The sequence below is a fragment of the Amblyomma maculatum genome, chromosome 9 (assembly GCF_055883805.1).
Source record: "Amblyomma maculatum isolate TAMU_Amacu chromosome 9, ASM5588380v1, whole genome shotgun sequence".
Classification (NCBI taxonomy): Eukaryota; Metazoa; Arthropoda; class Arachnida; order Ixodida; family Ixodidae; genus Amblyomma; species Amblyomma maculatum.
Window position 1 is genome coordinate 64,654,994 of NC_139352.1, and position 60,948 is coordinate 64,715,941.

The 60,948-nt window shown below is 45.9% G+C and overlaps 3 protein-coding genes across 6 annotated transcripts in view; 2 read left to right on the forward strand and 1 right to left on the reverse strand.

Moving 5' to 3' along the window:
- Positions 1-12,241, forward strand: part of LOC146179240 (uncharacterized) — a 13,530-nt gene extending 1,289 nt beyond the window's left edge. The window contains exons 2-10 of the mRNA XM_084578920.1: positions 1,290-1,396; positions 4,037-4,158; positions 4,675-4,800; positions 5,386-5,478; positions 6,960-7,066; positions 7,629-7,724; positions 8,990-9,133; positions 10,976-11,065; positions 11,966-12,241. Of these exons, the coding sequence (XP_084435046.1) occupies positions 1,290-1,396; positions 4,037-4,158; positions 4,675-4,800; positions 5,386-5,478; positions 6,960-7,066; positions 7,629-7,724; positions 8,990-9,133; positions 10,976-11,065; positions 11,966-12,193 (1,113 nt within the window). The 3' untranslated portion in view covers positions 12,194-12,241. The remainder of the gene's footprint in view (positions 1-1,289; positions 1,397-4,036; positions 4,159-4,674; positions 4,801-5,385; positions 5,479-6,959; positions 7,067-7,628; positions 7,725-8,989; positions 9,134-10,975; positions 11,066-11,965) is intronic.
- A 1,449-nt stretch (positions 12,242-13,690) lies between these two features.
- On the reverse strand, positions 13,691-43,028 carry Pex13 (peroxisomal biogenesis factor 13). Of its 3 annotated transcripts, XM_084578924.1 has the most exons (8): positions 42,757-43,028; positions 36,529-36,641; positions 28,931-29,107; positions 28,630-28,834; positions 28,000-28,186; positions 25,823-25,999; positions 19,440-19,562; positions 13,691-13,939 (listed from the first exon to the last, which is right to left on the reverse strand). In XM_084578924.1, exons 2-8 carry the CDS (start codon positions 36,594-36,596, stop codon positions 13,788-13,790), a joined length of 1,089 nt encoding a protein of 362 aa, XP_084435050.1. In that variant the 5' UTR covers positions 36,597-36,641; positions 42,757-43,028; the 3' UTR covers positions 13,691-13,787. The 3 variants fall into 3 exon arrangements, with proteins under 3 accessions (XP_084435050.1, XP_084435048.1, XP_084435049.1); XM_084578922.1 differs by lacking the exon at positions 36,529-36,641; XM_084578923.1 differs by lacking the exons at positions 36,529-36,641; positions 42,757-43,028 and adding an exon at positions 31,744-31,886.
- A 249-nt stretch (positions 43,029-43,277) lies between these two features.
- Positions 43,278-52,890, forward strand: mTTF (mitochondrial transcription termination factor). Of its 2 annotated transcripts, none has more exons than XM_084578925.1 (4): positions 43,278-43,725; positions 44,627-44,896; positions 46,903-47,175; positions 52,612-52,890. In XM_084578925.1, the coding sequence occupies exons 1-4, from the start codon at positions 43,279-43,281 to the stop codon at positions 52,876-52,878; spliced, it is 1,257 nt and encodes a 418-aa protein (XP_084435051.1). In that variant the 5' UTR covers position 43,278; the 3' UTR covers positions 52,879-52,890. The 2 variants fall into 2 exon arrangements, with proteins under 2 accessions (XP_084435051.1, XP_084435052.1); XM_084578926.1 differs by having other exon boundaries at positions 43,587-43,725; positions 44,631-44,896.
- The last annotated feature ends 8,058 nt before the right edge of the window (positions 52,891-60,948 follow it).

A 60,948-nucleotide genomic window follows, 5' to 3' on the forward strand; every position in this document is an offset into this window, starting at 1 on the left:
GTTGTACAATAATAACGATAAAATTTCGAATATGGCCTTGTATATTCAGGTCGAGGGGGTTCTCATGTTTATCTGCGAAGGCAAAGGAAATTGCTAATGCATTTTAAATGACTGACCTGAGTCTGTGGTGGCGTCTAATGACCATGGATGCATTTAATGTTTTGTGACTGTTTTTTACGCTTCGTCGTTCTTTTTTCTCATAGCACGAAATGCCTGGCTGCTATTACAATTTAAGAAACTGTGTAATAACTAGCAGCACCTCTTTCCCAGGTGTGACCTTCTTTGGTGCTGCTGTTGCTTCATGAATATCACGTCATTGCGTTAAGTTTGCAGTTAGCATACCTGACTAGTTTGCTGTTGAAATGTAATTTTTGCTTTTAAGACATCTGGAAAAGTCAGTTTTTTGTTTTGTAGAAAGTGACCTTGTCTGAGACTTATTGCATCTGTGTATGGATGTTGTAAATATTGGCAGTATTGCCTCTGCTGAGTTTATAAATGAGAAAGCAAAGAAAAAATTGCATAAAGATAAGTAGGCAGAAGAGATGTTTGTTTGATACTGAAATCTGTTTGTACTTAGTTGCAGTTTTTGTTATTATATACAGAGCATACTTTTACCTCTGAGAATAACTATTAAATAGTTTTCCTTTTGTGGAAGAGTTCAGGAATGGGACAAAATTAGTGTATAGCATTTTATATTTCAAAGTATGGTCTATGTTCACTTCTATTTTCTTTACTTTCCTGTAAATATATTTAATTGTTTTACCTGGTGTTTGCTACTGCACCTATTGTTTCTTGCACCATGTAGGTAGCGTGATTAAATGGAATGCCTTTCTTGACTTTGCTCTTCAACTTGCATAGCGTACCACAACCAAACTTCACATGGACTAACTCCAGGTATAAAGTACTTTGTGAGATAATGTTTCACAGACTCCAAAATAAATTTGAATAATAGGGAATGAACTTCTCCTGTGAAACTTCCAAATATACCTATTCTTTGGCACATTATTCTCACGAAAGCATTAATTTTGCCATGGATTGAACCAGAAGCAGTGCAAGGTATGAACTTGAGACAATTTTGACGCTAAGATTCAAAATCAATTAACATGTTGAGCCAACTTTTTTTGCAAAGCGCGAAGCAAGGAGATGGCTGGATTCCCACTGCAAGGGCCTCATCTTTCTTTTGTTTAACAGCATGTTTTCAAGAACACTGCCTTGTTGCAATCGCCCTAGCATTTGATCACTTTCAGCGAGTTAAGACAGAACATCTGTTGTGCATTCTGTGGTTCCAGTATGGAGGTATCCGGCTGCAATCGTATTCAACTGTAGAACAACTGCTGCGGGATGGCCTGCGCCAGTCCACTTTGCTCGGAATCAAAGCTGCTCTGGCTGGCGTCTGGTGTGTGACTGTCTACACTTCTTTGTCTTGTTGATGCTGGTTCCATATAGCTTGTTGTGAAGACGTTCCGTGCTGCTTTTACCTCCTAGGGTTTTCTTAGTGGTGAGAAAGGTGTTGAAAGTGTTGCTTTCGATCTTGCTATGGAATCAGCCTGATGCTAATATTTGCTTGTGTGTGAAATGTGTGTGAGGAGGCCTTGCAGCCTTGCATGTACAGCTGTGTAAAAGCATGAGCATGTTTCATTCACTTCTTTGCAGCTTTTGCCATGAACTCTTCAGCTTTTTATGAAGGTTATGTGTCACCAGCCAGGTTCAGCTTCAGAGCAGTACGGTACAAATGGGTTGGTACTTTGCGCTACAAAAATATTGCAGCAATTGGACCAGAGCAGAATGGAGGTGCCATAAACCGCAAACTTTGAGCATATCTCAATTTGAAGTGCAGCCCTTTATGTTCTCCTTATCTTGCATTACCTTTTTTTAAAAGTCCACAAATGATCAGTGTTTATTCTCGGGAGCCTATGTCTTTTAAAACATTGTAGCTTCAGTTTTGGATAGGGTTTGCACAATGAATGCTACAAGAGCTACTGCCCTTAATTGATGGTGTAGCTTTCCAGACATCAAAAGTTTAATGTATGGTAAACGGAGGGGTGTCCACATTGCACGGTAAAGATCCTCGAAATTACTCCTTAGACCTCCACTATGGCTCCCTTTTCTCTCTTTCCGCTTTCACTTCCATCTTCCTCCCTTCCCTTACAGTGTGGCTCAGGTGTCCACAGAAACAAGTGTGAGATACTGCACCTTTGCTGTGCCCAATTTATTTATAATTATTCAGCATCCCAAAGTGATTCAGGCTATGAGGGAGGTCGAGGTGGAGGGCTCCGGATAATTTCTGGCACCCGGGTTTCTTTGAACTGAACTGACATCACACAGTACAACGGGATTGATTCTGGGTATCGTGACTCGGTACTTCAGCATCCTAAGCACCAAACCACCATGGTGGAGCTCACACAGTTAACATTCAGGCGTTCAGTTGTACCTCAGAGGTATTAAAGTGGCAAGGTTAAGGACCCCATTCTGCAGAAAATTTGCCTTTGGCTTTGTGAGCAAAAATCATGGGCATGTCTCCGGCAGGTGGTAGTTGGCGGATGACATTGCCTGGCACTGATTGGTGGCTGGATTGTGTAACGTTGTGAAACCACTTCACATGGCGGATTTCGCATGGGCTGCCAACTCTGACTGCTCCTTTGAGGTGAATCAAACTCTCTGGCACTCTGGGATCTTCCACACAGGCATGCCCATATGGCTCAGTTAAAATGGGGCTTATAGCTATGTAGGGTAGCCTTGCACACAACGTAGCAGCTTACAACTGTATGCTAAAACGTATGCATGAGATAATAGAGGCACATATTAAAGGTGAAGTAATTAAGCGAGTAGCAAGGTGTATGTGCACTAACGAGGATCTGTAAAGGAAACCACAGACCACAGTCATTAAAACTGTTGTTTCATACTATTGTTACGGTGCGGCAAGACGATGAAGAAAGACGACAGAACATGACCGATGGCGATGGTAGCTGACGTTTAATGAATATGTTAGTGGGCCTAGCGCGAGCGATCCTGCCCGCGCCACTGCCCGCCGCTTCTTCGTTGCTCGTCCGTAACATGACCCGGGGCCACCGAGCGATCTCCCGATCGTGGACGAGGAAGTTTACCGATGTTGATGATTCCATCTTATGATGATGGGCGTGTCTAGATGCTTGAAGAAGAAGGAAGAGTAGAACGGCTTGCCGGCACGGTGATTCCTGATGAACCTTGGATCAGGGCACTCTTGGGCCACACGTTGCCACGACTCGATGGCGAAGGCCAAGGCATGCACCGCATGGCATAGGCAGGGGAGAATGTCTTGAAGTGTAGCGGTGTCTTGGGTCGGTGGGGTCTTAGGTCGGCACATCTGGTCAATGGGGTCATATATGGTCGTCGGGTCTCTTCTAGTGTCTTGTGGTCATGTGTAGCGTCTCGGGTCAGTATCTCCTTCGTCGTGTCTTGTGGTCGGGGCGGAGGAAGGGCAAGGTCTTGCTGGGTCCATGCTGGGGAACAGCCATGCGATGCCTCCTAACCTTTAGCTGACGGCGCAAGAAGTCGCAGGGCACCGAAGCTCCGGTCCAGGATGAGGGGGTGATCATACCCAGCACCTCTAACCAAATGTTACGGTGCGGCAAGCCGATGAAGAAAGACGACAGAACATGACCGATGGCGATGGTAGCTGACGTTTAATGAATATGTTAGCGGGCCTAGCGCAAGCGCTCCTGCCCGCGCCACTGCCCGCCGCTTATTCGTTGCTCGTCCGTAACACTATTGAAAGGCAAAGCTTATGTGTCCTCCCAACCTTTTTCTTTTGAAGCCTGTTTTTCTTCATAATTATGGATTGACAAGGATGTCAGACTAAAGTGTCCAAGGAAATCGTAAAGGGTGGAGTGGATGTAGCTGTATAGTTTTGCTTGGGTGCACGCTAATGACTTGTTACTCCCGTGTTTAACTAACAAGGAAGTTTGCTGCACAGAGATTTTTGTTTCTGTCCTCTAGATGCACTTTCATATAGGCTTCTCTGTAGCATGTACTGCACATTTAATGTTGGCATGTGCAGGCTGGGTGGTGGCAAAGGCATCATTCCGCAGCCGGAGAACCGGCAACACGTCCAGCCAGAGTTCCGGCAGGCGCTCTTCTTCGACTATGGGGACTTTCTTTCCTCCCTGAACGGCTGCTACGGTGTGTGCCCCCTCTGATGTGTTCTTGCCATCCTGCACAACTGTGGGAAGACCTGTCGAAGGGAAGGTCATGTAATTAATGTGGCTTGGATTCTTTCTGTAGGAGAGGTCCTCCCTTCCGTATGAAGGAGAAGTGCTGCGTGCAGCAGTGGTCAGGAAAGATTTGCTCTTATGGGCAATGAGTGTCTATTTTCCAGTACAGCGTGTTTGTCAATACAGTGGGCTGTTTTTAATTCAAAATTTGAACAGACTCGTTAGTGCCATCAACACAGAGTGCAATAAACAAACACTTTCTTTAAATTCTACCTATCAATTTAATAAACTTCCATTTTTGTTTCAAGTCTTAATTATTGCGACTTGATTGTTAAGGCAACATCCCTGTATGTGTATTTTGTGGCTGTACTCTCTTTATCTTTTCAAAAGCAGCTGTCATTACTTTAGTATAGTGTTAATAATTTGAAATACGTACTCAGGCTTACCTTACACGAGTCTGAGAGTATGATATATTTGTATGCAGTTGCGGGCCTGGATGTTGGTGTAAACAGCCAAGATATGGCTAATGTGCACGTGCGCACCCATTGGGCTGTCAATGTGCCGGGAGACATGGGTGGATCTGCCAACGCCTCACCACTCTTGGCCCGAGGTGAGGCTTCACTTTTGCCTGATAGCTGGGAGCATTGCTTGCTTGTTTTATAGTTGCAGATACTTTGTCCACAGGGCATCGTTGCAATCGGCCGACAACGGGGTATAGTACCGATAAAATTGTAGAAAGTAAGAGCCCATAGTGTAGATGTTCAGGTGGAATTGGGGGACGCTTTACCATTAAAATCCACAAGGGCATGCTTGCACAGGTGTAAAGAAACTTTATACAAAATTGAGCAGACTGCTTCTGGCAGTTCTGTTTCTTTTATTGCGTCTTCTAGGAGATCTGTAATGACAGTAGTCTGCTGTATCGTCCACAGCTGAGCACGTGATGACATACACGGGGCTTATATGTCAAGGTACTCCACACAGCTCATTTGGCGTAACCATTACACCTCAGCAGCGTGTCTTTGCACGTGTTGCACTGGGAATAGAGTCAGCTTTAGCCATTTCGTGATGATTAATCTTGATGAGAGCTTAACTTGTGAGAGCATAAAAATGGCTCCTGCAGTGACAAAAATTTTTGCCCCAGATTTGTTTTTAGTTGAGGTAATAAATCGCAGTTTCTTATGCTGGTTTTTCACAGGTGTTGTGTGTGCACTGGAAGCTATGCTTGAGCATGCCCAAATGGGCAGCCTACGGGGGAAGAGAGTCTGCATCCAGGGTGCTGGAAGCATTGGCAAGTGGTCTTCCCCATTCGGACTTGATAGTATTTTTATGCGTATACTTCATAGATAAGACATCAACCTTACCTGAACTCTTGCTGCATGGCTGCTGAAGCTGTAGGAGTAGTCGCCACAGTAAGGCGTGTACTCGTTCCCCATAACCAGTCACATTTTGCAGATTATAAACAAGCAGCGAGGATACGCTAGATGAAGGTTCAGGGTCTCTTAATAGTTCTGTGTTATTGTGTGTCTTCGCAGTGGTGTAGCTCGCAGTATGTATATTAAACTACAGTAACCCACGGGGCTGCATTTTGTAAAGCCCGGCTCACACTAGCGGGAAACTTCCCGCAGCGGCGCAACGTTCATGGCGCCGCTGCGTCGCAGCTCCTCGGAAGGACGTTCACACTACGCCCGTTTTCCCCTGCGTTTGTCGTGGAATGTAGAGGAGGCGAAGGCGAGCGGAGCGAGAAAGGGTAGTCACGTGACAAGAGAGAAGGGAAAGCACGCGCTTTTCTCGTGCACAAGTGAGCGGGCTACTCAAGCGACACCAGCGATGCTCCCGTCGCCCGCGCAGCCGCCGCCGGGAGTCATTCAACTTGGACTTACGTCACGGTCTGCGCTCCGCTCCGATTGGCTACTCTGCGGGACGGGAAAAATAGCTCCTGACCCCATCGCTCCGCGGAACGTCAAGCAAGTCAGCCTGCGGGAAAAAAACCGGCTTCTGCGGGAAGCGGCGCGCGGAGAACGTCGAGCGCTGCGCGTTTTCCCGCTAGTGTGAGCGTGCCTTAACAGTTGTCTTTAGTTATCCTTCTTTTGCTTTGTTACCTCTTTTCAATCATGCACGTCTGACACTGAAGCCAGGAAATGGCATTGCTTGTCTCAGTTCAGTTCAGTCGTGTCCGACTCTTCGTGACACTATGGACCATGTCACGCCATGCTTTCCGGTCTCTCACTATCTGCCTAACATCACATAACTTCATCTGCAGTGCCTCGAGGATGCCATCTAACCATCGCGTTCGCTGCCTACCCTTTCTCCGGCGACCCTCAACCTTTCCCAACATCAAATCTTTCACCAGCGACTCCTCTCTTCTCATCAGATGACCAAAAATTGCTTGTCTGGCTGTCAGCAATGGTTCCACAAATTTGTGCCAACAAATAGAAGAAAGGCGCAAGGATGAAACGAGAATAGAGTCATTGCAAACTGTGGCAACATGGCAATGTCATAGTCGATTACTGGGAACAGCTCTGGGATCCATTGAAGCCTGTTGTGATAGGTATAGAAGTTCGTAAAGCCAGGGCCTTTTCTGTAGTGACAACATTTGTACATGCTTTGACCACGCTATTTTACTGTTCTGACAACGTCCTGTGAAACGTGCCGAGTACAGGTGCTTCACTCTGGCACCCGCTGAGAGGCATCTGATGATCAAGGTTTCCTGTCAGAGGCTCTCTCGATGTTTCGGTCTCCGCTGGTAAAGGTTGGCGTCTGTGGTTACAGGACGTGAGGTGGCACTCAACCTTGTGGACCATGGGCTGGCGCAGCTGCACATCACCGACGTCTACCAAAAGCGCTGTGATGACATTGCCGACCTGCTTACGCCGAGGGCAAGTGCAACCGCATTGTATTGTGAGATTGCTTTGCGGGGGTTTTCGTGTCTCTTTCTTCACTGCATGAAGGAGCTCCAAGGTAATGAGTCATCTTCTGTCTCGCATCCTTGCTGAGGCAGCAGTACGGTGGCCAGTTTTTATCTTGCTCATTTTTATAATATTTGAACACTAACAACCAAATGTTAGTAACGTTGGGCCTTGTAGATAGTGAAATTTTATAACTGGACCATCCAGGTAAAGGAATGGAGTGCATTTTAACTTAAGGGGGGACATGGGTATTAAAATTGGTTTTGTTATTTATTGCCCAAATTTTATGAAATCTCACAGAATTGTTCTGTTTCTTCTACTGATTTCAAATATGCAAAACTCAATTTTAAAATTGAGCTAATAATAGAGATTTAGCAGCCCACTGAACATCGCCCATGTCCCCCCTTAAGAATAGTATTCAGATCCTTTTCCTTTGCAGTGCAGGTTGTTGATAAGACCAAGGGAAAGAGGTGCTGCTTTGTGCAGGTAGAGTCTGCAGCTGTTTAAACATTTTGCCCTATTCTCTGCACAGCTTGGCAACCGGCTACAGGTGTCTCGTGTACCTCTTGGCGATCTGAGCCTGCTCTCGGAGCCTTGCGACATTTTCGTGCCCTGCGCTGTGTCCCATGTAAGTATTTTATGGCCTGGCTGGTCGCCACATTTTAAAGCATTTATTGAAGCGAAATCTTCACTACCCACAAGCCTGCTTGATCTTCAAGTGACCTTGACAGATGCTGCACCTTTCCTTTCTTGTAAACCAATAAATTTGACCTTTAAGTGACCTTGACATAAGTGGGTGTCCATCCAAAAGTATACTGCGCCTTCCTTTCCTAAAAACCTGTCTTACTGTGCTGGAGTACTCTGGTTGATCCTGACCACTGGAGATGAAGTGATGAAGGTGAAACAAGTGCAAAATTACTCTGGAGCCCTCCACTACAGCACCCCTTTTTCTCTTTCTGCTTTCACTCCCACCTTTCTCCCTCCCCTTATGGCTGGTTCAGGTGTCCACAGAACAAAGTGTGACAGATACCGTGTCTTTCCTTTCCACTGAACCAACACACACACACACACACACACACACACACACACACACACACACACACACACACACACACACACACACACACACACACACACACACACACACACACACACACACACACACACACACACTTATAAACCAATCTACAATTTACAATAAAAAATATGAAAACATGACCTTGACCAGTTTAGGTGTAGGTGGCCGCCATTTCGTAATAAAGGGCCTTCCTTGCTCCAAAACTAACTTAAAAAAAAATTATGAAAAAGCCTTGGATTGAAAACAGTTACAGAGGCTATCCCTGCAACACTCGCAGCTTTCAGTCTATCGCTAGGTTCAAGCCATGCTTAAATCCCCACAATTTTTTTGCTTTCATTTTTGTGTGATGCAGGGTCAAATGCAGTTCCCTTACTAGCGAAATTGGCATATTGTTATTTTTCTGCATTTCTACTGCTAGCAGATCTCATCATGTGCGATACAACTGTCCCATTCGATTATACTCGGCTTGTTTGTATTTGCTTTACAAATGGGGCTTGCAGACATCCCCGGAGGTGTCTGGCAGTTTGTCTGGTGTTTGGGGGAAACTATCATTTGTGGCATGTGTTATGGTGACAGAGGAAAGCTGTATATAGTTTTTCATTTACAATGTTCAGGAGCAAAACCTAGTAGTATGGAATGCAACTATAAAGTCTTAAAAAAAGTGTTGAGCTAAAACGTCAGCGCTTATTTCCTCGCTCTGCAGTTGCTTTTTCTGCACGAGTTTTTCATTCAGTCGAGCTGGTTGCGTCACTGTCCACAGCTTTGACGATCGTGGAAGACAGGGCACTGAAATGTACAGCGAGGTCCCATTTCAGATTCTGACCCCAGAAAGCATTCCGCGGGTGGAAGCCAAGATTGTCTGTGGCCCCGTGAATGAACAGCGGCTCTCGGACGCTGACTGCGACCTTTTGGATGAGCACGGCGTCCTGTACGTGCCGGAGTACCTCTTCAACCGTATGGTGCGCACCAGCCCTCGCTTTGCTCACTAACTCGTTCATTTTATTGCGCCACTGTGCTAATTCATTGACTCGTGTGTAAACTAACTCATGCTGGCAGATTACATGGTCACTAATGCATCTGCCGACACTATGCTAGGTTGTGTTGGTGGGCGACCAGTTAATTTGTGGGCCTAGTTTTTGTTCATTTACTTTAAAAGTTTGTCTATGTTAATGGTTGCTATTGTGAACTTAAGTGTCATGAAAATTAAAAAAGAAAAAAAAGAAATTAACGTGGCTCAACTTGAGAGATAGTGTGTTTGTGTTGCCGCACATTGCAGTGGAATGGAGCATCTGCTCATGTAAGCCTGTCTTGCAGATGGCATGTCCTCCATGCTTCCATACTTTTTCTAACGTTTTCGTTTTGTCAAAGTACAGATGTCGCATACCATTATGTCAATGCATGCCAGAGGGGAAGTTAACCAGTATCATTGATTAGCCAGTTGGTTTTCTGTACCGAGTAGAAATGGCAGACAGGAAGCATTAGGGTAGTGCTTATAAAAGCTAAGTCTGCTCTCTGACGGTTTGGCTGTTGTCGCTCTGTACTGCGGGTAAGCTTCCTATGGCTGCTTGCTTGACTGATACCCATTGCCCGTTAGATGGCTTCATGACATTATTGTCATCTGTTTTACACGTCTCTGGGCTGTTATTTATGCCCTTGTGGTGTATGTAATAAGGCTGGCGAGACCAAGACTTTCCTTTTGTTGCATGATTGCCACCATGTTAAGGAACTCAAGATAGTGGAGTCCGACATTGGAACCCTACGTTTGTGCAGTTAGAATAGGGAGGCATCCTCCTTTTATGATTACTATAGTACTCTGTGTTGTTTTTCTTCAAAGTGCTTACTTCATTCACTCAGCTTATGGGTTTAAGTCCTCGCTCAGAGAGGAAGGAATGTAGGTCGACCGAAGTATAGCCACGTGTAGCAGTTAAATGCCTAGAATTTGTAGTTTTTGTATTGCACAAATCACATTTCACCACTTAATTCACTGTTTTTCAAGCGAGTGTTAGGGGTAGAAGTTCAATTTAGCACGTAATTTCTTTAAAATTTACTCTTTTGCAAGATCTTGAAGCCTTATTTTTATACCTCTTAGAAATGTGTAGCACACCAGATGCCCCATCTAAACTTTACAAGCTTTTACAAATGTGGCCTCGTTCGCAGTTTTTTTTTTTTTTTTGTTGTCTATAGTTTACTAATAAATGAAGTATAATTGGCTAGCTGTTTAATTACTGCTGGCTTGAGGAAATGTCAACAAAGAAGTTGCAGATTAAGAACAGCTAAAATGGTAGCACCAGGTTACCGCTTACGTAAAGTATATATATTTTTTTATGATAACTTACACAATAAAAGGTCTTTCATGTAAAAGCACTGCTACTTCAGCATCTCGAGACTTGTTTTGGAGGACAAGATTCAGTTTTATCAAGATGCAAAGCTTGATATAAACACATGAGCTCTTGACTTGCGCTTTGTGTTAGCAAACATTAGCAAACATTAGCACGCAGATAAGGATTCTGCCTCCGTGTGCAAACAGATTTATTTAAAAATTGACACAGTCTTCATTTGGTGGCACTTAATTGCATTTGGGAAAATAAATTCTCAATGAAATCGATAAAATGCACTGCTTTCTTGACTTCAGGATGCAGGTATGCAGTCTCTACATAGCCCTTCAATCTCCTTGCCATTCTGATGGGCTCCCTGCTGTATAGAGGTCGCTCTTCACTTTCCAGTTAGCTGTTGTCGACACTACTTGTATCACACGCAGGTAGGGGCAAAGCAAATGCTAACGGCTTTCTGTGCTTTTCCAGGCAGTGGTGAGCTCCGCATACGAGATGTACGGACGCATGCAGCCTGATCCCGAAATGGAGAAACACTTTGGACGCAGCTGGGAGCATTCGGTGAGTCCGCTGTACAACACCTTGTAGTTGGTGTCGTTGGCTTAGTATGTTCACATTGTGGGAAATGTTTTGTTGATGCGCTCTTAGATGCGTGACCACCTCACCCACATGCCGCGGGTTCAGGCCAGAGCAAGCCAAGAGCAGAGCCAGCATGCGCTGCACGCCTGTGTTCTCCCTCCGAAGGAAGGAAAGCGCAGGTTAAGAGCACAAATGTTCATTATTCAGACAGCTGCATTACAAACAATGCACCAGTCCACCAGACCTCATTATAACCCATAGACCAGCTGCAGCACTCAAAAGCAGGGCCGCAGCGCTGTGCACTCAGGGCAAAAGCTACTCAGCATTCGCGGCAATTAAGAGCGCTAAGTGCCCGCGACACATCACAAAAGAGGGTGAGGGATGCGTGAAGCACACCTCGACAACACAGGTCGCACCCAATACATCACCGGGAGGTTGTCCAATAGAGGACTGATGGGAAAGTCGAGCGTCCTCCTAATCAATTTCATTTTCTCATGAAATGTACTTCTAATTGTTGCCAACTGCTTTTCTTTTCTGGGTGCATAGATATGCCCCCATTGCTTGAAGAAACTACAGCACATCACATTGTTGGCACTCTACATCAGTCTACCCATCTATCCGCACAGCGATGAAATTGCTGTTTCTGAAACAGTGCAGCATTTCAGAGCAATAGCTTTGAAATGGGTGTTTGAGCACCTTTCCACGTCAATGGGATAACCTTCAGCCAACCTCATGGTCCAACTGTCATGGCTTCACACTCATGCATATGCTTCTGAATGTCAAATAACAGTAGATGTAAGTTATAAGCAGTTTACAGTGTAATTTGTAAAGGAATTACGGTTTACTTATTCGTGTGACAAGTTCGTTCTCCACTTCTCGCAGATCGGGAACCTGGTGCGACGCGTCCTGCGCGAGTCGACAGAGCGTGGCTGCAGTACGGTGGCCGTAGCCGACGAGCTGGCCGAGCGCTGGTCGCGTCAGCTACACCCGCTCTGGCCTGGTAGGGCACGGGCCCTGCTTGCTTCCTTGCTGGCACACGGCTGGCACCGGGGTCGTGACTTCTGGCGTCAGCGACACAACTTCCCAAACACACATGGATACGCTGGATGAACCAGCATCCATTTAAGCAGGGAATAAAGTGATATTCTTTTCTTTTTGCGCATCTAGGTGTGTGTGTCTCTTCTGTGCACAAGACTGGTGTCATTTATGGGGTTTAAGGTCCCCAAAGCAACTTGGGCTATGAAGGGCATCATAGCGGAGGCCTCGAGGTAATTTTGAGCATCCCAGATGGTTTAAATTATTCCGGAGAACATGGCAACGGCGTCCTTTATAGATGATGTGTTTCTTTGAAATAACTCCTCAACCTACAATTCATTTAAGTCTTCTTTGACAATGGAGCATCGTTTCAGATGCGTGCTATCAGCTTGTCACTGGTCTTTAAGCTTTTGCATTTTTCTTGGAGAACTTTGCAAAGCAACATAAATACGAAGTTTTCTTCTCAATGACAGGCTACATTTGCTGGGCAGGTTTTATAAAGTAGGCCCACATGGTGCATGGCATTTAACTGCATAAGCAGTGGGCTACAGCAGAGAGGCTTGGTCTTCAAGGCTGGTTGTACCTCCAAAATCTTGCGAGCGTACTAGTCTTGAAGCTTGCAATTGCATGCCCATTGCCGGTCTATTGTGAATGCCACACTGCACTTAGAGAACAGAGAAAAGACTAAGAAATGAGGACAGAGGTTTAAATTCCAGCTTCAATGATAACATATGAAGCTTTAACGAAAAAAAAAAAAAATCCAGCGTCATGTACAGTCTTTATTATTGAAAGTTACGTCCCTGACACAATGTCCTTACTCTGTCTGCGAAAACCAGGACCACACTTCAATGGTAACATACTGACTTGCATATGGGATCACCATCATCATAGTGCGTCACAAACCTGGAGATCAAGGCATGACTTCTGCAAGTGACCACAGGGATAGGATTTGAACCCTACAAGCATGACCCGAGTAGAAACACTACTTTCTGGTGAGCTCGCATGACTAGCCTGGTGTACAGATACACTGGAGCCGCCAGTGCATAGTTCCCTGCCACTAAAAGGCGATTAATCGGCCCTCAGATTTAAGAAATAACAGCCCCCTTCCAAGGACTGACAATTTGTGTGGATGCCACCCAAAAAGCTTCATTCTATGCATAAATTCTAAGAGCACCGTGGAATCTAGACTGCAGAAATGCGAAAGCCGAAGCGTTGCTGGTGTCATACGGTGCATCACATTTGCTCTCATTATCAACTAAATGCAGCATTATTTTCACTGCTGATGTAATCACTGTGATCTTCACTAATTGCAGCATCATTGTCATTGCTACTATCATCCTCACGGTAGACAATGAGAGTTATGATGTGCGTTTCACGATCCTGGGCATGGTGCAGTCGGTTAAAGTTGCTCACCTGGGGATTCGAATGATACAGGTTCGATTCCCGGTGGAGACGGGCTTTTGCGTGGTTGGACGGACAGGGTCATGGCCGCGAGGATGAGCCATTAAAGGCTTTTATTTGAGCAGTGTTTCCCAGCAGTCTTCAAATGTTTGAAAACGAGGAATGAAAAAATAGTAAGAACCACATATTTTCTTTAATCTTTAAAACACCCGTACGGCTATGTACAGAAGAGACAACAGAGTGGAAGAAAGTGACGCCGCGCAGGAAATCACGGAAGTGCTGGTGCAGACTCTGCCGCGGCAGTCGCGTCCTTGCCGGGTGTCCGGAGTTTGAGCACTTTGACGTAGTTTGCCGGCACCAAGCCAACACGGCTGCCATCTACACTGGCCAGCAGCCAGCCACGCACCCGGGGCTGCAGCTCTGCGGTGCACAATAAGTTAAACATCAGTCTCACCAAACTTGCAGCGCTTTAGGCGTACACTTGTTTCCACCTCTAGTATAATTGTCGTGTGCTCCCCTTTGCTAACTAACAGCTGAAAACAAGATCAGGTCACTTGCTATGCGTGCATGTTTGCTATTAACCGAAGTCACCCATTCCACCCATTCATTACATCGGAGGCCAAAGGTCAATCCAGGAATAATGTGAAATTTTCAAATGAATGCACCAGAGTAAATGACCTAAAACATTAAACTACAGAGGTCTTCATCATGGTAATAGTCCCAGAGAACCCCAAAGTTGGTGCTGTGTAGGGAACACTCACGGATGGATGGATGGATGGAATAGAGGAGCGTCCCCTTTGAAACGGGGTGGTAGCAGTAGCTATCATGCTCGTTTTTCTCCCTATATCTTAATTATTGATTTAGAATGGTTAACTAAACCATCATACTATTTATTAAATTTTGTTCCTACATTACTAACATTATGTCATTTCTCTGCTTTTAAGCCACCAAGCTTCGAGTCGTTTTTTGCTAGTTTCCACCGCCGGTTTATTCACCCGGCCACTGTTATCTCTAAACCCCACAGCTTCAGGAACAGTGATTGCGCCTGCACCAACTTCCGGATGGATACCATTACATTCGAGTATAATATGTGCAATTGTTTCACTGGAGTTTCCACATACAGCACATGCGTCATCTCATTTGTTAAATTTCTTTTTGTAGCTGCGTGTTCTAAGGCACCCTGATCTAGCTTCAAAAAGTAGGGCACTGCCTCTTGAGTTATCAAAGAAATCTTCCTTCCTGATTTGCATTTTCCACTTTCGGTATAATTCCACACTCTCTTTCTTTTCCATCGAATTTATCCAATTTTTACCTTCTGTGTTTTTCACCTGTTGCTTAACGCTCTTTATTTCTCCGTCCTTGTTACTAGCATACTTACTAGTTAGTTTCGTAGTTCTTTTCCTCCATTGTGAGTCAACGCTTTTTAGGTACAGGTATTTAAATACTTTAGCTGCCCATCTGTTACTGTCCAATTTCCTCAGGCGTTCCTCATATAATATTTTACTCTGAGCTTCCCGCACTTCGAAAGATGCCCAGCCCATATCTCCCAGTACCGCCTCATTTGTAGTTTTGCCGTGAGCACCTAGTGCTAATCGTCCAACGGATCTCTGATTTGTTTCTAATGTCGACTGTACCTCTGATTTTAGGCACAAAACCGCATTTCCGAAAGTAAGTCCGGGCACCATAATTCCTTTCCAAATACCCCTCAATACCTCATACCTATTGTATCCCCACAATGCCTTATGCTTCATTATCCCGGCATTCCTTCGCCCTTTGGCCTTAAGTGATTGCTCATGCTTTCCAATGTATGCCAATCCTTCGTTTACCCATACCCCCAGATATGTATATTCTGCTACTCTAGGTATTTCAAGGCCTTGTATTTTAAGACCCTGATCTGTTGAGCCGTTGAAAATCATCAGACTCGACTTAACTGCGCTGAAACTGAAGCCTAGAGCGTCCCCTTCGTCTCCGCAATACTTAACTAGAGTTTGCAATTCTGCCAGACTCTCAGCTAGCAGCACAATATCGTCCGCATACATCAAACTGGGGAGGCGCTGCTCTACCGCCTTTCCACCTAATCTATGACAGGTTAAAACCTAGGTTACTGTCTTGTATCCTCCGTTTCAGATTTATCATATAAAGCATGAACAGCACCGGTGATAGAGGACAGCCTTGTCTTAATCCTTTGCATACTTTGACATCCTCCATACTTCTTATCCCTTCCCACGTAATTTCTACTTTGTTATCCCGGTATATTTCCTGTAGGAACTCTATTATCTCATAATCGATACCTTCTTCTTTTATTATGTTCCACAGGAGTTCCCTGCTTACGTTGTCGTACGCCCCGTTTATGTCCAGGAAGGCCAAATACAAAGGTCTATTTTCCACTCTAGATATTTCGATGCATTGGGTAAGCACGAACAGGCTATCATCTAAGCGCCTACCATTTCTAAAGCCGTTCTGAAGTTCTCAGAGTATCGTGTTACTTTCAACCCATGCTTGCACCTTTAATTTCACCGCCTGCATGGCTAACCTGTACATAACAGATGTTATGGTAATCGGCCTGTAGGATTTTATGTGCATCCTGTCTCCTTTCCCTTTATAAATCAAATTCATTTTACTCTGCCACCAGCTGTCCAGAATTTGCTTATTCGTTATGACTGTTTCCAGAGCTTTTAACAAAGTTTCCTTACTCTTTGGACCGAGTTCATTAATCAGCTTGATCGGAATTCCATCTATTCCTGTAGATGTGTTTTTAGGAATATTTTTTTCTGCCTTTTTCCAGTTTAGATTGGTTAGTTCTAAGCTGCTTTGTATTCTGCTACCTTGTGTTGCTTCCTGATTTGCGGAGATTGCCCTATCGTCGCTCTTAAATGACTCGGCTATAACTGATGTAATGTAGTTCACTGCGTTATCTCCCTTTAAACAATTTCCCTCGTTATCTTGAATCCGATCCTACTTTCTTTGATTATTCTTCCCTAGCCAGCTTATATGGTTCCAGAATTTCCAGAAAGAAGGAAACCCTGAAGGAATATTGGCAAGTGCTATGAAGTCTATGAAGTGCTTGGGAAGTCGTGGGTTCCCTGTTCTGCTATTCATTGGTTATATTTGAAATCACTGGAAGTGTGTGAATATTTTGAATTTCAAATATGTATCTAACATGTTTGTTATTCGATTTACATTAGAAAAACTGATACATATTCACAATTTATGTATATTCGAAAATTTCCGATTACACCGCAGTTTCACCGCGCTGCACGCTTCACCACAATGCTCAACCACATTGACTGTGCAGTGGAGCATCCTCAAAATGTGACTGGGTTGTTTTTTGAAAAGGTGTGCAAAGCGAAGCACATGATAAAAAGGGTAAAAAACGCGGTTCTCACTCGGGTTTCATTTCAAATGCACGCAACCATTTTGCAGGTGTTTATTAGGTGTTCTGTGATGCATGCAGCTTCTGGTAGTTTTTTCAGGTCCATTTGATAATTGAACCTTTGAGTTAATTTGAACATTTTTTTTCTGGTTCCTTGAAGACTGAATTAAGGAGCATTTTTACATTATTCGGTAGCAATATAACAGCCCCATTTGGTTCCATGTTTAGAAAAAAAAAAACACCTCCGGGATACTAGGTGAGTGCTTTTCAAATACGAATATGGGAAGAAATTGCCTTCGAATACAGAATCATCTATCTGACCGCTGACATAAAAAAATTAAAAATTAGCAGCACTGTCCTTGTTTATTTCAGACTGCAGATGGTATATGCAAAATAAAATTAGTCTGGACTGGGCAGAAGTGCACACCCTACTGAAAAATCCAGTATAAACTTTACACAAGATTTCGTATATACTATACCAGTTTTTTTGTACAGGAAAGACCTGCATGAAACCGTCTGGAGCTGTCATATCACTGCTGAATACAGTAAGCTCTCGTTAATCCAGATTTCAAGGGACCGGACAAAATGCCAGAATGAACTGAAATCTCTAAGCTTCGATTGGGCCTGAAAAAAATTACCAAAAACCGTTTGAATCACAGTAATTCTAGCTGATGAACACCTGTACGATTGGCACCTGCATTTGAGATGAGACCGAAGTAAGGATGACATTATTTTCCCATTTCATAAAGTGTTTGGCTTTGTGCACACTATCGGGGATGCCCTTTCCACAAAAGGGAAGGTCCCTCTTTAGCTTTTGACAGCCCACGCAGTCAAGCATTGTGGTGAAGGGCTCAGTTCGGGCAAGCTGAGGTTAATTCGGAAATTTTAGAGTATCAGTTTTTTGAATAGGAATTGAATGCAAACATACTTGATCCGTATGCTAAATTTCGAATACTCGCAGACTCCTACAGGATACCGAAGTCTGTATAAAATGTGTGCAGGGTTCTTTATTTGGGTATTTGCTTCTGTGCAATTCCAGTTTAATTTCATTTGCAAATAGTAAAACCTCGTTACAAGAGACTCTCAAGGGACCCAAAAAAGACTCTTGTAACCAAAAATTCTTACCAACCCGTATGTGTGGCAGTTTAGGTTCCCTTATCTAAATTCTGTTCCTTTTCAGTGTCCTTTTTTGTTTTAATATGTCAGGAACCGAGAACGCCTCCTCCTGGCTGGTAAGTCAAAACGTCCCCGTTGTTTCAGCCAATGGCATCACATTCCTGTGTGTTGCATGAGCGTATGTGGGTTAATTGTGTCTCTTCTAAATAGTGAGAAGTTACTTTAGGGACCTGCAAAAGTTGCCCTCAGTAACAGAGTGTCTCTTGTAAGCATGTCTTTTGTATGCAATGTTGTCAACATAGCAAACATAGGAAAACCAACTAAAATATTTTTAAGCATCTCATAACTGAGTGTCGCTTGTAACCATGTCTCTTGTAATGAGATTTTACACCATGTGAATTTCGAAACAAACGAGACGAACAATGTTTACTTTGTTTTTAAGTTTCTGTTCTTTTTTCACTGATCAGACATTCGATATCCGAGTAACTTTTCATTGCGTCCATTAGTTCAACTTTGCCGTTGCTTTCCAGCTCCTTGTAGGTGGCAGATGTGCACACAGACACATAGAGAAAAGCCATGAATTTTTGCGAAGAAAGGATTACACTAGTTATCCTGTGCACGTGTTTCTGACTTTTTGTACGTGTGTATAGCGTAGCATGCAAATTTCTTGAAATGCTAAACCAACTAGCTACCATTGCAGCTTTGCTTTGATCACACTAGTAATGTCTTCTTTTAGAAGACTGCTGGTAAAAGCAGCGGTGTGGAGAAAGTTGTCTTGGGTGAAATAATAAACAGGCACTTACGATACAATCTCGACGTTATGAACCTAACAGGCTTGCAAAGAAAAAAAAAAGTTGATATCGTCCAACCAAACAAAATCCACAAGCAGAAACATGGGATGTACATTTATGCAGACCTGCTTCTGGCTGAGAGGATTTACACCTGTGCGGCCACAGTGTACAGTACGACCGGTGATCATGGTGTCAACGATACGAGGACAGCGCATAGTGATTGATGCTGCGGTCGTGGCTCGCACATTCATATCATCCGTGGTGGTGCATGATAGTGTTCGAAACGTCCAAAATTCAGCACACCGTGCCGAATGCACTATGGCCAGGAAATTTTACAAATTCGTACCATCCCAAAATTCGTGTCAACTGTGTTTGCATCACCAAGATTCTGCTTTAATCCTAAACACGAGGGTCTTGGAATCATCGAGGAGAGGAATTCTCGAAGACAGACTCCATGTCAGTGTCAAACACCCCACCCCATTCCTGATCTCATTCTTATGACCAAGCATAAGGAATCAGCACAGCTGACGAAAGATGAAGTACTTGGAAGCTGCCTTCTGTCCCCAGCCAAGTGCAAGGTAAGGGTTGGCAAAACAATTTTGGCATCACCTGCGCCTGCGCCCCCCCCCTTCACCCTCACCTCTGGGAGCGATGCGAAGCTCCTGTCCAGCAGTGAGAGCCAGCTCATTGGGGCCCTCAGCGCGGAAGTCGTATTGGGCCACAGCTGCAAAATGCTCATCAACACCGAGTGCCCACCGTGACTCTGCAATGGAACAAGAATCGAGGCAGCACTCTCTGAGCAATGGCGTCACAATATATGGCATGGTTGGCACGTAGATGTAAGTGTTAACGTGCTTCAAAGCTGCATACAGCAGAACTTATAAAATATTTGAATTAGGCGTGTTTTCGAATCACCAGAAATTGAAGCAAGACGGAAAAAAGGCAGGCGCTATGCACTGTTCAGCGACTTATAACACATCACCGCCGCTACCCTCACATTCAATGAGCTGCAGTCAGTGCTCAACAATGAACTCCGCAGGAACCCGTTTGGAGTTTTCAAAATCACCCTGATGTAACCGAGTTAATGGCAAAGCTTTTCACGGTTTCCCAACATGTTCACACTTTGATGTCCTCACCAATGACAGTTACGTTAGGTTAGAGGTTCAGAGCATGCATCAATAAAAGCTGTGCGCTGTTAGTGCCACTGTAGTTCGAGCATGCTGGTGCATCCAAAATGGCAGCTGCCTGCATGATTATAGAACACCAATGAAGGGCCACGCTGCTTATTATGTGCCCCCATTGCAGGCGTCAAAACGCTGTTTTACCAGCTGAGCCAGGGTGTCCCTGACTTCAGGGCAAACTTGGCCTTTCCTAAATAGCACACCAAGTCTTTAAAATTTATCATGCAGGTGAAAATTATTAGCTGGATTTAATTGGCAAAAAATTAACATTGTAGATCACTTAACCATAGCAGTCATACAAATTATCCAGCATTTCGAATAAAACCCGTTCAAATTGTCGACGTTTTACTGCATTTGTGTATTTTATCTCTGTGCACAAAGCTACAAACGGCATCAAGATCAGTGAGTTGGAGTGACTGGTGTTTGCCAGCTGCTCTAGTGATGTTTGTTTACTTTTGACCAATACCGGACGTCCCCATTCAGTTTTCAGCAACTAACTACAGTCAAACCTCGATATAATGAACACGCATATAACGAATTATTGAATATATCGAACTCTTCTGAAATATTTCTGTCAAACATATGTATTTTTAACTTCCCATAGCGAACGCGGTCCGGCATAAAACGGATATATAACGAACTTCGCGACGCCAAGCACTACCTCACTTTAATAGCAGGAGGCAGGCTTCGTTGCACTACAAGTGTGTTGTGCAGCGCAGCAAACTTTCAGGACTACCTCGCAGGCGCTGATAGCGCCACAGATGCCACGTCGGCATTGAGAGTTGACGACCAAAGAAATTGTTCGCATCTCACAATCACTGACAGCGCCGCGATGGAATGTTGCTTTTGCACTTTTGTGTCTTTTGCATTTTAGTGTTAGCATCGGCGTTCGTTAGCGGCGTGGCCATCATATCGCATTCGATGGGAGGCTGCGTCGGTCGCCGTGTCGAGTGTGTTGTGCGGGTGTGCAGAGTGCTGTGATGGCGGCCAAAGTGAAAAAAAAAGAGCAGCACTGACGTTAAAGACCAAGCTCGAAATAAAATCGGGGCCTTCAAGGCAGTTTAAAAGAGGAAACTGACACTCTTCTCGTGAAGCTTCGTATGAAGCAGGACTTGAAGATCGACCTGCCGGGAGCATTAAAGCGGCATGGGACAGCGTGAAAGGCAAAACGATTGCCAACTGCTTTCGGCACGCAGGTTTTGTTCCAGCAGAGGCTCGTGCATCTAGTGATGATGGGGACGATCCCGACGAAGCAGAAGCAGAGCTCCGCGATTTTTTACGTTTTGTTGGTGACATGCCTGCAACAATGACTGTTGAAGACTTTGTAGGCAGCGACGACATTGCAGCGACCATGGCTGTACTGATAGACGCCGAAATCGCTGCGGAAGCTTCTGAACATCCCGCAGACGAAGCTTCAGACTTCATAAGAAGCGCTTGCTGCATTCGATTTACTGCGCCGCCACTGCAGTGCTATTGAGGGCAGTGGGTTTACCCTTGTTGTGTTTGCAAACTGTGGAACAGGGCGTGATACGGAATGCGATCAGCTCAAAAAAGCAGGCCACGATGATGCAGTTCTTTGCATGTAAATAGATGGACGTGACCCAAGTAAGCACTCTCCGAGTTACTGTGCCTTCTCTGATGGAATTTTGCTGCTCTTGCATGTATTTTCTACGAAATTTTATATTACTAGTTATGAATATAGCAAACTATTTTCTGATTTTTTAGCTGTTCGTTATAACGAGGTTTCACTGTAAAGTCAAGAAACAGGTAAAGCTCACAAAAATAGCGGTATTTGGTAACTACAGTCGAGCCCGCTTATAACGAACCTGAGCGTCACAACGTGGCCTCTTTGACCTGCCAATGACAAATCAATGGCAAGCACTGATCGCTTCCGTCCATGTTCGTGCACAGCAGTAGTTATCCGCACTTTGCTGTGCTTACCGCCAGCACATTTGTCACTCTTCATAGCGTGCGTTTTGCCAGGCAGCATTTGGTAGAATAGGGCCGTTTCATCGGCGTTATATATACGTCCCTTTCAGCATACCTTGATACATGGGCCAAGTTTGTTGACGGCCACATACTGATGTCTTCGTCATTTACTGCTGCCGATTCGCTGTTGATGCACTTGAAAATTATCCCATGGCGGAGCTTGAAGCGATGGAGCCAGCCGTTACCAGGGAAAAAATCTGGGAAGTCCAGGAGGAATGCAAGGTCTTTTGCCTTGGACAACATCAGCGGCCCGCTCATAAGCCCATTGCGTGCCCGAGCGTCAAGAAGCCGCTTAAGGAGTGAGTCTTCAACGTCTGCATATGTGACCTTCCCTAGGCGCTTCCTTGTCGCGAAATCCGTGGCGGCACACTTGTAGATTTTATCTTTCTCTTTCAGTATTGTGGACATTGCCGCATTGAAAAACCATACTTTAACCAGTTCGTGATTGTTCGCGCCTTGAGAAAGACCTTTCAATATTAAAAGTCTTGTGCCCAAGTCCAAAGCTTTACGCTTCACTGTTGAAGTAGACACTAGTGAGTCTGCCATCTTGAATATAGGCTTCACACCACTAGGAAACAAAACACAACAGCACAACCGCAAGCAAGAGAAACGAGTAAACTACTGCACACTGCACCACTGTCAGTCATGTGAGACACGGGGATAGAGGGCAGGGGTGAGGGGGAAGGGAAGGCGGGTTCGACAACACAAGATTGCATGCTACATTGTCGACTGGTAGCAAACTTGACCATTTCTCTGACGTTCCCGTGATCCCATGGCAAATGAGATGTTGCTCTTGGTCCTTTCCTTCGACCTGCATGTTCACGTGGCTCACGTGTGCTATGCTTGGCTAGGGAGGCTCCCTAGGCTTGGCTAATTTTTTTTTTTTCATTTCGGCGCTTTCTTTGCCATGTCGCCGCTCCTCTGTGCCTCCTTCTTAGATGCCACGAAAGATAACCCGGGAACTTGCTTGCCGCGTTTGGGCCGCTCCTCGTTCCTCCGGCGAGATGCCGTGAGAGATAAACCGGGAAGCCGCTTGCTGCGTCTGCGCCGCCTCTCATGCCTCGGGCGAAATGCCGCGGGGGAATCGGGAATGCTGATTGTCGCGGCTTGCAGAGCACAGGATCAACGAATCTCAGCATGTGGTAAGTGGTCTGCGGCACCAAGGGGGTTCGCTGTAGCTGATCGGCTAGTCTCACAGACGCAGATGTTCGTGTAGCCGAGACAGAGCGACATAGCCCTAATGTATATTTTGACGGTCATACCGGACTTGCTCATGATAATCGGGTGTTCGTCTTAAGTGGGGCTGTTATAAGTGGGCTCAACTGTAGTTAATTTTCAGAACAGTCTATTATGAAAGGGTATCACAGCCACATGGACAGATATCACAAAAGAGGCAAAGTGCACCATACAACAATACAACACAGCCCTTAGATTGCATGTGGCACATCTGAAAAATTATCAAAAGGTTTCAAAAGAGCCTTGTTGACAGCCAAACCAACACAACAATTTGCTACCCTGTAAATCTCTGTAGCAAAATGCCGAATTGGCTTAGCGAGTGGTCAACTTCGGCGACCACACATGAAATTGACAACCTTGTTTACTTGTCTAACAAATCTGTACATGTGGCTAATAAATGTAATGACAGGAGACTGGAACGGTTCATTGCGCACACGAAGTAGTAGCCCATCATTTTGAGTGTTACAGTTGAATCCCGCCACAACGAATACCGCCACAACGAAATTTCCGCGACAACGAATAATTTTTTATTCCCCGCGAGTATCCTATAAGAATTAATGGCCTAAATTTCTCTGCACAACGAACCATTTTTGCAGAGCGTTTCCGCTTCAAAGAAATTTTCGCGTTCAAAATCGAAACCGAAACTAGTTTTATTGGCGAGAAGTCCAAGTCAAATCCAAAGCCACATTAAGCATGAAATCACGTGATTGCAGTTCCGCCATTTTGGCTTTGTGTCGTGGTCGCGTTGTTCACTCGCTGCCTTTCTCTTCGACAACGACGAGTTTTCATCCGCAGGACACGATGGCAACGCAAGTGAAAAAACGCAAAACTCTTTCCCTTGAGCAAAAAGCTCAAATAATCGCCCAAGCAGAAAGCGGAAGGAAGAAAGCGGCAATTGCTGAAGACTTCGGAATTCCTGCAAGTTCGCTGTCAACGATTCTAGGCAATAAGGACAGCGTGAGAATGGCACTTGCTTCAGGCACATCCTCGAAGCACAAAAAGGTGACGCGGCCCCTCCATGAAGAGTTGGACAAAGCAGTGCATGCGTGGTTTGTGGAAGCACGAGCTAGCAACGTCCCCCTGTCCGGAAGCATCGTCCAGCAGAAAGCCTTGAACTATGCATGCCTACTTGGCATTGATGATTTTAAAGCCAGCATTGGCTGGCTAAACCGTTTCAAGGCCCGCCATAACATCGTTGGAAAAGTGTTGTGCGGCGAGTCAATGTCAGCAGACGTGGACGGAGCAGCTGCTTGGAAGGCGAGTAACATGGCCGGAATTTTAAGCAACTTCGCGCCTGCAGACATTTACAGCGCCGACGAGACCGGGCTATTCTACGAGATGTTGCCGGCTAGGACGCTCGACTTCAAGGGGCAGCGCTGTCACGGCGGCAAACAAAGCAAAAAACGCATCACAGTGCTGCTTTGCACAAACATGGATGGCTCGGACAAGCGTCCGCCGTTAGTCATAGGCAAAAGTGCCAAGCCGCGCTGTTTTAAGAGAACTCGTAGCCTACCTGTGCAGTACAAGGCGAACAACAAGTCATGGATGACCCGCGCTATTTTCACCGAGTGGATGACGGCATTCGACCGCGACATGAAGCGGCAGGGCCGTAAAGTTTGCTTGCTTTTGGACAATTGTTCAGCGCATCACTCCGACGAAGTCAAGCTCACTAACACGGAGCTGAGGTTTTTCCCTCCCAATTGCACGTCTGTCTTACAGCCTCTCGATCAGGGCGTGATTCTTAGCCTGAAGCGCGCTTACCGCGGGAGGTTAATTCAGCGGCTGTTTTTTAACACTGAAACCGGCCGAGACACGAAGGTGGACTTGTACGTGGCACTGCAGATTATGTCTGCTGCCTGGAGCACACTGGGGCGCTCAGTAATTGTGAACTGTTTCAGGCACGCCGGATTTGCCGAAGGTCGACCCGTACACTCTGCTGGCCTAACACCAGGCGTTACAGACGACGACGAAGAGGCGTCACCGGCTCCGGGGATCGCGGCCGCCTGGAAAACGCTGGGAGAAATAGGAACCGTGCCGCCTAATCTCGAGCTCGACGAATACATCGGCGCTGACGCTTGTGTTGTTGTTCACGAAGATGTGAGTGATGAGCAGATCATAAAAGCTGCCCGGAATGGTAAGGACTCTTCCGATGAAGAAGACGACGACGTACAGGAAGCTCCGGCTGCGGCAACCGCCGTACAGGTGATGGACGCTTTTGATGTCATCAGGAATTTCGTTGCTGTCCGAGACGACGATGTTGCAATGGGTTTGCTGACCGAGTGCGAAAATCGCGTGACGGCGTTGCTCGCCGTGAAGGGTAAGCAAACCAAGCTTACAGATTTTTGGCATTAAACGCCTTTGCTGCTGCTTGGGCAATTCTTTCTGCGTTTCACGTCAAATTTTTGCGATAACGAAGTTCCGCGAGAACGAATTTTTTTTCATGCACCATGAATTTCGTTATAGCGGGATTCAACTGTACTGCCTAGGAGGAGTACCTCGGCCACATTCTGAGGTATCTAACATGCTTGTTGGGGACCTCTCATGTATAATTAATAAACAATACTTAATACCACCTGCACACAGCACTAATTAACAGCTGTGCCAAACTTTTGCTCACCACGGCGAGCAGCTGCCGCAAATATCCTCCAGAGGAGCCATGGAGCCCCGACGACAAAGCCAAAGAACGCCACGATGGGCCAGGTGGAAGAGCCGTCTCCTGAAGGAGAGGGCAGAGGTGGCGACCCGGCACTGTTTGCCTGGCTCCAGGCAGCCTCAGCCAGGTCGGCGCGGCGCCCTGCAAGGACACGCGCCAACAGGTGAAAGCTAAGTAAAGACTGGCCCTTCATAGAGTGGCAAAAGAGGTTCTTTGGACAGGGTTTTATCAACTGAACAGAACAACTTGTCCAAGACAATAAACAAAAGTCAGGTTAGCGAGCTTTAATCAAAACAAATCTCTCGAGTGTGGGTGTTCCCACTAACATGTTGAACAAAAAAAAAAAAAAAAAAAGAATTCGGCTGTGGCTGTCAATTTTTCATGACCTTTCTCTGCATTACGGGCCTCCGTATGCTTTCAGAAGCACATTATGCATATTAGTTAAGTACAGATATGGTGGAAAGAAGTGTGTGTGTATATATAGTGTGTGTGTGTGTGTGTATTTGTGAAGTGTGTGTATATATACATACACACATATATAGAAGGGTAATTTGCTCCATGAAGATAGCGGCAGTTTTACCCCTTATTCAATTCCTCGGCTTACAAACATTCTATTGTAGTACATGCTTTATTTTCAAGGGCACCGTAACGCACATGCCGCATTAAAAAGGGCTAATATGAAATTTGATAACTCAGAAATAAAAGGGCCCTACTGGCCAGACAAGCGAAATATGAGATGGGAGTTAGTACAAACCTTAACACACGACCAACAAAGCAATTTTCCCCCATCACCACGTTTCTTCGTAATCCTTCTCGGAAGTGCCTTGACAATGAGTTTTCCAGTTTATAATGCACATATTTTCACGCAGAAAATGCCATCTATGAAGATGAACCCTCTGGCAATCGAGGGAATACAGTTGGTTTGGTTTATGGGATTTGACGTCTTAAAGTGACTCAGGCTACGAGAGATGTTGTAGTAGAGGTCTGAAAACACTTCGACCACCTGGGGAACATCGCACTAACTTTTCGCTACCATCACTTTACACTAACATCGCACAGCACACGGGCGCCTTGTTTTTCCCCTCCATTGCAAAGCAGCCACCGCGGCCAGGATTTGATTAAACATCCCTGTGTACAGCAGTGAAGCACCCCAACTCTGCGCAACCATTACAGGACATTATGCAGGCACTGCACCTGTCCACTGCCACACTCAACTACTAATAACAACACTTCAGCTATGGACGACAGCACTGTGCATGACACATTCGCACAGGTCAGCAGTCTCGCAATGCGATGGCACAACAAATGTGACATTTGAGGACAATAAAATTGGTCTTCCCTATATCACCAGTACGCTAGAGCCTAGGTGCTATGTTACCAATCTGGCTCACATCTGGAGAAAAAAAAATAGCCTATTTGAAAATTCTGCACTCTGCTTTGCGCAACATAATGCGCCCACACTATGCTCTTGGCACTGCTTCAGTGAAGCTGATGGAAATAGCAGGACACACCAGATGGAAGAAGAATCAAGATAGGGATCTATAACCCTTATAACTCTGGTCTACTGGACAGAAAGCAACATCATCTGCCTTCAAATCGCATGTATATGTTCACGCGCATTGCATAATAATAGTGTCACGTGGTCGCCATCTGCGGTGAGCCGTTTCTCCGGCACTCTACTGTAAGCACACCACCAAGACTAATAACATCGCAAGGTGACGGGGTTCATGGCTGGACATAAGAAAAGAGAAATCTGATAGAAAAAAAATTAGAAGGACTCTTAGATGTCTCTTAAGAGAAGAATAGCGAAAGCCTACTCTTCCTCTCCCATAATTTGCCTTATTGGCATTCGTTGTAGGGCTACATATAATTATAATTGGCTTACCGGAAAGGAAAGGCACAGTATCTGTCACATTTTCTCCAGCAAGTGTAAGTTTGGACGGTACACTATCGCTCCTGTCGCGGAGCATTCTTTTGCCTGAGTTCAAGTATGGGATTGCAGATGGCAGGAATGCTGGACAGGAACTAAACTCATGGACTATGACAGATCTTGCGCACAGGATTTCGTTTCCTCAGCCTAGAAAGCCTTTCGCCTTAAAGGTATCTCATGAGCACTGCAGTGGAACTGTCAGGACACTCGCCTCTTAGCAGCATCCAGGCTCGCAGAAACAGCCACCGCAATGAGCGCACCAGTGCTAGAGCCGAAAGGGTTTGCGCCAGGTGGAGCCGAAGCCGTCCAAACTGGTCCGCCACTCCTACAACGGCTCTAAACGAGCTGTACAATGCCTGGTACGTTGATTCCAGTAGCAGGCTCACAGAGGCAAATGCCTGCAATGAGTTCAAAAACAGAAAAAAAAAAAAGTGCGCACAACTCAGAAATCAGCCGAACTATACTAATGCAATCGTAAAGCTCTGTATGAAGATGCCACTGGAATCGTTATTCCCCATGACAATGTAAGAAAGAGTCTGAAACAGCAGGACCGAAGGGCTGGCTAACATAGTTTAAGAACTGCTTACTGCACGAGCTCTGAATTCAGGGCAAAACATATTTGAGGTGACAGTTGATGTTGATGCACACAGTAAATACATGCATGAGGCCAATCATAATGGTCTATTTCATGGTCTATTGAAATTTCATGTCCCAGCTTACTACGAAGCTACGAAACTGATGGCACAATATCACCACAAAAGCAGCACCACATTCTTGATACTCTGCGCGATTTAGCCCTCCGGACATCTTTATTAAACGCAATAAGGTCACGAGACCTTACCTGAACAACGGCCTCGACCGAGTGGAAGGCACCCCTTGTGCTTTCTTCAGCCAGCTGCTGAAGAGGTCCAGCTCCATATGACCCAGCTGCCCCATATAGACCGCCTGTTCCATACATGCCCCCAGTTCCATACAAGCCACCCGCCCCGTAGTAGCTGCCGCCGTATCCATAGCCACCACCTCCACATCCATATCGACTGTACACTCTGCACAAGCAGAATGAAGAAGCATCCATGAAAACCTGTCTGAGGCATGTGAAGAAATTTGCAAGTGGTATGCAGAGAGGCACAAAGTGAACTCACGCGGAAATTGGTGACCCATATGCTGAGCCATAGGCCGATCCATAGCCATAACCAGAGCCACCTACAAGTGGCTGTTGGCTTGGTCTCGGTGGTATGGTTGGCGGCACAGAGGCACCCAAGCTAGGCTGACCAATTGGGCCATTTGGCAGCGCTCCACCACCACTGACATTGTCCTCCCTGCAAAACTCATTCCTTTCAGGCAGCTGTACAGAACATATGCGGAAACATCTGGCACAGCTCTGTGGACGTGTGATACTAGTGATAAGTGTGAATAAAACTCAGCAGAGACACTTGAGACTGCTCAAGCTATGAATGCGAAAGCATTAACAATCAGCTACAGTGGTATCTAACTGATTACTGTTACTCAATTACAATTTTGTGTAATTTTGCAATCAATTACTTATTTTATACAGTAGTGTTTCAAACAATATTTTTTCTTTAATTGATTACCAGCCACCTCTTTGACAAACACACACTTCTGCTCAAATCTTGTAGTTCCTTAATATTTCTCTGTAACTCATCACCAGCTACCTCTTTGACGAAATCACACTTCTGCTGGCATTCCTAATCTAATCTAATTAATTCGATATAAGGCCAAATAGGTGTCTAGTAGAGGAAGACGTCAAGAACTTCACCACCATTTGGCCTAAGAAATTGAACAGGCCTTGCTATGGTTCCACACCAGAAGCTGTGTCTGATGTTAGAGAAAAAAAATGACAATGCTTAAAGACGATTTCTTTAAATTTTCAGCGGCCTTACCTACAGCGGCTTTTCATAGCGCCAACAAGAAGCACGGCACTTCATACAGGGCACAGAAACTGGCACCGAAACATTGTACAACTATTAGTGGGAGCGCAAAGTGTCCATATGGTATAATCCCGCCTACACTCTAGAGTCTAGCGCTTACACTGAGAGAGTGTTCAATGTAGTGGCTGATGTCTGCACGTGAAGACATTGCGGAATCGGCAACAACTCTAAAAAACAGTTCCTGTTGGAAATTAACACTGTAAAAAAATTTCAAGCAAGCCACACAAGTCTATCACAGTTTGAGCAAATTACTTTTCTGTAATTATTCAGTTACTCTTCTGGGGCTGCAACTGACCATGGTAATACGCTACATTTCAAACAGAGCGATTGTAATTATAACCGCTTACTTGTTTCCTGCAATGTGTACAACACGCACTCGGCAACTCAGCAGAAGAACCCAACTCAGTCGCAGTAGCCGCCTTTCAAGGGAGGCTAAATGCACTATGCGATGCCAGGGCACGTTTAGGAACCCCAAGTGATCAAAAATAGTTCCTCAGCACTTCACAATGACAACTCTTCCTTCTATTCCTCTTTCCTCTCTCCTTCAGCACTTTATCCGAAGTACACACCGGCTTTAAATGGGCACAAGCCTTCCCCCTGCCTGGTGCTCGGCTTTTCTGGGGTGAGATGCTTAGAAAAAAAGGCAATGAAAAAAAAAAAAAAAAAGTGTATATATATATATATATATATATATATATATATATATATGGGGCCACATATGGGGCTTCGCTGCATGAGGTGGACTTATGGTTGTCTGATGGCGGAACGAATCACTTCATATTCAGGCCACGAAATTGAGTTTTAAAATCCATTTGCACTGTCGTAAAACATCGTACTGCTGCAAACCTTGGCACAAGTGACCAGCAATCTGAGGAGAACATGCCGTGAAAGTTACAGTAAAATTCGAGGTGGCAAAAAAAAAAAAAATACCAATTAAACATGGTTAAACCAAGTTTGACGAGTTTGATTCCGTTTGCTAGTACCACGTGTGCAGATGACGTAACTGCACGTCTATCCCGCGATTTCCGACGTTGCTGAGAATAGATTTCCTCTCAAGGATCCTTAGTAATGTCCAAGTGGTCAGTCGTGGTCATGCACCAGCTTACCGTAGCATAACACATTGGGCGAGATTTGCGCTGGACAGGCCGAGCCTCCGTTTCACCTGGGCTGAGCTTCAAGGTTACACCGACGGAAACACTCGGTCCCCGTGAGGAGTAGAACTACAGCTCTAGGTCTACGCCACTCCAATCTCGGCGATCTGCCGCGAAGCGTGTGAAAGCCTATTTCAGGACCTGCCCCGAACTTCCACAGAAGAACAAAATATGATGCGGAAAGAGTGACTTTGCGTAGCACTTGACACGGACGCGAGCCAGCCTTACTGCAGCACTGGTGCAGACATTGCGCTCGGGCACGCTCTTTACATTGCTCCACTACGAACGGCGCGTTATCTTCTCACTACTGACCGCCAAACGCTACTTTCGTTTTTTTTTTTTTTTTTTTTTTTTTTTTTTTTTAAACTACTCGGCAAATGACAGGGCAAAAGTAGTGCACTACGGCTTTCGAATGACGCCGTAAATCAGGCGAATTTTACACGTGTCCGCGAGGAATATTCTGCGCCAGACTGAAGTCGAAACAACTAAACACGTACGCCAAATCGAAGTGACACAATCGAACTTCAGTGGTTCTGGTTACCTTTCGGCCCGGAAACGTTGGCGTCACTTACCACAATGTGGCCTCACTGCGGTGGCTCAGTAGTTAAAAGCGCTCGACTAGTGAACCAAAGGACGAGCAGGATCCAATCCCGGCTATAGCAGCCCCTTTTCGATGGAGGCGAAAAGCAAGGCGCCCATGTGCTGTGCGATGCCAGCGAACGTAAAGAACACAAGGTGATCAAAATTTCCGGAGCGCTCCATTAACGGCGTCCCTCTTAGTTCGAGTCACTTCAGAACGTTAAACCCCATTATAGTGTAGCGTAACCTTACAAAGCGATATCGCATTAAACTTACCAAAACCTCGGAACTACACACACCCTGCCTGCACGATGTGGACCCTGCCTGACTATCCTGTATCGTACGTTGCATTTAGGATTCATCCTAGCCACAGGAACTTAAGGAACAAAGACGATTACGATGGAAGGCCTTAATATGGCTAACGCGAACTATAGAATATTCTAGTGCACTTCAATATTGGATTGGATTGGATTGGTACTGGGGCTTCCCTTTTTTTACAGGTGGACCAGAAAGGTCCTAGCCAAGTTAATTCCCTACTGTGACGGAGTCTTTCCCGCCCTGGCGCAACGCTACCAACACTATTTATCTAGTATGCCTTATTCAGTTCTCAAGGCGTCGTTTGCTTGTCTCCACCACAGCCCTCTCATTCCGCTGTGTCGCATCACTGTCCACCGCAGCGTCTCCTTGCGGCTGTCCAGACGTGAACCCTAGCACCTGTGTGTTCACGCACCTCCGAAGTAGTCCAGCAGGTGTCTTTAGTGTTTGCCACAGTTGGCAGTGGTACCTCATAATTTGCACTCAGTTCACGTACCCTTCTCTTCCAGCGTGTGCATACTCCACAGTACAAAAGGCAGCGTTGTACTTGATGAACCCAGCGGTTCGCCCCCAGAGTCCATGAACGCATTTCAAAACTAATCTTGGCTACAGCCTCCCGGGCCACGGAGGAGGACCAGCCAACATCACCCTGCACCGCCTCGTTGGGGGATGAACGATGAGCTCCTAGTGCCCGTCTTCCTACCTCTCTCTGTCTTCGTTCCATAAATTCCCGTGTCAAGGACGTGGTACACAACACTGCATTTACATATGTCAGACCTGGCAACATCACCGCCTTCCATATGATGCGTAGGACCTCCATTCTGTTGAACGACCACAACGCCTTGGCTCTGAGGACATTCTGGCTGCGCACCGCCTTCGCACGGAGGCTGCTCTCATAGTCTACCAGGTAGGCATGCTGTGTCATGAGGTCTATCCCGAGGTACCTGTAGGTTGAAGCCCACGGGATTTCGCGCCCTTGTAGCAGTAGTCTCAGTTCCACAGCCGTCCTGATAAGAGACCAGCACAGTACTGCACTCTTCCTCGTGCTGAACTGTAGACCCAACTGCTCCGCGTGCGCTGTGCAGATATCTAGCAACTTTTGCAGTCCTGCCTCTGAGCCCGCCATAAGCACAATGTCGTCTGCGTACACCAGGCCCGGTAGGACCTGTTGCACTACCCGGCCACTGTCCCTCGCCACACCTTTCCAATTCACCCTCAAGATCGCTCAGCAGCAGCATGAACAACAGCGGGGAGAGAGGGCATCCCTTTCGTATACCCCGCTGCACCTCGACCGGACGAGACTGGAGGCCTTGCCACATCACAACTACCTTGGTGTCTGTATAGAGGGCGCGTAGCCGGGCGATGACCTCTTCAGGAAGACCCCTGAGGCGCAGCATCCTCCACAGGCAATCCTGTTCCACGCAGTCGTATGCCTTCTCCATATCCAGGAAAACAGCCCAGAGCTCTCTACCCTGTCCCATCGCGAGTTCGACACACTGCGTCAGAATGAATAAATTGTCCTCCAATCTCCGGCCCTGACGAAAACCCTGCTGCAGCTCGCCCAGCACTTTCTCTCGCTCCGCCCATGCCTGGATTCGTCTGCGTAAGACTTGAGCAAACACCCTGTATATAATAGGGTTCGCCGTAATTGGTCTGTACGCCGCAGGGCTGCTGCGATTGCCGGAGCCTTTGAACAGGAACAGCATGCTGCCCAATCTCTGTTCATCAGGAATTTCCCCCGACTCCAAGTAGTAGCTTATAACTGCTCGCAATTCCTGTCTCTGTGTAGCACCCATCTTCTTCAGGAGCGATGCCGGGACATCATCAATGCCCGGTGCTGTACCGCCCGAAAGTTGCCCGATAATAACCTCCCCGACTTGTCCCAACCACTTTTGCAGATCCGGTTGTGGCCTTGTCAGTGCTAGCCCTGGCTCTTGTTCATCAGGCTGTGTGCTACCCTTTCTGAACAACATTCTGACTCGCTCGGTCACCAGCTCTAGGCTCTCCTCTGGCGAGAGCAACTGTAACAACTGGGGGTCCTGTAACTGCTGTTTCGATGCTGCATGACTGTACAACCTCTTCACGTGTTGCCAGAACGTAAGTGGTGCTTTCCGCCAACTTTTCCTAAGCTCATCCAAGAACTTTATATCCGAGGTCCCAATCTTCTCCTGTACAAGGCTGGCTGCCTTCTCCTTATACACCTGCCACAGGCACAGAATGACTCCCTCGGGCTGTTTAGTTCGCAGCGCCAGTCGATGCTGCCGGCACGCCTCCTTCCTTTCCATTATTGCCCTTCGGACCTCAGCATTCCACCAACGCTTGGGAGTATGATGATGATGACGAAAATGACGACAATTAACCAAGAAAAAAAAAGTTTTAATCTAGTAAACCGGGTCAGAAAATGCACAATCGTACAACGCCGTAAAAAGTGGACGCTCGGCGAAAATTGACACAACAAACACATCTCGGGAACAGTCGCCCGTGGTCGCCAACTGGCCAACTTTTGAGGTCGCCACTCGGCCACTCCAGCCGACAAATGACGCCACCAGAGTGCGGGGCGAGCGCTCGAGGAAGTGATAATGTTCCCGATTCAAAAGCCTGACATCGGCCCTGGGAGGTGGTGAAGGGTGGCTGTTCCTGGCCCTATGGGGCTGGAACTAGTAGGTCAACGCCGCTCGCGGCGGGGACTAGCTCGCCACCGAATTTTTATATGTTGTAGGCCGTCATTGCACCCGCCATCGCTTAGGTGGTGGACGACGGCTGTTGCGGAGCGCGTCTTTCTCTCCCTCTTGTTTTCTTCTCTACTTTCTCTCCTCTGTCCGCACGAGGCAGCGGAGGTGACTCAGCTACAGAGCCAGTAGAAGGTCCGTGCATTTTCTTATTCTTTTTCCTACAGCCACAACAACAACATCGGCCCCCTTAGCACGGGCCATGGTGCGGGTACGAGCCCAGGCCCACCGAAACTATTTAGAATACGATGTCAGGCTTTTGAATCGGGTCTTTATAGCAGGGACGCGGACGAAATAAGGCGCGCTGTAAAAAAAAAAAAGTAAGATGTTTCGATTAATTTATTTACAGTCCCGCCGCGGTAGAAAGTAGTTAAGGCGCTCAACTACTCAGCCGGGGTGTCCGACAGTCCATGAGGCGTACACAACCCCTTCCACTGGCTGCGAGAACGCTAGACATCGCGGACGTAAAATATGAACGAGCAAAGAATTTAAAAGAAGGCAAAGTTTTATGCATCCTTTTTATTTGGGTCTTGCAACTATGACTTATATATTCTATGTTACCACTGATAATTTAAGGGATCACTGTTCAAAAAGCATACCGCGCCAACTGGCCAACACGCCTGTAATTATCACTTCCTGTTGCGTTCAGAAAAGAAAATTTTTCTTCAAGCGTTACTGTGATTTGAGCAGTGGGAGTCTAGCTCACAGTGAACTATTTATCTCATGATTATCGCGAGAACGGGCCCCTGTCGCGCCCGAGCTGAGCTTCATTCTGAGCTTTGCGGGTCAGGCTTTGGGCGTCGAGCCCAGTGCTCTTCCCTACTGATCTTCGACGCGACGCTAATGTGGTTTCTAACAGTGACAAAGTGGGGAAAGCGTTCCTTTTCTTTTGCCAAACTATGCTGCATTGCGAGCACTTTAAGCCGAGTACGCCGACCGGTGTCCTGAAAACCACATTTCGTGAAGGGCATGCCCATTTCATGGTACGGTTAGTTTGTCATGATTTCGCTTTTATTTTTACGGGGACGTGAAATTTAGCTGACAACTGGGCAGAATGCGGTCAATTTAAAAAAGATAGAAGAGGGGGGCAGGGGGAAGCAAAGGTGCCAAGGACGAACATTTTCCAACAGAACACTGGAGCGCGCGCTATTCAAAACAGCCGGCGAAAAAAAAAAAACAAAAGACAAACAAACAAAAAAAAACATGGGGGGAGAGAGAGAGAGAGAGAGAGAGAGAGAGAGAGAGAGAGAGAGAGAGAGAGAGAGAGAGAAGGGTAAGCATGGTTATGCATAGTTCGGATTAAGGGGACGATCAAAATTCGCCTAGACAGTAGTCGCGATAGCCCTTGTAACCGTTTTATGAATCCGCAATTTTTATTTCATATTTTAATTACCTAAATGGTTTAGAGGAAAGACAGTATCTTTCACACTTTCTCCGTGGACACCTGAGCTGCGCCGTAAGAAAAGGGAGGAAGATGGAAGTGATAGCCAAATGAGAAAAAGAAGCGCTGTAGTGGAGGGTACAGTTTAATTTCAACCACCTGAGGACCCCCCCCCCTCCCCCTCCTGAGAATGAAAGGGGTAGTATACTTGGGTGGAAACCACGGAATGGTGGGCACTTACACTGAATCAGGTCAAGGTCATACCACTTTTTTGAAGGTCAAGAGGCCAGACAGGTTGACCTTGGCTGATACATGGCCTAGTGAGTCTCTCGGTTCAAAAAGGTAACACATAAAACTCAGCGCTCAAAAGCTGGTAACCTGAGCATCGAAAATTCAGTTCTCTGCACTACTGCAAACACTCAATATTCAGGTGCAAAAATGTAGCGCTCTGTAATTAAGAGCTACTAAACTGAGGACAGAGTCATCTAAACATGTCAGTGAAAAATGAATCCCCGACTAATTGTTGCAGAGAAAATTTAAATACTTGTGATGTCCTTACTGAAAAGGACTGGTTGTCTTTGCTTTAAAATGAACGTAATGAATGCAGAAAATCTGGTGTTGATGCGCCCAGCTTACCTGCTAAATCGGCCGGTGATGGAAACCATTGTATTCAGATTGTTGTTCTTTTCAAGCGTATAAAACATCAGTTTCCTGCGCAAGCAGTCCCTTTGTTGTTGGAAACCCGTAGTCTATTGATAAAGGTGGATTTACATTTGTCATCCCAGTCCCTTTAAAAATAGCGCAATAAACTAAAGAAAATGCCGACGCTGGATTATGATGGCACGGCCGCTACCAGTGTTAAACACCCTAACCAATCACACAAGAAAGACGAAACTTATACTTGCATTTTACCAATAATTCAATATCATGCTCTGCTTTTTGAGAAAAGTACTCTATCACTGAGGAGAAAAAAATTGAAAACTGAAATCTTGTGTCATTTCCACCTTTATACTGTGACACTTCAATTCCACACTGTGCACACTTAACAAAACATTGAGTTGTAACCCAAATGCTAACTAGTAACACTCAGCATGCACTCATGTTAAAGCAAACAATAGTTGCAAAGTTAAGAGAGAAAAAAGGAAGGAAATTGTAATGATATCCTGGCTAAGTTAAAAAAGAAATGGGCATGGGCAAGTCATGCAATATGAAAAAGGAAGATAACTAGCACTCTCTTAAGATAATGGAATGGATTTCAAGTGAATGCAAGCTTAGCAGGGGCAGCACAGAATCAGGTAAGCTTTTGAAGGTACATAACGCTTTGCATTACAGCATCAACGTTTCAAACTTTCTGAAGTGTCTAGATATACATATATTAGTAAAGTCAGTGGCCCTGACTATGTTTACATACCAAAATTTTTACGTTTTAGGCAGGTGGGTTGTTCATGGTATTTTGAAATTTAACCCACACAATCATCTGCCATATGGCAGCTACACATAATAGTACAGACATGTTGTGTCAAGAAAAAACAACAAAGGACTGCTTTTCAAAATAAGGACAAAAGCTGCACATCACAAAGTTTTACAGTGTGCCTAAGAATCACTGTTAGGAGTTGCAATTCTATTTCTCTTATCGCAAGCAGTGGAATGCTTTACTAATTTACACTGTAGCTGATTTGGTAGTGGGAACATTTCTGGATGACAAAAAAGATTAACTGCGCAAAAATGCCTCCTTTCAAGATAGTTTAGTTTTTTGGTTTGGTGTATAATAGGCTTTACCTAATGAAGCGACTTGGGCTTTCTAAGACGCCGTAGGGGAAGGCTACGGAGTAATTTAGACCACCTATGGTTCTTTAATGTGCGCTTACATCGCACAGCTCACGGGTGCCTTGCTTTTGGCCTCCGTAGAAAAGCGGCTGCCATGGCTGGGATTCGTTCCCGCATCCTTGTGCACAGCTGTCGAGCATTCTAATCACAGCACCAATGCGGCAGGTTCCTTTAAGAATAGTGCTACAATTCCGTCAGAAAAATTGTGCAGTGTGCACAAATTCTTGAAGTTTTTCAGCCATTCATGTTAACATTGTGAAATAGGGAGTTCCAGATACACGCACACAAATTCTGAGATCTCCTGCACTAGCAGACATCATGTATTCCTGAAAGTGATAAAGCTGCAGCTGGCACCTTAAAAGGTAACAGAAACCTAACAGGAGAGGCTTCTGTCCAGCAGTGTGATGTTGAAGCATGCCAAAACAACACGTCGCCCGGCTGATACGTGTGTTGCAGCAGCAACAGCACAGTCGCCAGCCCCACAATCGAAGGCTAGTAAATGTTAAGGGACCGTAAGTCAATGTCAATCAGGTGCCGACAGGATGCCAATCACCTGAAGACATAGCACTTTGTTTTAGAGTCCCCTACCTAGTACGCAGTCAGACGGGTATTTGATGTCATGGTAGTCAGACAAAAATACAGAAAAAGAGAAAGACAACTAGACTATTGTGTAGTGATGATGACCACATTGATGATCTGTGCAGCAGTTGGTGAATAAATGAGCCGCACAATCTCCCAGAGCTCCTCGTTACACGCCATGCTCGTAGCACAAGGCACGTTGGTCTACTTAATGCGCAGTCACGAAGTCCATGAAGCTGAGCACCCTGCCAGTGACAGGCTAGCACTCGTCATACTAGGGATCAAATCTTGCATCTCCTGTATAGTTGGCTGATATGAAATGTTGGCTAATATGAAAGAGCAGTAATCATAAAACACACGAGTTTCACATTCTTGTGAAGTTAATTTCCTTCTAGGCAAATTCAGCATGTGCTCCCTATTGGCAATAAAAAGCTGTCTAGGAGTTCGGCGGATAAGCAAAGAAAAGCCGCTGGGGCTTTGTTCACTGTGTTCTAATGAAGCTTGCATCGTAAACATTTATCTTGTACCTGACTACTTTCCACCAAGTTTGGCGTTCATGCAACACTTCATTTAAGGTTTTAAGTTTTAAGGTTTGCTCTTTCTGTGGCTAGAGATCAAATTATTTCTTACAAACATTCCTGTCTTGTCAGTGCCTACTACCCATTCCACTAACAAAATTTTCAGGCTCATACTATGCTCCTTTAGGAATTTTATGAAAGAACCACCTTTCTCTCTCACAGCCATTCAAAATACGCACAAATTCTGCTCTAGTAAATCACAATATCATCACTCTGATAAACAAAGCATCACTCCTGATCATGCAGTGAGTTTCAGTTTTCTGTTTTCCCCTTTTGAATTTGTGCCACTCAAAATTTTGAAAGTGGTTTGCTGTGGCAGAGAGGGGATTCTGAGAACCATGATGTCACAATCAACCTCAGAAGCCTGAAAAGCTTCAAACCTTCAGAAGGTTTGAAAAAGGTGCGGAAGATGAAAAAACATTACAGTAATGGCACCCTTGCTCATTTACACTGTCAGGTTTTCGAATAAAACAATGGATGACATTGAAAGGTTTATATCATTAAACAGAGTTGCCCTTTTTTATCTTAACTTTTTATATTGCCTCTGAGAGAGAATTTAATGAAACCTAAACAAGGAAGTAAGTTTTTATGACAGCTTTGTTTGAAATAAGCAGTATCTTGATATTGTAACATAGCGACAATATAATTTCACAAAAGGTACCTTCAGATTCCTAACATGACGAGCTCATTGTAAAACATCAATCCCCCTCCCCCCAAAAAGCAACTTTCAACCTATAGACCTGTTCACAGCTCTTGTCACTTTGAAGCAGAAGGGAAGTAGGGAAAGACCACTCAAGTGATAGCACAATGTCCGAAGCACCCTTCTGCAAACAAAGTGTGTTTTTATCACAAGGTCTCTAATGACTTTGGTCATCGCTTGTCTTATCTAAGCAGACTGCACTGACACAGCCTGCTCAATTTCTTTTATGCTGCCAAGGTTAAGGTTATGCTGCTAGGCTAGGTGATAAAAATAGCAATCAATAAGTTCAAGGGCGAAGTGACCTGTACGATGGAAGGAGCACAAAATACAAAAGTGTATGCAGACTAATTAAGTGGCCATATCACTACTGCATAAATAATTTTCATTTCTTCTTTTGCACTGCATTTCAAAAGTTGTTTCTTGGAATCTATAAAAGCACGCACTGGGTTCTTCACTTCTATTAAGACATGCGTGAACATGATATATTGGACGCCATCTCCTCTCCATAAGCATGTTGGAAATCGAACTTACAACTTTGTGACCGATGTGCATTCTGAGATAGGACGATTCTAAGATAGAGACAGATCAGAGCTGACAACAGCGCATCCAAAACTGCGTGCAAAACAACAGACAGGTTCATACTGGAAAGTTACAGTGCAAAAAGACAAGACGGGAAGAAGATGGACAGACGTGCGCTGACTCGAAACTAAATTTTTATTGGAAAGAAACATATCTTTATAAAATTCTTTCAAGCGATAATAAGAAGCCTATAGCACTTGTGTAAAGCACATTGAAAGGGGTTAAAACATATCACAAGCCACAATCACTGGATGGCGTGATTCTAATCAGGAACCACATCTCTTTATCTACTAATAGAACCGAAAGCTGGCTTACACACTGTGACTGTCTTTTTCGGATCAAGTAGGCCTCCATCAGCCTTCTTGTTGTTTTATCCCGATGTCGAAATAAAATCTTAGTGTTCGCAACTAAAGGGCGGCAGTTGTTTTTCTTTTTCTTTTCATATTTTTCACAGTTACGACAGTGACCCTTCAAATGGGAGCAGTTAGTATCAGAGATTGATCTGAGATGTTCTTGCAAACGAATATTTATGAATCTTCCGGTTTGTTCTATATATACTTTGTTGCATGATAGTGGAATTTCATGCACTACGGTGCATGCGCATTGTACAATGATTGACCTGTGCGACACCTGGCATTTAAAGGGGTTAAATTTTGTCAACTTCTCATGATGGTCCTTAATTGCACGGAAGAGCCCACTCAACTTATACGGCACTGAAAAACAACGCCAACATTGGAACGTCCTGCTACATTTTTGAAATCGTGGGCTACTTTGTGGACATAGGGAATGACAGCCACTTTTTTATCTGCTTTATTCCTCTCTTTAGGATCCAGAAGTCCCTCCCTCACCTGTCGCACAAGCTTTTCGCAAGCTGTCGAGATGACAGATGCTGGAAAACCCGAATTTTCCAGACGGCGTATCTGTGATCGTACACTATCTGGGATGTTATGATGACACGAGTTCTGTAGGCCGGAGCGGATGCAAGAATAGGCGATTCCATTCTTGACAATCTTAGAGTGGCTAGACGAATAGTTAAGCACGGGCTTCTGGGACCTTAGCGAATACAACCAACATAAGTGATCACTCTTAAAAAACAGCTTCAAACTTAAAAACTTCAAACGTGAAAGACAACCTGGTGGCACATTCGCGAAACAACTTAAGGAAATCAACTATAGCTCTGCTGAATTTGTCTTTATCAACCAAAATCAAAAAATCATTTACATATCTGAATATACGTGTATTGCTAGTCCACTGATGCGCTTACTGATTGCTTTGTCGACTTGACTTAATAAAATATTGCCAAGTACTGGTGCTACCTTTGACCCGATGCGTATATCCGTTTTCTGCACATACACACCGTCTTGCCATCCTACATATGTGGATTGCAAGTAAAAAGACAGCAGTTCAAGAAACACATCCAGTGGAATTCCGCATCGACCCAAAAAACCTGCCTCATCATTATCGTCAACACTGCAACTTTTTACAGCTGTCATGATACCTTTGTGCGGTAGAGAATAATACAGGTCCTCTATGTCGATACTGAAGCCTGAACACATTCCCGGATTGTTGTGCTTGAGGAAATGCACTCAGTTTTTTTCAATTAAAAAAAGATCACGAACCACTAACGATGAAAGGTGCTTCTGCAAATAACTTGACACCTTGTCTTGCCAAGTTCCTGCTTCTGAAATAATGGCTCTGAATGGAACGTTAATTTTATGGGTCTTTGCCATGAAAAACATGTCTAACGTGTCACCTTCGGCCTTCAAAACCGCCGTCGCCAGTGAGACCAGATTACACTCGTTAAGCAATGAAACGGCCTGTTCCCTCACAACTCGGCTGCTCACATTAACACGCTTTAAAACCTTAATTACTGCTGCTAAGGCCTTTTCAGCAAACACCACTTCGGGAGCTACAACAAAATGTCATTCTTTGTCCGACAAGACAAGCCGTAACTTGTTGGCCTCGAAAAAGTCTACTGCTCAGAGAGGATACAGCCATTTATGAAAACGTAGTCGGAAGGCCAGTGCGATCCTTCTTAAAACCTCAAATGGCGCTGTTCAATGTGGCTGTGATACAATTGCAATTGTCGCCGCTTCGCTACAATGCAACCACTACATGCCGGTGCGGAGTTCCACTCCAGCAAAGCCGGAAGCAGCCTCTGCGTAGTGAACGGGCTTAAGGTCGTTGCGGCGGCCTCACGCAAGGCGACACAGAACCTTACCCCCTCTTCAACTTTCCCCCTTATGTCCACACGCAAGACACCAGCCGAAACTCGAACCAAAGTACAAGCACCGCAAGCACAGCCTCGATCACCGTACAACCCATATTTCTTGTCAAGCACTTCTAGTTTCTTCGTGTTGCATGTAAACTATTTTCAACAATTCAGCATAATACCGAAGCGGCTACGCAACACCGCGCTCAAGCGAGGAGCTCGTTATATTACCTGCTCTCTTTTTCCTCTAACGTCTACGGATAAGGAGCACTAATGATTCAACGGCAGCCCCGCTTCGCAGACTATCGAAACGATGCTCTGCTTCAGCCTGTATGAGATACTCCTGTCACGTTTACTTTAAAATGCAAAAGCACAATCGGGTCACTCACCAGGACGAATTGTTTACAGGTGCTGCGGTCGTTGAGGAAGACGGTCGACCCGCAGAGCACGTCTCCCAAGGTTTCAGCGGCGACGTCATAGCGGCCGTCTCCAATACGTCGCGAAAACAGCTGTCGACATTCAGGTGCAGTCAGCACTGCAATCGCGCCGAGTCTGAGCACCTAACAAGAAGAAACCATTAGGGCGGACTCAGAAGTGACAGCTCGTCCCTGAACGACGTCAAGTACGGACGGCTCTTCCGCAAAAGTTCACGCGGCTGCCATATTTAGGTCGGTTTTATTCTGTTATAACAGAGCCGCTGTTTCTCATACGCGGTTTCTGTTTAAAGCCAACACAAATTTTGCAAAAAAATTAAAAATATAATACCATACTCAATTTATTTTTATAATAGCAATTTTTTAGTGATTTTTGTGGTCTGAAAATTGTTTTTGATGATTTTGTTCTTGAGGAATCAGCAAACCCGGCCGCCGCAAGGCTGGCGTCGGTCCAAACACGTTCAATCCAATCCCTAAATGGGAGCCATTAGCGGCATGGCAGCGTGCGGAACTGTTTGGTTTCGCTTGCTCGTCATCGGACGCCGGTGTTCCCGCCGTTTCCCGCTGTCATCGTCGGCACTGTCCTTACTAACCTCACGGACTACCTGTGCGTCGCAGCGCTGCTCGGTTCCAGAAGCGTGCACGACAGTTCGCTGCCTGCGATTGTGCACGCAAGATTCACAACAGCAAGAACGTCATGATCCGTTGTTTTCACTGCTGGGTTTCGAAAATGACACTGAGTACCGTGTTTGGCGGCACGAACACGAACAGGTGCTGTGCAGTGTGCCCGAACGGCGGCTGGTGGCCGCTTGCCAGTGGCTTTTGGACAGACGTATTGAACCGAGCGCGCTTCGCGGCCGGCCTGTTTTGCTTAAGGTCTCGACAACCGCCCTTAGACGGCGCATGGACATCATCGAACGAGAGGTGAGACCGTCACACTTGAAAGTACTAAGGAAGCGTGTTTCATACAAGCGAAAATTCGGGAAAAAACAAATAAAAATAAATGCTTCTAAGGACGCACTCAATGGTGAAAGAGCCGTTCCTAGAAGCCGTATGGCAAGTAGCCAATGGTACAAAACTTTACACAAATATAACTGGTATCATTCTCGAGGCTCATGCATTTCTTGAGCACGCAGAAGCTGAAACCGGAATAATAGAAAATACCTGGGGTGTGTTGTATATGTTGTGATGCAATTCCTGCCCATTTCTTTCTTGATGTAGAACTTATGCTTAAATCTTGTATAGTGGGGATTCATAAAGTAAAGCAAAAAGCTCGAATTGACTTAAGTGTCAATGCAATTTCACATATAACCTAAAATAATTGTATTGTGCATGCATGGAGGCTTCCTGTGATCTAGCCGTATAATTGTGTTTTAGACAAGTTAATTGACCTTGGAGCAGGTTGACTTTATTATTGTGTGTACTAATTAAGAATACTAGTCAGAATTTGTTTCACTGATCACTGTCATATGCATAATGTATTGATATTTATGTATACATTTCCTTGTTACACACGGACTGAAAACGTTCAAGATCTGGTACCATAATTTTAGTTTCAGTTGTCACCTCTGGTGTCTTGATGTTTTCTGAGTTGCGCATGTAATATTTTAAGCATGGACGACTTCCTGAGCCCAGTCAAGCCACTGTCAACAATTTCCTAGCCATGCATCTAATTCCAAAATTGTATTTTGGAGAAAAGTAAAGTGCATTGTACAGACTGATGTTTTCACTGGTTTATGGTGCTTTGTTTTCTTGTCTAAGCAAAAGAAATTGCACGAACTTATCGCTGAGTTTTTTCTTTGTATTTTTTCCCCCTCTGGTACAGGTAGACAGCGCGAAGCTGAGCGTGGAGGCCAGATTGATGCTCCTGTCTTATCCAGAGTCCCTACTGTCCTTTGTGTCCACAAAGTGGGGTGTGTGCACGACATTGAATAACCGTTTGAGCATACTGCGTGAAGCACTGTCCCTCTCTGAGGAGGAATGTCTGTTGCTGTTTGCTAAGCTTCCCTGTCTGCTCAGCCACGAACCGGGCCGCCTCGAGAGGATGCTGAGTTTCCTGAAAGAGTGTGGCATTTCCCGGGATGCTGTACTTAAGGTCAGGCCTGCCATTGCATTTTGCTTGCAATGTTCTGTGATAAGACAGTACTGTTCCTAGCTCCTGCCATTATGACCATCTTCCTCTTCAAAATTCTGTCATTATAATCATCTTTCTCTTCAAACTACAATTTTTTATGTATTTAAAAGTTTATTTAAAATTATTGATGTTTTTGTTTTCTGAAGTTATTTATTACGTACTAGCAGCACAGCATGTTTTGTGTAAAAAGTTTAGTGAACAAAACTCATGAACAGCAGTCTCAAAATCTTTACCGACAGTAAGATTAGAAATTACCATGAGAAAAAAATAATTCTTGTACTGCCACTAAACTTTTAGTTCCTCGAAAAGAAACATAATGCATAAAAATCTATATTGAAACAGCTCGCATCTTAGTTGTTGCATGCAGTTTTGTTTTGAAGAAATGGGAATAGGTAGCAAAGCAGTTTCTTGCTATGTTTGCCGTATAATAGTACCCATAATTAAATTTGTTTATTGACTGTATGTTTCATGCCATGCAGTCAGCATTGCAGTTCATAGGAGAGCTGTGAACAGATCATAGCATGAAACTTGGAAGGCTTGCTTGCAGCCAAGCATCAAACTCTCTGTGTGTTATTTGTGTCCACTTCTGGTGTGGACAGCTTTGTCATTGTGCTCATGGCAGTTTGCTGTGAGCCTAAACGAGAGCAACGTAAAAATGCATAACAGCAGAAATAAGACAAGATTATGAAAGGACACATGAGTTGGAAATTTTAAGTGACAGTCAGCGACTTTCTGGACAACGTTTTTCTTTGAGTCAATCGAAGCCTCTTGTAAAGTTTACAGATACCTGGTTATGGCACTGAGAAGCACAGAAGAGCAAATTAAAGTTAATTGCTTCATGTGGTAGTCTTGTTTTCTCAACGGTAGATGGCATCTATAAACCCTGACATTGGTGACACAATATATGCTTAGAATAGTAACTAGAATAGTAAAAGTAAGAAAAGAGGCATTATACCACATTTTGTTTACTGCATAAGTCCATGCTTTCAAAACTTTTCCTAAAATTTTTGCCCAAAGGTTTACAACAAATTATTTTGTCCCAAGTCATGTGCAATGCTTAAGGTAAATAATATTGTCATATATGAACGAGCGTTCGACTAGTTACAGTTCGGTACATGTTACACCAGAGTTGTTTAAATGCTGTATTTAAAAACAAAGTTTCCCCCAGATGCCTTGGAATCATCGGTTTTCTGGTGGCCCCCAAAAGAGGTAAGCCTTGCCTGTAACCACTGGAACTTTTGCAACATCATCATCGTTAGTCAGTCTGCAGGACAAAGGTTTTTCTCATATCCTTCCAGCCAGCTGCAGCCGCTTGATTTCTGTCATCTGGTTTACCTCATCTGCTCGTTTGACTCCCTGTTGCTCCATAGTATATTTGCCTTCTCTAGGAGCACACGTCAGTGTACAGAAGGTCCACTGGATGTCTGTTCATCACGTTGCATATCCAGCCCAAGCCCATTCTTCATCTGAGCTAGTGTATCATTAAATGCCATTTATTTCCTAGTTCTCTTCACTTTCTTTCATTCTCTTAAAGTGCCCCCATTATTTCCCTTCACGTAGATTGCTGCATTGTCTTGAATTTTAGTCCACTCCTTTCCATGCCTCAAATTCGCAGCTGAAACCACTAGAACTTAGCCTTGGCTCGTTGGTGCCGACCGCCTTGTTGCCAACGAACGGATCGGTCGTGTAATGCTCTGCTGTCAAAAATATTCAGCTCACCTGGTCGACTTCTCTGCAGTGCAGCTTTTCATCACCAGCATTCAAAATCTGTGGACAGTGGAGGAACTTCAGTCCTCGCTACTCTGAAGCCGACTTCCAGTGGGGGTTGAGAGCCGCACTGCATGGATCAAAAGTAAACCTTTCGAGCTGCACATTCTCGACAAAATATGTACGCTGTCTGCGGGGAAGTGGCAGCACTGAGTCCCTCTTGTGTTGACACCACCCTCTCCTTCATCTGTGCATTGCAGGACCCATGGGTGTTCCGGCACAGAGAATCCCTGATGAAGTCCCGAGCAGAGCGTTGCAAGTCACTGGGTGTGCCTGTGCGCACGTGGTTGCTGCGATGCCCTGAGGACGTGCTCGAGCGCCACCTGCAGCTGTGGCGGGCCTCGAGGCGGGCTTTGGGTGCCCACCCGGACACTCCGAAGTACCTGGCCGACCGGCTACACTGCGTGCACCTCGAAGAGCTCGTGCGCCGCCACCCACGCCTGCTTAGCATTCGGCCGCCCAAACTCAAGGAGGTGGGAAGCTCAACACCGTCATCTTATTAGCGTTTACTGGAGAATTTGAATGCTATTCATGGATTTGTATGTGCTCTAGCCATATGTGTACAGTTCGTGGTTAAAGATAACGATGTGTCTGAAGATGCATCTAACGTATCCATTCGATTCTTGGTAAAGAAATGGTGGAGACAGACGCTGATATAGGCCCTTGGCTCAAGTCACATCCAACATACACTATGGTCCACTGTTAAAGGGAACATGAGCTCGCATGGGTACCGGGCTTTACAAAGCACTCCCGTGAGAGCTGTTGACAAACGTTCGCACAAGGTGCATACTCAGGAAGCACTGTGGGCTGCTCATGGCGAGCATGCGCATAATGCCACCAGTTCTCGCCAGTTGTTGGCTGCATTTCTTTGCAAAGTGTTTTGGCCCTGCAATCGTGCGTTCCATTTAATAATGGACCGCACTGTACGTCTGCATTTTGCTTGTTACGCGCGCATGGAGCTCAGCTTTTGCGGCCCTCGCAGAGGTACCAAGGAGAAGAGGTGGAACTGTCTTCGCTCGGGGTTGTGTGCAATGAGCTCCGCTTTTCTGCGCACTGGTTACGTGCAAGCGACCGTGGCAGGTAACGCGACTTACACTAGCAGATACGCACATTCACGAACAGCTTTCACTCTGCACTTAACTGTCACCTCGATCTGCTCGTATTGTAAGTGAGCTGTTCCTGGAATTGGGGCTGCCATCGATCCGGCACTAACCCCTGAAGATCAAGTGCTGACATAATACGCACCTCGCCATGCTCTGAGAACACCACGTACCGTAATGCGTTGCAATTAAGCTGTATGAAATGCTATGCTAGTTCCTCTTTACATGCAGATGGAGAGAATAGGATGTTCTTAATAAATCCTTGCTTGAGATTCCACCTCATGTCCATAGCAAGAGGCAGGAATCTACCAGAGGCCTACGTCGGTACAGCGGTGATGACCATGCAGAAAAGGCCGGCGAGCTCGTTGAGGCACAGATGCTCTGCATTGCAATGCATGAGTGTACAACCAGAAAGCCGGAATCGCGCTTGGTCTACTTTCATGCGAGCAGTGATTTATTTTGGGTATTTAGAGGAGGACTTTGTCAAGTGCTCAGTCTGCAGCTTTGGTGTCTAAATTTTGCATACATGGAATTTAAACCCTCATAGGTGCGAGGTTAGCGTGAGCCGATCAAGCTGTCTGGCTTAGCTAGCCGATCGTCACACACGAGCAGAAGATATGTGGCTCTAGACTTTGGTATATGGTAGAAAAGTCACATTTGTTTGCATGAAAATAGCCAGGAGTGAATTTGCAGTTTAACGCTGCTGATCAAAGACTTCTGTCAAGCAGTATATAACTGAAAAACGGACTGTTTTTTTACACAATTATGTAGCAGCACAAACTCCGACAAACAGTGTATTGTTGGCACACTTGAAGTATATGCGCATCGGTCACCTCGTCATCAAATTTGAGGCAGTGTTTAGACACGGGAAAAACTCGCTGTAGCTAACCATCGCATGATTCAATCGTGTGCAATTGTATCAACTTGGATTTGTCCTATTAACCAGTATATTGACACTGTAATTGAAACACAGTGTTGTATCCGTGGTACCAAAACTATGTGAAAGCCTCACATGGTAAGTCAAACTTTGAAAACTGATGTATCGAGAAAAAAATACCTGGTCCGTCCGACGTTTCTTTAGCATTAAAACACATACAAGTTGGATCTGTCCTACATACTACCAGAAAATAATGTACCGATTCCGTCCGATGTAGCTTTAGCCACAGCCTAAAGATAATTAATGCGTTCCGCCTTCTTCCAAAGAGAAGGCAGTTAGGACATGTGATATGATTTTAACACATTGCAGAGAGCCCTTTGTACTGCACCTGTTTTATCGTTCTTTTGGTTAAGCCTACATCTCACACTTAGTCATGAAAGTTATAAGTAATACTCTTGTTTGGGCGAGTTGGTTCATCTTTGAATGGTTACGTATACTTGCGCGAAGAAGACGGGACACAAAAAAGGCACATATATGACATGTCGTATATGTGCCTTTTTTGTGTCCCGTCTTCTTCGCGCAAGTATACGTAACCTATGAAAGTTATGAACTCACTTAGCTCTTTGCATTGATGTATGTACAGTAGTGTAAAGGTGTATTTGAGTAACTAGACTATGATAATCTTTCTGTTTTGTCTCTGTCATCAAAGGTGTGTGTAAACTGCCTTCACTTTAAGAGGGAAGTCAGCATAAAGTACTTAACAGGCCTAAAACAGGATAGCTTTTGGAATTTGCGTGTGAGAAGCAGGACAGCCACAACTGATGGCAGTGCCCTAGACCTTCACTGTAGTGAAGAGTGAGTGATTGAGCCATTTGATTTAAGACTGCTCATGTCTGAGTTGTCCTCAACAGCTGGCCTGGTGAGCTGTATAGAAGCAGGCTTTAACATATGGGATCTGAGACAAGGTCAGAGAACAGCTCAATGATTCAACGCTGAGGCAGCCCAGCTGACCCCTTTGAGGTTGAACATACTAAGTCTTGTGATTGGTGAGCATTCCCCTCTGAATCACCAACCCATTTCGTTAGCAAGCATTCCTTGCAAACTGATGGAACATATTCTGTATTCAAATATATTTAACGTTTTAGAATCCAATTCTTTCTTCACTCCTGCTCAGCATGGTTTCTGGCAAACGATTTCTTGTGAAGCACAACTCCTCTTTTTTACACATTCCCTGCATGCTATATCCGTGACAAAAATTCACAGGCCCACTGCATATTTCTCGATTTCGCCAAAGCAAGTGAAAAGGTGAATCATGGACTACTTATGCTTAAACTGTCTGCTCTAAACTTAGATAATAATGTTCTAGCCTGACTGCAGTGTTTTCTTATTAACCGAGCACAGTACCTAACATTTAATGACTATGATTCCCCCTTAAATGAAGTTACTTCAGGTGTTCTTCACGGTTCCTTATTAGGCCCACTTCTGCTTCTAATATACATTAGTGATTTGCCTAATTGTGTTTCTTTTATCGTACGCTTATACGCTGATGATCGTGTTTTATATCGTGAAATTAATACCAAAGACGACAAACACTGACTTCAAACTGATCTGCATAACATCGCTCTTTGGTGCAATAAATGGCAAACGTAAATAAACCCTCGAAAGTGCGGCACTTTAATGAAAGTTTCCAGACAGAATAACACTCTCTCTTCTTATACCCTGAACAGCATTCCGATTGAATCCGTAACATCCTACTGGTATTTGGGTGTGCTTATATCCTCATCAATAACCTGGAAGCTGCACATTGAACTAATTGTTAGCAGTGCTAACCAGAGGTTAGGTTATTTATGCCAAAACTTCAGGAGATGCCCGGTGTCTTTAAAATTACTGCTTCATAAATAAACACTTGTTCTTCCACTTCCAAAATTAGAATACTCCGCCCCCATTTGGGACCCTCACCATGCCGCCCTTTGCACTGCATTAGGGCTTATTCAGAATAACATAGCTCATTTTGTCCTTCCTAATTATAACTTGACTGTGAGTATAACAGCAATGAAATCTAGCCTTTTTCTACCTTCTCTAGCACAGCGTAGAAAATTTTTGCGCGTGCCTTTTTCATAAACTTTATCATCACCAGTCACTACACACATGTCTTATCATTGCACCCACCTATCGCTCTTCTTTTGTGTTGATCATCAGCCCAAGACTGGATCTATCTTTTGCCATACAAACTTGTTCTTATATAGGTTTGTTCCTCGCACACGCCACCTTCCGACAGCCAAGGCATGCATAATAGTTCAGGCTGATTATCGGCAGTCTGTGATGAGGCTCATTTAATGGCATGCCACATTTGTTAGCTATTCTTTTTCAGATGTTTTCTTTATTGCAGTTTTTTTCAGTTTCACGTGTTACTTTTGTGACTTTTAAGTGTAATATTTGCACTGCTCTTTGAATATTTGTATTTTCTTAAATGTTAACTATGTATACTTGCCGCTTTTTATATATTTTCTATTTATACTTGCCGCTTTTTATATATTTTCGTTTGTTGTGTTTCCCCTTTCCCCTCTATAATGCCCCAGCGCTTGAGGTCATGGGAAATAAATAAATAAAAATATAACTAGTTGCTTTATGGGGTTTAGCGTCCCAAAGTGACAGGCTATGAGAGATGAGGTAGGGGAGGGATCTGGAAATTTCGACCATCTGGGGCTCTTTAACGTGCACTGACATCGCTGAGCAAATGGGCATCATGCTATTCGCCTCCATTTGCAAAGTGGCCACCATGGCCAAAATTCGATTGCGCATCCTTGGGCCCAGCAGTTGAGCACTTTTACCACTGCAACACCTTGGTGGGGTAGCATTACAACTAATTCAGTGCTTGCTTTATGCCAGAGTAACCACCACATATAACGCATAAACTTAAACTTAGAATGCAATGAAAGTGGTTTAAATTTTGTTGGGGACAGTGCAACCCATTGTTAAGACAGGAAGAGAGTCAAGTGCTGTCAGGGGACAGACATGAGTAAATATCAAAACTGTAATTAAGATCAGGTAGGCATAACCGGAGCAAATATATAATGTGAATGATAGGTAAAGGATAATGAAGTAGAGTACTGCAAGAGAAGGCAGGCGTGGCAGGCAGCGTCAGGAGTCAGATAGGTGGGTGGATGAGATTAGGAAGTTTGCAGGAGTAATGTGGCTTCAGTAGTTGCAGGAGGACAGCGTTAGAAAAAAGCTTATTGAGGACCTTTAAGGTACATTGCAGATTGCTAACATAAAAGTACTGAAGTGCCATTCTATCTCAAATATATTTTATTTCTAACCCTTACCTTGAAGGTTATTTATCTTAAAGTTCCTTTATTTCAAAGGTCAGAGGTAAGAGGGGTGTCCTTTTTTCCACTGTGCCACCTGCCAGCTATGGCAGCTATAGGTAAAATGTCCCTACGAACAAATTAAATTCTAATTCACTTCAATTAACTGACTTTGTTGAATTTGTGGTGCCACTTTTTCAGCGGTATTGGGCTTCCCACCTGGTCTTCTATTAGCCGCCTGCCAGCTGTAGTAGATAGTAGATCACTTGTAATTCAGTTCAGTAATTGATTCAGTTGTTTGTAGCAGGTGGCTTTATGATGCCTGTTATTGAGGAATCCCTGGTTTCTCCCTCCATATGGGCTTCTAATGCTTTTGCACTAATAGAGGCCTTTGTGGGGCAATGAATGATAGTTATATATAATGATAATGATGGACCACCACAGACCTGGCAGTCTGAGAAGTCGAGGTGTGGTAATAATGTGACAGATACGAAAGTATTTGTGCAGATGCTGGTGCTTTCACCTGCTTGCGTTCGCGACGGTCAAAAGTGGCACGCAGGCGCGACTTCTGGGATACAGGGTGACGAGACTGAAAACTGCGGGCTTGTTACATGTGTGGCGCAGGTGTTGGACCTGCTGTTCTCCAGCGGCTACAGCGCCGAGCAAGTGTGCCTCTCGCCACGTGTGCTCAGCTCGAGCGTCAGCAGACTGCGCCGGCGACTGCAGTGGCTGGCTACTCGCAATATGCCGTTGCCGTCGCTCTACACGCTTGGCCTGTCAGAGAAGGCCTTCGATCGCGCCTACCGCAAGATGGTCGACGACGGCCGCTACCACCATGAACAGCGGCTGGCGCCTTCGTGCCCGGCCAAAGACCGCACCCAACCTGAATAAACTGCGATTCTACCCATTCTTTTTTCGAATTTCTGCGTTTCAGCTGACCTCTGCGTATTGTTGCATGGAATAGCCGCAGCGCTGGGTAAGGAAGTGAGTGGGGCTGCGGCGCTTTGCTTTTGCTTCCTACTTGAACCTCTTAATCGGCCCTTGAAATGCTAATTGCGGTAATATTCTAATGTAAGAAATCCATGGAGGTGGTCCTTATGAGTATTCAAGTCATATTTGAAAGCTTTGCGTGGAGCGTATAGTTCACAGATAGTTCTTAAAAAGTGTACCTGGGACAGCTAGCGACTAACTGAGCACTGCACGCAAACCTCCCATGTGACGTAACATTTCATGTCACCAGACGTCGCGACGCTCCTCGGCTCCCTCACTGGTCAGTTGCAGAATGATCGCACCGACGCTGCGATTCAGTTCCGAGCGATTGGAACCTCCTCTGTGGCTGGAGGGACGCTCGCTCATTTTCGATCACTGATATCTTCAGTACTAATAATGGTAGCTTAAAAAGTTTTGCCTTACGGTGAGGATTGATGGGATACTTATTGCTCGCCGGCGTTTTCTAGTTTTTGTAAATATCTTTTCATGGGCCTTTTAAAATGGCCAGTCCACGACGAAAATGTTTAAAATACAATTCTACTGCTTGAGCGTAGAGTGATCCGCTATACCGCACGCCTGCATTGTGCATTCTGATTGGTCCCTATGAAGCAGGCTTCATGCTGACGATGAGCACATGACATTATTAGGATGACTTGCGCATGCGCTATGGAGTCCACTGCTATTCAATGCTTAACTCCTGCAGCGCATGCGCGGTTAATGTTAGCAACAGGCTCATGTGACAAATGCTAGTACCTGTCAAGCACTGACTCGCCACTTCGCAAAGGTCGTTGACGACTCGTGGAACGCGCCTTTGTCCTCCCGGTGCATTTTTTATCCTGGATTAGACAAATTTTAATGTGCCCATTACTGAATTGCCATTGGCGTAACCTGCCAGCAGCGGCAAGTATAGTGGCAGAACGAAACGACGTTAGCCAAGTTTACCTGCTGGTGGCAAAGTGTAAAGGCAACGCGTGGCTTGGTGAATTTAGCAAGGTGGCTAGAAGCCAACCAACTGAGGATACGGCTAAGTACAGTGCATAATCGGAAGACGGCTGCCACGGAAAGAACTCGGACGGCGGCTACCGCAATATGAGGAGGTTATGACGAGGCGCTACGAGGAACCAAATTGTGAATTGGAGAAAGCGGGTAAGTGAGAGTGGAAGAATGCACGAAAGGAGGGCGCAGGTGAAAAGCGGAGGAGGGTGTGCGACTGGAGAGCAACGAGGGCAGCCGGGGAAGAGCGAAAAGCCTTCTATCGTCGACAGTACGGTCATATTTAATATCACAGCTGTTTACCTGTTTTTCAGAGCGCAGATTTAGGCGTTCACGGATTTCACGTTTCCGACTAGAATAATAGCATTGTAGTGGGCGTAATGGGACGCCTGTCAAAGCAAGCCAGCTAGAGACATCGACATTCCTTGCGTTTAATATGGTCTCATATGGTTAGCTCTTTAGCTAGGTAAAAAAAAAATTAGGTCATGTCTCCTAAGAGGAGAATGGTGAAAGCCTACCCTTCCTCTCCTGTGACTTGCCTCTCATCGTTTGCCTATTATCGGATTCGTTGCAGTGCTACATACGATTGTAATTGATTTACAGTAAAGGAAAGGCGCAGTATCTGTCACACTTTCTCCGGCAAGTGTTTGGACGGTACATCGCGCCTGTCGCATAACGTTCCATGGTGTGAGTTCGTATGGGATAACAGATAGCAGGAATGCTAGGCGAGAACACATCGCGGAATCTCATGTAATATGATACATATCGCGCACATATTTTCCACTTTTACCATCTTCCTCTATCCATCAACGACGCGGTTCAGGTGTCCGCAGAACAAGTGTGACAGATACCGCTCTTTTCCTTTCCTGTGAGCCAATTATTTTGTAATGAGAGATAAATAGTAATATAATTGTTTCACCGGAAAGGAAAGGCGCAGTATATCTGACACTCTTGTTTTGTGGACACTTGGACCGCGCCGTAAGGGAAGAGAGGAAGCTGGGAGTGAAAATGGAAAGAGAAAAAGAGGAGCCTTAGTGGAGGCCCGGCTACGGAGTAATTTCGACCGCCTGCGGATCGTGCGAGGGTGGCTGTTCCTGGCCCTACGGAGCTGGGACGGTAGGTCAACGCCGCTTGCGGCGGGGGCTAGCCAGCCACCGAACTTTTTATCTGTTGTAGGCCGTCATTGCACCCGCCACCGCTTAGTTGGTGGACGACAGCTGTTGCGGCGCACGCCTTTCTCCCCCTCTTTTTCTTTCTTTTCTATTTTATCTTTTCTGTCCGCACGAGGCAGCGGAGGTGATCCCCAGGTGGCCAATTGCTCCGTAGCCCTTCACTACGGCTCCTCTTCCTCTCTTTCCACTTTCACTCTCACCTTCCTTTCTTCCCTTACGGCGCGGTTGAGGTGCCCACAGAAAACAACTGAGACAGTTACCGCGCTTTTCCCTTCCTATGAATCAATCAGGTGGCTCAGCTACAGAGCCAGTAGCAGGCCTGTGCATTTTCTTTTCCTTCTTCTTACAGCCACAACAACAACATTGTGTGTTGGTTTATACTAAAAGAATTCATACACTGTCTGTCACATTTGCTCATACGGCTCTTCTTTCTGTCTTCCCACTTTCACTCGCACCTGCCTCCCTCCCTCTGCGGTATGGTTCAGGTACACAGTGTTACACCTCCGAACGACAGTAGGAGGCAACAAAGGCCACTGTTTCTGTGGACACCTGAATAATAATAATAATAATAATAATAATAATAATTGGTTCACAGGAAGGGAAAGGCGCCTCAGTATCTGGCACAATTGTTCTGTGGACACCTGAACCGCACCGTAAGAGAAGGGAGGAAGGTGGGAGTGAAAGTGGAAAGAGAGAAAAGGGAGCCGTAGTGGAGGGCTTCGGAGTAATTTAGACCACCTGGGGATCTTTAACATGCGCTGACACCGCACAGCACACGGGGTTGACAGGGCTGGTTTGGAAGAGGCGGTGAAGGGTGGCAGTTCCTGGCCCTACGGGGCTCGGAGATAGGTCAACATCAATGAACGTCACGGTTACCAGAAAGTAGAGAAGCCTGGGTAACCCTGCTGCGAAGCGACGTCCCCGCTGACCAGCAGAAAGCCGTCCGGCTGGCGGCTGAGGCCGCGAATAACCAATGTATATTCGCCAGTCCTTAGTCGCGGAGGTTCCAGCCCCCGTTCCTCAGGCCTGCGTGCCAGGAGCGGGGAGTAGGGGGCCTCCCAAATCGGTGGAAATTAAAGTTTTAATCAATCAATCAATCATGGGCGATAAAGGATCAGCAAATGAACCTTCGCGCTCGGGAATCAGTAAAGTGACGAGGGGACACCACGTGGTTCGACTCAGATCTGCTCTCGTAGCTCATTTGCCGGCCTTTTATCGCCCATACGTAGTCGTGATGTAGACTGAGTGCGCTGGACTTGTCAAGATCTCGGTGGTGACGGGAAGGGCCGCGCTAAATTTGATACGCCGCGGTGAATTATAATAGCGCCGAACAGAAACACGGCTGTCGCCCACACGCGGATGGAGACCAGGTCTTGAATCACGGGGAAAAACTCATTTCCTGCTGGATTACGGAACCTTGTACCGAAATTATCTAGCTGGAATGACATCTATTTCCTGCTGGATTATGGAACCGGAAATGATGTCCTGCTGGAATGTTGAGATTTCCAGCGGGAAAATTTACACCTCCAGTCAACCCCCAGCTTGAAAATTTCCAGCTGGAGTTATTCATTCCTTCCTTTCCAGCTAGAAAATTGCAATACAGCTAGAAATTCAGCTGGAGATGTGATTTTCCAGCTGAAACGGGTACGCTTGAAGAAAGGATACCAGGCGTCTATTTTAGATATGCTGCTAGTAGTAAAAGACTATTGAGGCGCAACACTTAGGCGCCTAATACATCGATGGACTGCTGGACGAGCAAGCGCTGTTCTTCACCCTCAGCACCAAGCCAGTCCACCCAGGTTCAAATAGTATTGGAGGAGGTGGGAAAGAATCCCAATTGCAATGCAACCGGACATGAAAATAACCGCTTGGAGAAGGGCATTAGTCCATTCCTCAGAGGACGTGAAGGAGGCAGAGAAGAGGAGACAGCGAAAGGCCTGCCAGTCATTATGTCGAATGCGCTGCTTGCGGGTGGGTATCCGAAGAGGGACGGGGATGAAAATAATATAGTATCACTAAGAAGGGTATGGGCAGTGGCTGATCACTGAGGTGATATAGGACCAGAGCAGTAAGTGAGGTCAGGGGTTGTGTGGCGTTGGGAGAAGGTGCCCGCCCCAGTGGGTACTCCGGGGGTGTTGAGGAGAGTGAGGTGAGCTTGCTGGGCCATGGAGTGGAGTAGGCGGCCGGCACGAAAGGTCTGCGGATAATCCCATAGTGTGTGCGGGGCATTAAAATTGCCACAGAGAAGTATAGCCGTATGAGAGGGCAGTGTGTTAAGAAATTTACCTATGGCACTGAAATGTGTGGCGTGAGGGGGGGGGGGGGGGTTGTAGAAGGACAACAGTGCCAGGCTGAGGTGAGCCTGAGGAAGGTAGTAGAGGGTGCCCACTAGGTAGGATTGGAGCGATGAAGGAATTTCAAGGGCTGCTACCGAGAGGTCACGGCGAACGTAGATAGGGGTTAGTAGCTATAGAGTGAAATGCCCGGTAGCCAGGGACGTTAGCGGAGCAGCGAGTTTCCTGGAGGAGAAGGAAGTGGGGCAGAGAGGGGAGAGTAAGAAGATACTGGTGTAATAGAGTGCGATTAGTATTGAGATTGCGACAGTTCCACTGAATTATATTGAGGTCCTCCATGTTGACATCTAACTAATTTGATTGCGCTATGGCGTGCCATCGCGCTTCTTTGGAGGAGGTGGAAGAGAATCCCTGATGGTTTGCAGGGAAGTCTGAAAGGGGGAGATCAAATTAAGGATGCGTTCGAACCGAACATTCACGTGAGTATTGAGGTTATTGAGTTTGGCATCAATTTGTGTAATAGCTTCCTCATGCTGTTGGAGGCGGCGCTCAAGGTCAGACTGGTATTTGAGGCAGTCAGCGATGGCATTATCTACGTTTGAGAATTTGGAATCTATTGTAGAGAGTAGCTGATCCATGCGAGCCTCAAGAGCATCTAGTCGGCGATCGATGCTGTTGATATCTTGTTCGAGGGGGCGAATGGGCACTTCTGAACTGGCCACACGGAGTTCGAAGGTATGAAAGCGTTCTTCAATAAAGGACGGAGGAGGGGGAGAGTGGGAAACGAGTGACTGTGGAGATGATTGGAGAGAGTACCGAGGCTTGGGAATCGGAAGTGTCGGAGAATGACGAGATGGAGAGCACCCGATCTGAAGCTGGGAAGGTGTCTGTGTTACTGTTGCGTAGGAACCAGGAGGGGAATAGCACGCATGCTTTACAAGAGGAGGATAGCCATCGTTTATAGGGGGCTGCGGAGGAGCCGGCTGAGTGGCCTGGCGAAGGTTGACACGCTGTTGGTAGGCGTTGTTGGCACTCTCCTTGTTTTTCTGGTTGTTGTATGGGCACATAGGGGCGAAAGTAGCATGCTGATTTGTCTGGTAGTGTCGGCACCAGGGCTGCGTGCACTCGTGGACAGAGGGCGGCGGGGAGATGGGTGAAGTGCACTTGGGGCAGTTAGCAGTGGCACTAGAGCACTGATGTGCGCGGTGGCCAATCTCGAGACAGTGCGTACATGCAGGAAAGCGGGGTTTGTGAGGGCGGCATCGAAATGCTGCTCGACGAAAGTAAACAGTGCGGGGGATGACAGTACCAGCAAATGCAATTAGTACTGTTTCGGTGGACCCCATCATGCGCGCGGTTATGATATCGGCTGTATGTATGTATGTATGTATGTATGTATGTATGTATGTATGTATGTATGTATGTATGTATGTATGTATGTATGTATGTATGTATGTATGTATGTATGTATGTATGTATGTATGTATGTATGTATGTATGTATGTATGTATGTACGTACGTACGTATGTATGTATGTATGTATGTATGTATGTATGTATGTATGTATGTATGTATGTATGTATGTATGTATGTATGTATGTATGTATGTATGTATGTATGTATGTATGTATGTATGTATGTATGTATGTATGTATGTATGAACTTTATTAGGGAGCCGGCAAACGACGGGATAAAGCGTCGTGACGCTGGCCAAGCGTCTACCCGGGGTTAAGCCCTACTCTGCACTACCTCACTTGGCCCGTTTGTGGTGGGTTGTGAGGCTTGTGCTTTTCGAGCGCACCCCGGGCCTGCTGGACGGCCCATAGTTACATGTCTTTGTATGTATTCTGCACAGCACTTTGAAGTTCCGGCGGGTATGTCCTGGATGCAGCTACGGTCGGGAACCTGGCAGAGTCCCACATGATGTGCCATTGGTCCGCCGGACCCACTTGACATACACTGCACTTATCACTCGTGTAGATGTCTGGGTGGAGGACGTGTAGCACTGCCGGGGCTAGGAGTGACCCGGTTTGCATTTGCCTTAGGATGACCGCCTCCTCCCGACTAAGTGCCGGGTGAGGCGGCGGCATTGTCCGTCGAGCTAGGCGGTAATATTTTGTCGCTTCCTCGTAACTGGTCATTCGGTCTTTTGTTTCGAACCACCATTCGGAACGGTCCTTCTCGGGGGCGCGGAAGGTAAGCGCTCGCGCCGCCGAATGGGCCGTCTCGTTGTGATTCGGTGAGGATGCACAATCTCCGGCGTGCGCCGGGAACCACTTGATGCGGATAGTGTTGCCGCGGTCTTGAAGCTGGAGCTAATTACTGATGATAGCAGCCGCCGGCGCGCACACTCGCCCCTTGGCAAAGTTGCGCACAGCGTTCCTCGAGTCGCTGAGCACGGTGCGACACTCGGCCTCCGAGATCGCCAGAGCAATGGCAACCTCCTCGGCGTCTGTGGCTTCCGTGCACCGCACGCTCGCTGCCGTTGTTTTGATGCCGGTAGCCGCCGCAACGGCCACTGCCGCGAATCCTTCTCGCTTGTATTCCGCAGCGTCCATGAACCGGGCGTGCGGGTCCTGGGCGTGTTGCTCGACGAGGGCTTTGGCCCGCGCCTGCCGTCGTTCTTGGTTGTACTCGGGGTGCATGTTTTTCGGGATGGGGTCCACGTGGATGTGGGCCCACGCCTCATCGCTGATCTCGCACGATTGCCGACTGGGAGCTCGGGGATTGTAACCCAGGGACGTCAGTATACTGCGGCCTGTCTTGGTGGTAGAGAGGCGCTCCATTTGCGCCGTGAGCTGCGCCTCGGCTATTTCTTCTAAGGTGTTATGGACGTCGAGCTGCAGGAGCCGAGCCGTACTCGTGGTCCCCATTAATTTCAGCGCCGTCTTTTAAACCCGTCTGATCAGCGTGTTTATCTTTGTCCAGTCAGTGGCCTGCCAGTTGAGGTAGGCCGCAACGTAGGCGATGTGACTGATCACGAACGACTGGACGAGGCGCAGAAGACTGTCTGCACGCATGCCTGCCCGTCGTGTCGAGACTCGGTGTATGAGCCGGATAGCGTCCATTGCCTTGGTGGTAATCTTGTTGATGGTCTCGTCGCTGCGGCCGTTCTTGTTTAGTAGCAGGCCCAGGACTCTGATCTTGGGAACTTCGAGGATGCGCTGCCCCGATGCCACGATCTTTATGTGATCGCACTCCCGAGGGGGAGCGCGTTTCCGTCCCCGTTGTAATGGTGTGAGGACGAACAGCTCGGATTTGGCAGGCGAGCACACTAGGCCTGTGTGTATGTCTGTAGGTTCCTAATAAGATTGGCGGTCGAAAGGCCGCGTTCGACACCATGAATGACACCGAGGCAGGAAAGAGGAGGCTTGAGAGGGTAGGACGGACTTTCACGAGCTTACCGTGCAATAGAAGGTTGGCAGTGAGGTCAGAGTGCGTTTTCAGAAAGACCAGGATCAGCACTGGCTTGGTCTCGAGGGTGATGTCGTTAGAGGAGCGTTCAGAGAGGT

What these genes read in the sequence shown, in the direction of transcription:
- mTTF (XM_084578925.1), top strand. Translation starts at nt 43,279, where the DNA reads ATGGGAGCCATTAGCGGCATGGCAGCGTGCGGAACTGTTTGGTTTCGC. An exon ending in TGGACATCATCGAACGAGAG is followed by an intron (nt 43,726 to 44,626) that starts GTGAGACCGTCA and finishes CCTCTGGTACAG; the next exon opens with GTAGACAGCGCGAAGCTGAG. An exon ending in CCCGGGATGCTGTACTTAAG is followed by an intron (nt 44,897 to 46,902) that starts GTCAGGCCTGCC and finishes TGTGCATTGCAG; the next exon opens with GACCCATGGGTGTTCCGGCA.
- Pex13 (XM_084578922.1), bottom strand. Translation starts at nt 42,845, where the DNA reads ATGACGTCGCCGCTGAAACCTTGGGAGACGTGCTCTGCGGGTCGACCG. An exon ending in TATGGGTCACCAATTTCCGC is followed by an intron (nt 28,835 to 28,930) that starts GTGAGTTCACTT and finishes CTGCTTGTGCAG; the next exon opens with AGTGTACAGTCGATATGGAT. An exon ending in TGCGGCAGCTGCTCGCCGTG is followed by an intron (nt 19,563 to 25,822) that starts GTGAGCAAAAGT and finishes GTTCCATTGCAG; the next exon opens with AGTCACGGTGGGCACTCGGT.